General features: G+C 32.3%; 1 protein-coding gene across 3 annotated transcripts; it reads left to right on the top strand.

Annotated features, from left to right (window-relative positions):
* Positions 1-36975: 36975 nt before the first annotated feature.
* Positions 36976-66153, top strand: LOC143055423 (uncharacterized). 3 transcript variants are annotated; one of them, XM_076228564.1, is made up of 16 exons: positions 36976-37050; positions 43552-43689; positions 45074-45297; positions 46419-46520; positions 47929-48087; positions 49273-49676; positions 50118-50223; positions 52401-52480; positions 53306-53470; positions 53851-54009; positions 55885-56097; positions 56530-56646; positions 58773-58919; positions 61465-61585; positions 62030-62104; positions 64470-66153. In XM_076228564.1, exons 2-16 carry the CDS (start codon positions 43569-43571, stop codon positions 64590-64592), a joined length of 2316 nt encoding a protein of 771 aa, XP_076084679.1. In that variant the 5' UTR covers positions 36976-37050; positions 43552-43568; the 3' UTR covers positions 64593-66153. The 3 variants fall into 3 exon arrangements, with proteins under 3 accessions (XP_076084679.1, XP_076084681.1, XP_076084680.1); XM_076228566.1 differs by lacking the exons at positions 36976-37050; positions 43552-43689 and adding an exon at positions 44055-44124; XM_076228565.1 differs by lacking the exons at positions 36976-37050; positions 43552-43689 and adding an exon at positions 44141-44234 and having other exon boundaries at positions 45075-45297.
* The last annotated feature ends 5936 nt before the right edge of the window (positions 66154-72089 follow it).

The raw sequence follows: 72089 nt of genomic DNA, 5'->3' as shown, positions 1-72089 counted from the left end.
CTATGCACTCGCTAAAAATGCGTCTACAGTTTGTCGTTCATCGTTTGTTAGAAAAACGCTACATTTGTTTCTAATTTAACCCTGATAAAACGATGTATTTGTTTTTATCTTTGTAAAAATTCTGTTTACCAACAACATGTGCATGCATTATTGAAAGTTCAAACAGGGTCAGACACTGACAAAAAGATGTACTTGTTTCCACTTTTGTAGCGTTTAGAAAACAACAACAAACTTCACACAACGTTTACAAAATTTTGGTTGGAAAGAAATGTACTCATAGAAACACAAACTTTGCCTATTCCTTAAAATAAACATCTTCCAGCTAACATTATGACACACAAAAGTTGTTTAACTTACTTTTTTTTACGTATTAACACATGTAACAGTTTCGATGAAATGATTTACACTGTGAGAGCAGAGTATTTTATCTTGTGAGAGGCTTATGATTTTTAGTAAAAAGCAGATGAAGTTTATCATTTGAAATCAATAGTTAATTCTATATATAAGTTTCTCTATATGATTAGACTTGATACTTTATATTCAAAATAAAAGTAATGCAGTATACTCAGTTTGTTTGTGCAGTAGGACAAATACATCCATACTAAATCTTAAATTCTTTAATTTTCAGAAGTGTGTTCAGGTTTTGAAGATATATAAAGATAAATTAAAGTTATTAAAAATACATCTTTTATTTCTTTGAAGCGTAATTTTCATTCATGTAACATCACCATGTTCCTTTTGTTGTGGGACTTATTATATATATATATATATATATATATATATATATATATATGTCAATAAAAAAAACACCCGTAAATGGGGGGTAGACGACCATCTTGATTACGCCGTCAGAACATTGTGACGTCATTGTCTTTGTGATGCCTTTAACGATGAAAACTATAAAAATTTCAGACAATCGGCTTGATGGCATAGCAAGGGTTAATAAGGTCAATACAACTGACTTGAACAGAATATTCTGTTAAATGTTTCTGTTTTTTAAAGGGGTTTTATGATTATAGGTCCTATGATATGATTAGGTGCAATCCTATGTAAACAGCGTCAAACACAAGATCATGTTTCGTTAAGGTTGTTTGAACAATCCATTCAAACAACTATCTATTTAATAATGCAACCTCTAACAACTAACCCAAAATCTCAAGCGACATGTCATTTGGATCACAATTTCTATTATTCTCATTTTTAACTGTGTATGTATCGGTCATAAGAGTGCACCTGTGTTTGTATTTCTATCATGTACGTTCCAAAATGGTTTAAGTGTATGACTTTCATAGCATTAAGCAGTAACACCTTATAAAAGTAATCCGGGAACAGTTATGTACTCGGACATCGGTTAAATACATGGAGACAATTGATCCCATATTATCAATATATTTATTTTTTCAAACGTATATTCTTAAATGCTGATTATTTATTAGACAGAATGAAATTAAAAATCCAACATTAAGAAGGGTCTAACTTTATAATGTAGATCAATATGGGAACACAGAAATACCAAACTGATGTCAATGGCGTCATTCGGGCAATAAAGGAAGACGGTAGGCAATTGAAAGAGCTTATTGATAAGAGAGTTGAAGGTCTTAGCAGATTGGTAGAAGAGAGAACCGCAAGGAATCTTCAAATTTTGCAGACTATTGGATATGAGTTTAAAACAGCTTTAGAGAAGGCAAACACACAACAGAAAATTTATCAGGACTTTCAAGGAATAAAGGATAACACTAAATTGCTTCAAAAATTAGAGCAAATACAGTCACAAATTGATGTTGTTGAAGAAAGGCAGATTCCTGTTATCCAATCAGTAAAATATGCTAATAAGAAAGCATCAAGTAGTGCAATAGAGAGACTGTTAGGAGAATTAACATTTGGGTAAGTTCGTTTTAAGTTATTGAAATCTATTGTATTCTCTTATTCATTTTTCATATATTTAAAAGGTCTCAATGATCAATTGCTTTAGCAAATATAGGTTAATAAGTTAAATATCCATCCAATCTTCAAGTAGTATTCCTCGGACCTGAAATGTGTTTCGTTGATTGAAATTATTAGAACAATTACCTGTTGTTCCGAGGTTTAATATAACTCCTGTGAACATCTCATTTTGTTTCTTATATGTCAACATGTATGTGTGCTATAAGTATTTCTGCTGAAGACATATAAAAAAGGACACTCTGACACTAAACATTATTAAAATTTATTTTCCATTTACTACCACTGAATCATTACATTTGCTAAAAGCATTTTGTCCCAAAGACAAAAGGACGCCGGACTAACGTCAAGAAAACATCATTCTAATGAATTATAATACACAGATTACACATTATGATAGATCAACAAACAGTCTACAGAGAAACAAACATTTTTATAACAAATACACAATTTGACGCCTTGAATACTCGTACAGTCCATGCAGTCCTAAACAGGCTTTATTCATCAATCAATATTACAGCTACTACCACATGTTCTAGGAAAAAATGTTATCACAAACATTTAATTGGTAAAGAAACGTTACTCTTTAATAAATAAAAAAAAGAAGACCATACTTAAAAAAATTATTTTAATGGCTTGCTGTTCGGTGTGAGCCAAGATACATAGAAACTAACTATTAGATAAAAACTTCCATATTCCTGACATGGTACAGGGCATTTAAATACAAAACTGTAGGTTGAACCTGGTTTAATGGCTAGCCAAACCTCACGCTTTATGACAATGTTTAAAATACCGCTTAAACTACATCACTTGACATGAATATAGTAAAAATAAATGCAAGAACACTCAGGACAGATCTCGAAAAGTACACGAATGAATAGTATAATAGTACATTTCAACATATTAATCACAGAATACCTAAAATTGATTTAGGACAGTACACAAAAATAGCATGATAGAATTACGAACTGTGCGTCAAACTAATCTATCAATATAATTGTTAACTTTTTATACATTTTGACTTAGATGAATTGTTTTCTCAGTGCAATTGGAACTTATACCATATCTTCTTGTTTATAATTAAAAATAATTAGTGCGAGCTTTATCATTTCACTTCAGTTTCCGCTTTGTGTATGGCCTCCTTAAACTATATAGTTCAAATATAGCTATGTTGAACGCATCTGTCCTTGACTTGTATGTAGATATTGTCAATGAGGGACGATTAATAATCTTTAAGACATAAGAGTTGATATAAGCTGTTCATTTTTGAACTTTACATTTCTATGTATCAACATTCAAATAGCGCCTTTATATGGAGTATATATTTTACAACTAATACGATATGTAATGGCCTATATTTCCTATCATAATTTTCATACTAGACGGTTGCTATTTACATAATAAAAAATGAAAACACACCGTCATATTAACAAATTTAATGCGTCAGAAGCGTTAGTCTGGATTTACCTTCATCAGGAACGTTTGAAGCCAAATATTTGAAAGCCAAGGTTTTATAAAAAAAAAACGAAACAATTGAAGAGCTATAAGAATAAAAATAGCATAATAAAATAGCCAAATCCATCTAAGTCTAACTTTGCCTGAGTGAGTTAACCTTAGTTTCTTTATAATTTCAACACTTATAAACAGACAATTTTTAAAATGATGTTATTGAATCATACCCGTACCGACATACTTACTACTGCATGTACTGATGATACCTTCTAGTACTGATAATAACAACCAACAGAGGTATCGACCCAAAATATGAAAACAATATTTAATATTATAAATTTTGTGCGTCAGAGGCACTTTTCTGGACTAAACTTCATCAGGAACGCTCAAAGCAAAAGAAAAGTCATATGTCCGAAGCGCTTTTCTTGATTTACCTTCGTCAAAACCAAATATTTGAAACCCAATGTTTTATAAAAACCGAAACAATTGAACAGCTTTATGACCAAAAATAACCTCATTAAATAGCCAAATCAATGTAAGGCCAACTTTGTCTGTAGTTTCTTTATCATGTTTATAAATTAAAAATTTATAAAGGAACAATTTTTTAAAAGGATTGTATTTAATCATGTCAGTTCCGAAGTACTGGCTACTTAGCTGATGACACAATAAGGGACTGATAGTCCATCAGCAGAAGTATAGACCAAGTGATTCAAAAAGTGAAAACAAAACCTTACATACATTTCATGCTTTCGAGACGATTTTCTGCATTTACCTTTATCATGAAGGCTCTAAGCGAAATATAATACTATGAAACCAAATATAGAATAGTATACCAAGAGTTATCATCAGAGGCGAAAGATACTATAGGGGAATTCAAACTCACCCTGCTTACCAATCAAGATCACATGAAATCCCCTGAAGTGTTTGTTTTGTATGCAGTTGTTTGTCTTTTGAAAACAAACAACGACAAGAACAACGAAAGGACATCTAAAGAGTATCATGGTCTTCAACAATTGTCAGGAGACTACAACATATGCCAAACTATAAATCATCCCATGTCTACAAAATTTTAAAAACAGTCATATACCTGCCATTAAAACCAAGTTGTTTTGTATTTTTAAAACCTTGCCTGTTTTAATGTCAAGACGTTCATTGAGGTAGATACAATATAAAACAAGGCGGAAAAAACACTTATCTCCTAGATTAATATTTAAGAGAGGGGGGAATGTCATTGTGATATTCGCACTAATAAGTTTTCGATAAACTGACAATGACGTTGCAAAAACGTTAAAAACGCGACGAAACAAATGATTACTTCATTATGAATTGCAAAATAAGAACATATTAATGTAATATCTGTCTCATATTATCTTTATAGAAATAACATGACACCTACATGTAAACAATACAGATATAGATGTGCAGACTGCCAGTAAGTGTTACATATTTAAAAATGTAAAACATGAAACGTGTTGTCTCGATGCACAGAGTAATGAATAGTATCTGTACACATGTACATGTGAAAACTAATTTGCTTTTACAACAAAATATACATACATGTGTATTTTTTCACTAATATGCAACACAATAAAAAAAATCACCATTTAAACCATATTCACTTTTGAAATGATTTTATAATTATTATAATGCTATATTATATAAGTCAGTTACAGCGAAAGAACGACCTTTACTTTAATTCCTGTAAGTTAGTAAGAAAAAATAAAGGTAAATTTTGCCCAAAAAAATTGATAACACAATCAAATGAAAAACATACAAGTCACGACTAGAAAAAAAAAACATTATTAATTGTTCAAAAATTCGAGGGTCGATGATAATTTTTAAACTGCTGTCACCAGTGTTATTTGTAGCTGAAGTGAATAATATTCAAATAAATAGTGTTGTTTGTCTTTTGTTTACAACTGTAATGTACGACACAAAAAATACGTTAAATGACGTACTACTAGACAATGTATTTTTTTTTTTTTTTATCTTTAACTAGAAGGTAATTCTATACACTTAAAATGGTCCATCAATTAACCTCTTTGAACATTTGCAACCAGTCATACTTGTAGAGAATAAAAAATGGGTCGATAGTAAAGCATGTCTTGTACATGTATTTTGATCCTTACTTGTTCGTTTTTAGAATGTTTTTAATAACATGAATAACTTGAATTGATTTGCTTTTTTCATGTTTATTTTAATTTCAGGACTGAAACTATGTCCGAGTAAGTATATCTCTCTATCTATACATTTTAGTTTCTTGTGTATATTTCGGAATTTAGTATGACATCCATTATCACTGAACTAGTATAATTTTTGTTAAGGGTCAAGCTGAAGTACGTCTCCGGATGCGGGAGTTTTTCGCTGCAGGGAAGACCCATTTGTGGACGTTGGCTGTTGTTTGCTCTATGCTCGAGTTGTTGTCTCTTTGACACATTCCCAATATCAATTCTCAATTGTATACACAACATTGTACTGGTTGTCTTTAATTCCGTTATCAAGAGTACTGATAGATAATGTTTCTACTCGGTCAGACATAATGAGTTGCTTTCACAACAAGCTTCAGTACCTAACATTACTATAGATATGCAGAAAATCACTTTATAGTCGTTCACAAGCATAAACTATCTTAAATTTTTAAAATGAAAAATTGAGTCGGAATTGTTTTTCTGGAATGTATCAACTTTAACAAACTTGAATAGAATTAAATAAAAAAAATTAAATGGGTTGGCTGATCGTATAAAAAAAAACCAAGAATGTGTCCATAGTACAAGGTTTCTCAATCACAAACTACCTTGACCTAACACTTAAACAAAATATTCAACCTATATATATACAGACGGACGAACGGATGGACGAAAGAGCGTAAAAACAAACGAACGGACGGACGGTCGGACGGAAACATAGACGTAAAACAACATAATGCCCATAAAAGAGGGATGAAAGATACCAAAGGGACAGTCAAACTCAAACTCGAAAATAAACTGACAACGCCATGGCTAAAAATGAAAAAGACAAACAGACAAACAATTGTACACGTGACACAGCATAGAAAACTAAAGAATAAACAACACAAACCCCACCAAAAACTAGGGATGATCTTAGGTGCTTCGGAAGGGTAAGCAGATCCTGCTCCACATGTAGCACCCGTCGTGTTGCTTACGTAGCAATACACAGTTAGGAAAAACACTTAAAATTGACACTCATAATTTTTAAACACCCTCTTTCCCCTACTGTCTAACAAAGAAGGCTTTATATGTGTGTTATGCATGTATATACTTATAGAAAGAGAATCTTCCATAGATTTGATTTCTAATGGTCATAAGGGTGAAGTATAATCCCTTTTGGGTGTAACCATGGCAACAATCTGCATTTATTAGATACAAAATATAGCAAAAAAGGGGGGGGTGAACATGTCACAAATAAAGGCAACAGTAATATACCGCTGTTCAAACTCATAAATCCATGGACAAAAAACAAAATCGAGGTAACAAACTAAAACTGAGGGAAACGCATAAATATAAGAGGAGAACAACGACACAACACTACAATGTAACTAACACACCCAGAAACGGACCTAGCGTCAGACAAAATCCGACGAGAATAACAAATATAACATCTCCAAAATTTGGTCTAAAGGAAAATTTCAATCAATTACAGTGATACCTTTCCTGAATCCATAGGTTGATATCTATCAAGTGGTCCAAAAAAAAATCATATGCATTTCTGCTCGTTTTTCCATAAAATTAAATTGAAAAGATCGAGCGCAAAATCTTTGTTGATAAACACTACAATAATTTATGGACCTATGGACGGTACGGATAGGAAAATACGGACTATCAATCATATAAATGGTCTATAAAACATGTTAAAAACAATATAAATGTTCATATAAACCCACTAAGAAGGCTATATTATTCTTCAATTATCTAAAAATCAATTTTATTGTACAAAAACTTTCATATTTAAAAAATTCACAGGGGCCATAATGCGTAACCAAACTTCTAACTGTGTATTGCTACCTTAAGGATAAACATTTTTTTTCCAATTCCACTTTAAATGGATTTCTGTTTTCTACTAGCTAACACGAGTAAATTGGCCTGCTAGTTTTGAAAATCGGTTCAGAAATAAATATTTTATGAAGGTTTGCAGTTGACACTGAAATGCAACAAAAAAGTGATTTTATGAAACATGCCATGTCAAAGTGCATTTCTCCTTTTTTGGTCAAATTTCTAAAACTATACCTTCTAAGCCTGTCTTTTCTTGTTTAAAACTTAACTTAAACTTAGCAGTAGACAAATTTTACAAATTAACGCTATTTTAAAGCTCTAGAATATCAATTTTGTTGTGTATTACCATACCAAAGCCTTGGTTAAAATTTAGTAAATACTAAATTTATTTATAACAGCGGGAAAAATTTTAGGCTTAATTCATGCTAAATTGTGACTTTATCCTTGCCAAAATAATAAATTTGATTTAGTCGCATGCAAAAATATAAAGCGTTCCCTTCTGAGGTTTCTACATAACGCGCAATCTTCTTTTCCAAGGGGTAGCCAATAAAGTATCAATTTATGACGGAACCAAGTCTTTGTGTCAAAATGTCTATATTGGTTGATAAGGACAATAAACAACAAAACTAACATATATTGTCTTACTAAAGGTTGTTTCTCCCTCAGAATTGTATCTATAACCTAAATATCAATAGATTTGTGGTATGATTTGTCTAAAAAAAAGTATCAATTTATGACGGAACCAAGTCTTTGTGTCAAAATGTCTATATTGGTTGATAAGGACAATAAACAACAAAACTAACATATATTGTCTTACTAAAGGTTGTTTCTCCCTCAGAATTGTATCTATGGCTTTGTCAAGCCATAAGGTAGCAATACACAGTTAGGAAAAAAACTTAAAATTGACACTCATAATTTTTAAACACCCTCTTTCCTCTCCTGTCTAACAAAGAAGGCTTTATATTTGTGTTATGCATGTATATACTTATAGAAAGAGAATCTTCCATAGATTTGATTTCTAATGGTCATAAGGGTGAAATATAATCCCTTTTGGGTGTAACCATGGCAACAATCTGCATTTCTTAGATACAAAATATAGCAAAAAAGGGAGTGAACATGTCACAAAAGTCTCCAAAATTTGGTTTAAAGGAAAATTTCAATCAATTACAGTGATACCTTTCCTGAATCCATAGGTTGATATCTATCAAGTGGTCCAAAAAAAATCATACGCATTTCTGCTCGTTTTTCCATAAAATTGAATTGAAAAGATTGAGCGCAAAATCTTTGTTGATAAACACTACAAACATTTATGGACCTATGGACCGGATAGGAAAATACGGACTATCAATCATATATTAAATGGTCTATAAAACATGTTAAAAACAATATAAATGTTCATATAAACCCACTAAGAAGGCTATATTATTCTTCAATTATCTAAAAATCAATTTTATTGTACAAAAACTTTCATATTTAAAAAATTCACAGCGGCCATAATGCGAAACTAAACTTCTAACTGTGTATTGCTACCTTAAGGATAAACATTTTTTTTCCAATTCCACTTTAAATGGATTTCTGTTTTCTACTAGCTAACACGAGTAAATTGGCCTGCTAGTTTTGAAAATCGGTTCAGAAATAAATATTTTATGAAGGTTTGCAGTTGACACTGAAATGCAACAAAAAAGTGATTTTATGAAACATGCCATGGCAAAGTGCATTTTCTCCTTTTTTGGTCAAATTTCTAAAACTATACCTTCTAAGCCTGTCTTTTCTTGTTAAAAACTTAACTTAAACTTAGCAGTAGACAAATTTTACAAGTTAACGCTATTTTAAAGCTCTAGAATATCAATTTTGTTGTGTATTACCATACCAAAGCCTTGGTTAAAATTTAGTAAATACTAAATTTATTTATAACAGCGGGAAAAATTTTAGGCTTAATTCATGCTAAATTGTGACTTTATACTTGCTAAAATAATCAATTTGATTTAGTCGCATGCAAAAATATAAAGCGTTTCCTTCTAAGGTTTTTACATAACGCGCAATCTTCTTTTCCAAGGGGTAGCCAATAAAGTATCAATTTATGACGGAACCAAGTCTTTGTGTCAAAATGTCTATATTGGTTGATAAGGACAATAAACAACAAAACTAACATATATTGTCTTACTAAAGGTTGTTTCTCCCTCAGAATTGTATCTATAACCTAAATATCAATAGATTTGTGGTATGATTTGTCTAAAAAAAAGCAATTCTTTGCTTTGTCAATGCCATAAGGTAGCAATACACAGTTAGGAAAAAAACGGCTGATTTGATTTGATTTCTAATGGTCATAAGGGTGAAATATAATCCCTTTTGGGTGTAACCATGGCAACAATCTGCATTTCTTAGATACAAAATATAGCAAAAAAGGGAGTGAACATGTCACAAAAGTCTCCAAAATTTGGTTTAAAGGAAAATTTCAATCAATTACAGTGATACCTTTCCTGAATCCATAGGTTTATATCTATCAAGTGGTCCAAAAAAAATCATACGCATTTCTGCTCGTTTTTCCATAAAATTGAATTGAAAAGATCGAGCGCAAAATCTTTGTTGATAAACACTACAATAATTTATGGACCTATGGACGGTACGGATAGGAAAATACGGACTGTCAATCATAAAAATGGCCTATAAGATATGTTAAAAACAATCTAAATATTCATATAAACCCACTAAGAAGGCTATATTATTCTTCAATTATCTAAAAATCAATTTTATTGTACAAAAAGTTTCATATTTAAAAAATTCACAGGGGCCATAATGCGAAACTAAACTTCTAACTGTGTATTGCTACCTTATGTGATAACAAATCCGATAAATAGTATAATTCGGTAGGTCACATTCATAAAAGGGAAGGGGATTGTAGTTACGACGTAAGGAACATATCCGATATCATATGTGAAACGGTTATTCCATAACGGTCAACCAACTCGTGATGGCGTCCGTAAAATTTACGAAGGGATGATTTCAACTTCACCATTTGGAACTCTTGGTTTTATAGCTTCCTTGTGAACAGCAACCCTCTATCAAGAAAATCATGATAGGAAATGCAAGCACGGGAATATCGTATCAATTGGGAGATGTATACCCCGTATGCAGGTGCTGCTGGAATACTGCTACTTAGAAATGGAAAGTTCACAATTGGAAAGCTGAAATCATCTCTTTTGTCGTAAAGTTTTGTTTTCAACCGACCCTCAATTTCTAGATGTAAGTCAAGATATGAGGCCGACATAAATGTATCTTTAGTATTCTTTATCTCTAGTTCGATTGGATGGATGCGTTCCACATAGTCACCAAATTTTGAATTAATTAGTGAAAGAACATCATCTATATAGCGGAAAGTAGAGTTAAAGGATATCGCTAACTTCTTATCTGTCTTCCTAAGAAGTTCCTGCATGAAGTCAGCCTCATAATAATACAGAAACAAGTCGGCAAGTAGAGGGGCACAATTTGTTCCCATTGGAATGCCGACAGTCTGTTGAAAAACACGTCCTCCGAACGTGGCAAATATGTTGTCAATCAAGAAATCAAGCATCTTGATAATTTCAGTTTCAGAGATTTTTTTGTTTGAATCAGAGTGATCCTTTACAAAGTAGGATTTATCCCTCCCTAAGACAAGATTAAGTTGGGCAAAAAACAGACACTGGGGGTATACTTAGTGATTTATACTTTATTTAAATAGCTTTGCAAATATTTCATACCAATGTATGCAGGTTGATATTCTTTGGTATTTTTTTTTTCAGAAAGAAGCCTTCGTAAGTATTGTGTTACTATGAAGTATAAATAAAAGAAAACTTAAGGTTATTTCTGTACACCATGACATTACATTAAAAAGAAAACACCTCGTGTCGTTACAGACGTTTCGAAATTACCAATTTTTACCAAATGATAAACTGTGCATAGCCTTTCGTTTTATGAAGTTAAACGAGCGTATAATCTGACTTGTCTGTTGCGCTGAATTTAAAACACTTACAAAAAAAAATAAAATAAAATATTACGAGTTTAGAAAGCACTATTGTAATTTCTAAACACTGTGGAAAGTACGGCTATGGTAATTTATACCAGGTAAGACTGAAACATATATCCTATAAAGTCCGAATGAGTATCTTATTTTGCATGTCTTCTTGGGAACTGATGGACAATTGTGTTTAAAAAGTAATTATTATTCGATGAATCTATTAAAGTTAGATAATCGCCTTGATTGTACATATAGCTGTCTTATTGAGTTTATTTTAAAATTTACAAATACAAAAATAAAAATTAAATTACATTATATAATTATATATTTGTATGAACATGAAGAAAAGATGTACTCCCAAATTTTTTAAGACAAACTAAAGTCATCGATAGTTTCAAATCATTTTACAACTGTTTTAATGAAATTTTATGTTACAATTTTATCATTGGCTAAAAGTTGCTATCATATGTACAGGTCGTTACTAACGATTGATCCGCCATTTTGAAATGTTTGGATCAACAATTGTTTGAATAATTCATTATCATTATTAAAACACAACCACTATCTAAAAAAGCCGTTTAGGTGTGATTTTATACATATTCGAATCGACAGGTCAAAACGTATTAATCGTTAGTTTGTAAAAATTTTGGAAGACCTCAAATGGACCACCCACATATTAAACGTGGCAAAGAAAGCAAATTCAACACTAGGCTTTCAAATAAGAAACTTGAAATACTGCACACAAGATTGCAAAAAAAACCCAGCTTACATCTCGCTCGTTGATGAACGATGGACCCCTACACGGTAACAAACATTAATAAGCTAGAAAGGATACAACGTCAAGCGGCAAGATTTATCACCATAGATTACAAGTCAAGAGAGGACGGGTGTGTCTCCAATATATAAAGGCAACAGTAGTATAACGCTGTTCAAACTCATAAATCCATGGACAAAAAACAAAATCGGGGTAACAAACTAAAACTGAGGGAAACGCATATGCTTGCCCAAGTTGAACTACAAGACCTCCATACAATTGCGAGACGAACATGCTAGAAGTTGATATTTATGTACAAAGTGGTTTAGTGGCTGATTTCCGTTATTGAACCAGACGAATTTCTCATTAAAACACGTCCTAAGAGAAACATTACTGCGAAGAAGTTCGAAGAATACCATGCAACAAATATTGTGGAAAAGCAAGTGAAGAATTACTCTAACTGTTTTGACATTCCACTGAGCAAAACACCACGAAACTCATTCTTTGTAAAGACAGTGATCGCGTCGAATCACCTAGATGACACTGTAGTGCGCGCATCAAGCGAAGAGAGCGTCAAATCTGCACTACGCCTCGTCAATTAATCGACGTCGCTCTCTCAAACAGTTATATTAAAAACAGAATTGGTATCGACAAAGTGTTCATACAGATACATGTACATATGATAAGCTTATTCTAGTACACATTGATATTTTATGTGAATACACATGTATTTTTTGCCAAATAGTAGTAATTTGAAAAACATTTTAGTACTTCAGTAATTTTATTTTGTTTTAACCAATCTATCTAAAACTCTAAATCAAAGATATGGATTGAGGACTCATTTTTAAAATCTACACCATCTTGTTTTTTTTTAACGGAAGTATGAATTAAAAATTTACAACAGAATAAAATTAGTGGTTTTGAGGATAACTAGAAGCCAATAGTTTAATTACAAGCAAAAAATAACCATCAAAAAACATTTTCTTTACTTTTTGAAAAAAGTTGAATATTAAATTAGAAAATTTATATTTTATGTCCGTCATTCTGGATATTACCGTAAGTAAGGTTTTTAAAGAGATATGTCTTATAAATTGTATCCATGAGAAGCACAAAAGAAAGGTTCCTTCCCAATGCAATGATTGTAACAATACTTTAAAACAGATTTAAAACTACTCTCCCTAAAAATAAGCTTATTCTAGTACAATATCCGCCATGTTGAATTTAACCAGAAGTAGGGTTTTTAAAGCCATCTTATCTATATCATATCTCCAAAAGTAGTATATAACAAAGGTTTGTACCATATATTATGTTAGTAGCATGATAATAACACCTTTTCACATACCAGCCTTCGATATAGGGCTGATTTAAGTATGATATCCGCCATTTTGGATTTTACCAGAAGTGAGACATTTTTTTCAAATGCCTCCCTATCTGAAATAAAAGAGTAATAGTTGAGGAAGGTCTATGCCAAATTTCATGCTTGTAGCAGGATGTGCACAATTCGTTTGAAATATTTTTTTGTAGCCGCCGGACTATTGTTTTATTTGAACACCCTTGCATTGTCTAAAGTATTTGATCCGTGTCTTCTTTACGTATATTTTAGCCATTTATAAAGAAAGACATTGTACCATGCTAGATCAATAAACAGAAAATATATCTTTTAAACAAAATTTAGAATATTAAAGACATTTTGTTTTTATATGATTTATTTCGTTAAGCTTAATAAAACATATTATTGACACTTATTAAATCATGTTAATAGAAAGTACAGTGTAGTTCTGCTTATTTATAAACCCGATAACTCACTCGGTCTGGCTAATTTTTTTAATCCATACTATTGCCTCGGGTAATATATTCTCCCAAGCTTTCTATTCCTAAATTGATGTATTCACTTTAAGTATCGGTACAATATATATATGTAGCTATTGTTGCATTAATTTTAATTTACATTTTTATTTTTATTTTCATTGTACTTTACCGTTAGTTTAAATCTAATTTTTTATCCACAGTTAATTTGAAAAAAAATATCAATTATTGTCTATATAAATGTCTTTATTTTTATTGCAGCTCAGAGTAAGTAAATATTATTACAGATTTAATTTTTATTAAGTCTCGAGTCACGAGTAGTTTCTTTGTTATACAATTACACATATGACGACATACATGTAGTCATAAAGTTGATATACAACTTGGTAAAGAAATCGTAAACAATTTCCCACTTTCCTTAAAAACATAAAGCAGAAGCAATGATTGTCTTCTTACTGTTAGTTTTCTTTTACCTATACAAAAATAAGGTGCAATACAAAATCAAAATTCATGTGTGTTTATTATTTTAGTTAATCTATATGTTTCAGAGTTTATTGTGACGTCCATGTTCACTGAACTTTAATGTAGGACACATTTTTGTTTAAGGGTCAGTTTTAGCCCGCCTCTAGTTGCTGGAATTTCTCACTGTGTTAAATACCCATTGGTGGCTTTGGCCTGTTTTCTGCACTATGTATACAACGAAGATGTGGTATGATTGCCAATGAGACAACTCTCCACAAGAGACAAAAATGACACAGAAATCAACAACTATAGGTCACCGTACGGCCTTCAACAATTTGCAAAGCCTATACCGCATAGTCAGCTAGAAAAAGGCACCCAAATGACAATGTGACACAATTTGAACGAGAAAATTAACGGCCTTATTTAACTATGGTTTGGTTGTTGTCTCTTTGACACATTTCTCATTTTTTCTTGAAATTTTTCTCTCTATTTCTAATGTTGTTCATACGCTATGATCTTTTATAGGATTGCCATTTAGGTAACACGACGTAAATAACAACTTAAGCAAGAGCTGCCACCTTTTCTGGGTCCTGTTTACCTCTATATTCTAAAGCATTTGTGCTGCTGGGTCTTTATTTCAACGGTATACATCTTGGCATAATCTTTCTTGCTTTAATATCATTTTGTAGTTTCTAAATGCTATTTTGTGCTCATGATTTCAAATGTAATCCTCTTCATGATATGTCTCCATACAATATATATCTTTTAGACTTTTGAACAACTTTATAATGTAACATTTTTCAAAACATTTAAAGTTATAAAAGCATTTTCTGTAAAAAGAACGGATAAACACCTTTAGTTGCCAATGAAACAAATATCATCCAAAGTCCAGATGACGTTAATCTTATTAACTATGGATTACAATACGACCTACAAAAATATGCAAAACACATTTTGTTCTTCGACGTATACATGTAAGATATGGTATTATAGACTTATGTTGAATCAAAACTGATAACATGGTAATTCCCACTGCTATCAATTTGCTTTGGCAACATGTTATCTTTCACATGGTTTGTGTTACATTGTAGTGTTGTGTCGTTGTTCTCCTCTAATGTTTGGTGCGTTTCCCTCAGTTCTAGTTTGTTACCCCGATTTTGTCTTTTGTCCATGGATTTATGAGTTTGAACAGCGGTATACTACTGTTGCCTTTATTTAAAATGTTTTGTAAATGAAAGCCTAAAAATTACAAAATGAATGGCTGAAGTAATGACATAGACATGAAAGAATAATTACGTGAATCTAGTTGAATACATTTAAAAATGACAAATGAAAAGCTTATTGAAACAAGAAAATAAATTAAGAAAGAAAAGTTGAAAAATGTTCGGTGGGGAAGGTCAAGATAAAACCCAGTACATGTGTAAATCCATTGACCCTTTACATTATGTGTTTTGATCATTGTTGTAGCCCTATGATGAATTAGTTAATAAGATCAACGGCATTTGGTCTTTGGGTGATAGTTGTATCATTGATGACGATTGTAAGTCGAATATGTGATAAATACCTAAATTGACATTTGTGAGCTAGTGATGTACGAATCACATCTGTGTTAATCATTGTGATCCATTTCAAGTGTTCGGATTAAGGAATCTGACTGTTAGTTGTTTTGACTGTTAGGATCATTAGTGTATGTCTCACGCGAATATCATTAGTTAAATCAGTTTTTTTTTTATCTTTAATATATTCCAACTTGATCAAAATAACGCACATCTGTTGACTCTCGTCAAGGTTTTGTTGATATTAGTGTCCGTTTGGCTATTCTCTCAGTGTCTTTTGGTGAACATGCTATCTACATGTTCTATAGTTTTAGTATGTGGTTATAAATGTCTATAACCCGGTAAATTACTTTTGTTTACATTTGATTTGACAAGATATGTATTTAATACTTATAGAATTTCTTTCAAATTTGGTCGGTTCTTTCTTTGCACTCTAGAATATTTCGTTAATAAAAACGTTCGGAGGACGTGTTTTTCAACAGACTGTCGGCATTCCAATGGGAACAATAGCGATATCCTTTAACTCTACTTTCCGCTATATAGATGATGTTCTTTCACTAATTAATTCAAAATTTGGTGACTATGTGGAACGCATCCATCCAATCGAACTAGAGATAAAGGATACTACAGATACAGTTAAGTCGGCCTCATATCTTGACTTACATCTAGAAATTGAGGGTCGGGTGAAAACTAAACTTTACGACAAAAGAGATGATTTCAGCTTTCCAATTGTGAACTTTCCATTTCTAAGTAGCAACATTCAAGCATCACCTGCATACGGGGTATATATCTCCCAATTGATACGATATTCCCGTGCTGGCATTTCCTATCATGATTTTCTTGATAGAGGGTTGCTGCTCTCAGGGAAGCTATTAACCAAGAGTTCCAAATGGTGAAGTTGAAATCATCCCTTCGTAAATTTTACGGACGCCATCACAAGTTGGTTGACCGTTACGGAATAATCGTTTCACAAATGATATCGGATATGTTCCTTACGTCATAACTACAATCCCCTTCCCTTTCATGAATGCAACCTATCGAATTAGACTATTTACTGGATTTGTTATAAAATAAGCAACACAACGGGTGCCACATGTGAAGCAGGATCTGCTTACCCTTCCGGAGAACCTGAGATCACCCCTAGTTTTTGGTGGGTTCGTGTTGCTTATTCTTTATTTTTCTATGTTGTTTCATGTGTACTATTGTTTGTCTGTTTGTCTTCTTTCATTTTTAGCCAGGCGTTGTCAGTTTATTTTCGATTTATGAATTATACTGTCCCTCTGGTATCTTTCGTCACTCTTTAATATCAGTGATTCATTCTGAATTCCGGATAAAGGTAATTCATTTGCACGTGTGATCTACACTGTTTTCTCGTGAATTACTCAGAATGCTAATAAGTCATAGTTATTCACTCTAAATACAAGAGAAAATGGGTGATTTACTAGGATTGCTGATGAAAAATAGGTGATTTACCTAGAACGCTGGAGAATGTAACCCCAAATACGTGTGAATGTTCGTGTTTCCCTCTGAAAGCTGGTGAATGTCCCCAATTTACTCTTAAGTTGGTACCCAACACTTTCACTAAAATTAATTTGGCCCGTTTAAATTTCATAAAGTTTTGACAAAGTATATACTTTGTCCCTTTGACAAAAATATAAAAAATTCAAATAATTTGAACCAAACGTTTTTTCAGAAAAATTACACTGGTTATATAGCAGTTTGACAAAGACTACTTTTGATCATTTAGAAGCTTAATATTCCCTTAACAACACAACGTCATTAAAACGTTCTGCTGATTTTACAGAGTTATCTCCCTGTTGTGTTAGGTACCACCTTAATCATGTTAATATTGGTGTATGTGAATAATAAAATATCAATAACAAACTTTTCCAGTATATTTTAATCCTAAAATCGTTTCTGATTTTATTTAGACCGTGCATCACATTATATTGGGATTTATTGCGACTGTCATACAAGTGAAAGGTTCAGTTAGCTTTAAAACCATTTTCAATCCACCATTTTCAACATAGGAAAATGCTTGTACCAAGTCATGAATTTGACAGTAACTGTTGTTGTTCACTCGTTTGATCTGTTTGAACTTTTGATTTTGCCTTTTGATTAGGGATTTCCGTTCTGAATTTTCCTCGAAGTTCAGTATTTGTTTTATTTATTATTTTTTACATATCTTGATATTTTTTATACTTAAGATAAAATAAGTATTGGTCTCATTTCAAAAGTAAAGTTCCAGCCTTCAAAAATTCAAAAACCTTGGAAAAAATATAACAGTGAAATTGTTCATGTTATAGAATTTGACGTGATTTAAATAAACAAACTACACGTATAAAACATAAAATGAATAATTTTGATCGTGGACTTTGTTAGAATGCGTTTCAAACAGACAAAAAGCCAATAAAAATCTCAAGATAACAAGTACTCTTTTGTATTCAGGAAAAACAAACAGTACGAACGGAATACTTTTCCACTGTTGTTGTCTATGTAAATGTGTAAAGCTTTTAACTTTTTTTTTAATTTCAGAGAAAATGGCCCAGATTCCAACAATACGTCAATTGCATAACTTTATTGTAAAACACCCGTTCATCCAAAAACGTGAATGTGGTTATATTTATCATTCCTTAGAACGAGGCGGCTTGATGGTGCCTTATACGTTGGTGCCGCGCCATTGTCGATTACACCAATTGCCACATAGGGCGAGCAGTGATCTTTCGCCTCGGTAGGGAACGTTTCATAGGCTGCATGAGAATCTATTCTGTGGTAAATCGTTCCGCAGTGTGGTCGGCAGTGGCCTTTACTTGTGGTATGATCATGTACCGCATTAACAACAGCTTTAGCTTTAGTCATGTCTAAATGACGTGTCTTCTTATCAACACTCGCTACTACAAAGTTCCGTCCATGGTTCCTAAATTTAGAATAACCGCCACATGCTTTATTCCAATGGACATCACCTCCAGTAACGTCTTTGTAAGAGATGACCATCCAGTCCCTCCAATAGTATTTTTGGGTAAGGAAGTTATACATGTTATTAGCCCAGTCATGATTGTTCATTTTATCCCCTGGATGATCTAGTGCATATCTGTCAATATCAGCGGTGGACTGGTCGTGATATTTTGCAGCTATTGTTGCATCAGCATGACTCATTGCAGATCGAACATGGTCAAAACGAGATTTCCATTGTTTTGTGTGGTAGTCTACGTTTGCACTTAGGCCTTTTAGTTGCAAATATGCAATTTCCAGTTCGGCTGCCCTCATTAATAATTTAAGTATTCCTGAACTGAATGCTCCACATCTTTTCCTATCATACTGCGTATATTTCATACACGGAACTAACAGTCCTTCCCCGAAGACATTTCCTGCATTCATTACTCCGTCGTACAGTTTAATGCCACTATTCTGGAAATCACTATCATAGTTGCTGATAAATAACTGTTTCTCTCCGTTAAGAGCATTGCTTGGTGCTTGGTACATTTCTTTATATTTGCGGTATACGGCGTTAATTTTTTGCTCAATATCGGAAAACTGGACCTTCACGGTACTCCAATCTATCTGCCTCTTCACATCAGCAAATTTAGCGTCTACTTGATCGAACCGAGTATCAATATCTTTATGAAGTTTTCGAATAGCAAGTAGTTCCGGTGACGGTCCTGTATGAATAAATCCAAAAATAAATGATAAAAACGGAGCAATTACTCCTAAAAAGGGTACAACACTTGCTGCAACTGTTGTTAGCGCCGCGGGAAGCGCAGTTGAAAGTGCAACGGCTTCAGCGATGCCCTTGCCAGCATTAAGACCACTGGTTATTTGGTCGGTGGTTTTTGATTTTTTTTGTTTTGCATGTTCGGCGTGTAAACATGTTAAGCATAACACGAAAACCAACAGCAGCTTCATCTTCGAACTATAAAAGATAAAACAAATGCTCAGGTTTATAACATATTTTTTTAGATAGTTAAAAATAATGCATTGTGCTTATTTATTTTAAATATGGGTTTGTTTGTCCTGTTATGATATTCTAATATTCTAAAATTATAAAGTCTAGCTGATATGAATTAATATGCATGCCATTTTGGAGAGGAAAACTGTTAATCACAGAAGAATGCCAAGTGTCTTCCCAAAACCATGTTCAATCAATGTACGATATGTGTTATCAAGCAACAAAATTATAACATGCTAGTTACACAGTTCTGATCTCTGGTTCAGATATTTTTACAAAATATAATTTGTCCATTCATTATTCCTCTAACTTTGTTGTTTTTTCATACCTCTATTTGCTAGAACCATTTATCTTTATATTCGGGGTATTGTTGTGTTTTAGTGACTGAAAATAAACCGAGATTATAAAGGGAGGATGTGATTCGTATACTAGTAGCTACTTTCAAATCTATTTTACACAAAATTCCTATAACCTACTTTTTTCATCGCTTTTTTATGTAGGAAGTGATAATATATAGTTAATGGCCATAAATTCAAAATTCTGCAAGATTAAATCTTTTAAAAACAGTTTAGACAAAATTCGGACTTTTGTATTCCTTTCTATAGTATTTGATAAATTGTAGAGTATTGAGTGCTCTACCACATTTGCGTGATTTACAATGGGCCTTTGTTAATCTTGAAAAGCAGCGACAAGAAAAATTATGTGCATGTCTTTGCAATATAGATAAATTCATCATAGATACCAGGATTAAATTTTGTATTTACGCCAGACGCGCGTTTCGTCTACAACAGACTCATCAGTGACGCTCAAGTCCAAAAAAGTCAAAAAGGCCAAATAAAGTACGAAGTTGAAAAGCATTGAGCACCAAAATTCTTAAAAGTTTTGCCAAAAACAGCTCAGGCAATCTATTCCTGAGGAAGAGAATCCTTAGTATTTCAAAAATTCAAATGTTTTGTAAACAGTTAATTTATAAATATAACCATATCAATGATAATTCATGTCAGCACAGAAGTGCTCATTATTGGGCTGGTGACACCTTCGGGGACGAATCGTCCACCAGCAGTGGTATCGACCTAAAGAGTGGCAGAAAATACCAAAGTGCTGTTCAAACTTAAAGTCGCAAACGAGTTCACTATATCATGGGAAAATAACAAAACCTACCAAAGACACTTGGTTTTTTTTTACTCGTACTGAGCACATTGTTATGACTCTGGGTACAAAATTTGTGCTCGAAACATAAAATCCAGTACTTTTAGTATTTTGACTGCTTGATTTCTGGGCCAGAGTACAAAAATTGTACTGAAAAGTTTTATGACCACAAGCCCAGTTTTGTTTCACTTATAAACATGTTGACGAGTTACAAATGAAAATAAGGAGATGTGGTATGATTGCAAATGAGACAACTATCCATCAAAGTTCAAATGAAGTGTTTGTAAGCAAGTATAGTATATCAAGTGATTAAGCAACACACAATATCGTGTAGGTAATAGACTCTAGTCTTACCTTAAGACATCACCACATTCATAACATCACAACATCATAAATATGAAAAAGAGTCAAATTGAATAGGTGGTTCCAAGAAAAAAATCCGTTGTAATGAGGCCTTGAAGGTAGTTGACCTTCATAGTTTCTTATCTACCAAAAAATAATAAAAGTTTGTTTCTGCTACTTTCTTTAATTTTTACTAATGAATGTGTGTTGTTGTTGCATTATCAAATGCAGCTTTTATGCGGTGCTTTGCTTTTGTGCAAATCGACATTTCATTTGCGCCAAAAGAATCTTTCATTTGCGCCACAAACTATATTTCATTTGAATTAATTCATTCTGAAAAACTCAGAATTGACAATGTCCATATAGAAACCTAAATAATGTGAACATTACTTGATTTTCAAACTCTCAGTTTCATATATTATTAAAAAATAAGTATGAACTTACAAAGTAAACTAGGAGAAATACATGTAAAAACACTTAATTACGCTGTAGCAATACAGATGTTTAACTTTTCCGTTAAATGTTACCTTAAAAATGGAGCAATTGTAGTTTTCATTTTTGGCGCAAATTAAATATAACCTTGTGGCGCACATGAAAGATTGGGTTTTTGTAAAAAAAATTGGCGCAAATCAAATGCATAACACAAAAAAGATTATCTGATTGTGTAGAGGATTAGACCGAAGAAGGTAAATATTAAAAATATAGGACGTGGTATTATGTATGATTGCTAATGAGACAATTCTCCACAAGTTACCAAAATGACACAGAAATTAACAACTATAAGTCACCGTAAGGCCTTCGACTGACTTAGCAATTGCAATTTTTCTTGGACATGGGGAGAATAATTTTGGAATAACTTCTGCATCCGATCTGTATTGACTTTGGATGACTGAACATGCCTGAAATTCAAATCTGTGAAAACAACGTTAAAAAAGAAAATATTCGCCTTCACAAAACAGCTAAAACGATAACATGTTTAATAACGACAGTTTTACGTTTTAGAAGTAGAATAAATAAAATATTCGTTTTCAAAAACTTATTTTTCTAAAAGTAGCAATACACAGTAAGGAGTGTTGTTTCGCATTTTAGTCCCGATGTATTTTTCAAATATGTAAGTTAGTGTGCAATCAAAATCATTTTTAGACAGCTGATGACAAATTAAGCCTTCAATTTGAAAGTGGGCCTATATATACATCTGTATTGTTTTATTATCTATACCTGTTGATGTAAATGTCTTTTTGGTTTTGTGAGTACTTGTTTACTCCTTGGTTTTGATTGTTATTGTCTGTTGACATGTTTTTAAGTCAATATTTTTATATTTGGACCACACATAGGGGCAGATATTATTGTAATATTTACAAACTTTTTTCCAAACGACAGTTTGGACGTTATGTTATTAAAAAAATGAACCGATGATGTTATTTGATAGCTACATGTTAAAACAGTTGCACAAAAGGTATCACTCTAAGAAAATGAAATTTAACTTTAAGTCAATTATTTTATGGACTACGTTACATTTTCACTCCATTTTTTCGAAAAACTATGGATTTCTTATCCCAGGCAAAGATTACCTTAGCCGTATTTGGCACAACCTTTGGGGAATTTTGGATCCTCAATACTCTTCAATGCTCTTCAACTTTGTACCTGTTTGTTTATCTTTATAAATATTTTGATATGATCGTCACTGACGAGTCTAATGTAGACAAAACGCGCGTCTGGCGTACAAAATTATAATCCTGGTACCTTTGATAACTATGTACACTTCTGGGTCGATGCCACTACTGGTGGACGTTTCGTCCCCGGGGGTATCACCAGCCCAGTAGTCAACACTTCGTTGTTGACATGAATATCAATAATGTGGTCATTTTTATAAATTTCCTGTTTATAAAACTTTGAATTTTTCGAAAATCTAAGGATTTCTTATCCCAGGCAGAGATTACCTTAGTCGTATTTGGCACAACTTTTTGGAATTTTGGATCCTCAATGCTCTTCAATGCTCTTCAACTTTGTACCTCTTTGGCTTTATAAATATTTTGATATGAGCGTCACTAGTGAGTCTTATGTAGACGAAAGGCGCATCTGGCGTACTAAATTATAATCCTGGTACCTTTGATAACTATTTACACCACTGGGTCGATGCCACTGCTGGTAGACGTTTCGTCCCCGAGGGTATCACCAGCCCAGTAGTCAACACTTCGTTGTTGACATGAATATCAATAATGTGGTTATTTTTATAAATTTCCTGTTTACAAAACTTTGAATTTTTCTTATCCCAGGCAAAGATTAACTTTAGCCGTATTTGGCTCAACTTTTTGGAGTTTTGGATCCTCAATGCTCTTCAACTTTGTACCTGTTTGGCTTTATAAATATGTTGATATGAGCGTCACTGATGAGTCTTATGTAGACGAAATGCGCGTCTAGCGTACTAAATTAAAATCCTGGTACCTTTGATAACTATTGCAGACGATATAGCAAATAAATGCATAGTACTGTAATGCCATGGATACACCAACAAGAAAATGAATTATAACTACTAGAAATCCAACATATGGCATATACTGATTACAGACATATGCACGTATAAGACAGAAACAGTAAGCTTAATTTGTAAGAAAGCAAGGACACGGTGATAGCGAAATTAATGAGTTTATATTTTTTTTTCCTGACTGTATATTGCTACCTAATGTTTTAACTTTTAAGTATTGAATGTAGATCACAACTTACCTTCCACTTATTGGACTTACGACAATGCAACTGTTATCTTTCATATAGATCTTATGATATAATGGTTTAGAATATAGGTCATGACCATTCATGTCATAATAATTGAGTGGGATTTACAGATACTGTGAAAGTACTTTTATTCGTGGGGTACCAATTTTCGTGGTTTTCGTTGATGACTTTGTCCACGAATTTGAGTGTCCAACGAAATAAAACAACCATTGTCCAAATCAAGACATGGAAAGATCCCCATGTAGGTTTAACTACTGATATGATCTAGAGAATATATTGAATAACGCCAAATGAGAATACTTGAATATCAGTCACAGAACTACATCTGCATGCAGGATTATACCTATTCAATCCCTAATAACCTAAACTGTACAACTTTTGATCTTTAATTCTCATAAAAAATATTTTTGATCGATGAAAGTCAGATCATTTCCTGCATTGATATGCTAGTATGATAAAGTGTTCATTTTATATCCTCATAGTTCTCGTACAGGGTCCTACTAAATTGCGCCCGGGGAAAAGAAAAAGCGCCCGGAGAAGAAAATATAGCGCCTGGGGAACAGAAAAAGCGCCCGGGGAAAATATATTTATATTTTATTGGCATGAGACACCTTTGTTAAGTTATGAAAATCGATTTTTTTTTTATTTTAGACAAGTAATTTGCCAATTCAGATAATATATACGTTTGTAATAAAGCACAAAAACAAGTATAAATATTTCAATTTTAACAATAATATATGAATACTATTTCGAAAGACTGATAATAATGGATCACAGTGTATGCGGAAGATTTATAACATGTAAGACATCAAAAGACATGTTTTTCAAAAACGATATGTACCGTAGTTAAAACAAGGGGGTAAAAAGCAGAAGTTTGGTTTAAATTTAAGTCTAAGCATTAAAACCCTGATAACCATAGCCATTGAAACAGTTTTAATTTTATAAAAAGATATAATAAATCTATCTCAGCATCTGTATAAAAAAGTGTTCACCATGCCGTTGCGAAAATATTAGACCTCAGGCACCGATTATTTTTAGTAACAAAATATACATTTTGATCGAGGACAATGTCTTTCATGATTCTTCTATATACTCTTATTTATATTTATTTACTTACTTTAACATACAATTTTGAAATCTAAAATGTAAAAGTACAACAACACTTTAGATGTAGCATCGTACATATCCCCATTTATAAGCAATATGATTAGTTATTTTTTTAAGAAAAACAAATATTGTTATAAAATATTATTATTTTCTTCTCCCGGGCGCTAATTTTCTTCTCCGGACGCTAATTTTCCTTTTCCGGGCGCTTTTTCTTTTCCCGGGCGCTCCTGGGACCGCTCGAACATGTGGGAAATAATCATTTCATGCTGGGCTTGATTTTGATAAGAATTATTTAACAATTCAAGATACGGTTATGGCATTTGTTTATGTTACTGATTTCATTAGGTGACATGTTTATGGCTCAATTAGAAAACACATTTGATGTTTTTTTTTTATCACTTTCTCTTGGATTGATTAGTGTTGTCACTGCAATTTACACGGGTCAATGTTTACTTTGCAATTTCCTTCAATCCAGACTACTTCTAAAGGCTATAATTTTTCAATTATTTTTTTTTTTTTTTTTTTTTTTTGAAAACTAAAATCCACAATTTAAAAACCCACGAACATGTAAATATTGCTCAAACCACGAAAATTGATACCCACGAATTAAAGTACTTTCACAGTATAGGGTCAACACGGGAAACGTACGGCATGAAACATCCATATCTTCCAGTCAGATATAAAACATGTAAAAGGCCCAGACGTGTGCATTATTATTAATTTTATGTAAATCCAAGTACAAATAGATAAAAGTTTATATAAACTTAATATATACCTAAGTCAGGAACGTGATGTGAGTGGTTGTCGTTTGTTAATGTGGTTTATACGTGTTTCTCGTTTTTCGTTTTTATCTAGATAAGACCGTTGATTTTACCTTTTGAATGGTTTGGGCCCTTTAGTAGCAATACACAGTAAGAAGTTTGGGCAATAGTGAAATTTTAATACAATAAAATTGTTTTAGATAGATGAAGAATAATATAGCCTTCAAAGTTGGTTTATATGAACATCAAGATTGTTTTTGCATGTTTTATAGCCATTTTTCTGTTCGACAGTCAGTATCGTCACATCCGTTTCGCCCATAGGTCCAGCAAGTATTGAAATATTTTTCAACAAAGATTTGACCCTCAAACTTTTCATTTCAATTTTATGGATAATTGAGCAGAAAGGCATATAATTTTTATAATAGATAAATGTCTATGGTTTCAGGAAAGGTATCTCTCTAATGTATTGAAACTGTGTATTGCTACCTGTTAGCTAACTGTTTGCTAAGGCTAAAGCTCCGTGTTGAAGGCCGTAATTTAAAATAACTTATAATAGTTTACTTTTAAAATTGTGACTTGAATGGAGAGTTGTCTCATTGGCACTCATACCACATTTTCTTAGATCTATTTATGACTATGCTAGAAGTAATTGACAATGTGTGAATGCAAATAAAGAAGAAAAAATGGTAAATAACATTGGGCATATTTATTGTTATGCCCCACTTACGATAGAAGTTGGGGCATTCTATTTTTCGGTAAATGCGTCCGTTCGTCCGTGTGTCCCGCTTCAGGTAAAACAAATATTGGTCCAGACAGTTAAAGTGTTTTTTTTTTTTGAAGCCCAGGTGGTCGTGTGGTCTAGCGGGACGGCTACAGTGCAGGCGATTAGGTGTCACGATATCTCAGTAGCATGGGTTCGAATCCCGGCTAGGGAAGAACAAAAAATTTGCGAAAGCAAATTTACAGATCTAACATTGTTGGGTTGATGTTTAAGACGAGTTGTATATACATAATGTACACAGCCATGTATCAAAATCATTGCTGGTGATCCGATGGATAAATCTGTTGTAGAGTTGTCACTGACTCAGACGTACTTATAAATATAATTATTTTCTGTGACTTTATCTTGTATTAATTTGTAGGATCCTTTAATAGATAATTGAGCTGATCTGTAACAATAACATCTCCATGCCTTATATATCATGTACTGTAGTACGACGCTAGATTAAAACTGACGAGGAAAGGTAACACACGGCCACTGAAAGCTTTATCATTGTGAAGCCCAGGTGGTCGTGTGGTCTAGCGGGACGGCTACAGTGCAGGAGATTAGGTGTCACGATGTCTCAGTAGCTTGGGTTCGAATCCAGGCGAGGGAAGAACAAAAAATTTGCGAAAGCAAATTTACAGATCTAACATTGTTGGGTTGATGTTTAAGACGAGTTGTATGTATATAATGTAATAACACGTGTGCATGTAAAACAAATTTTGTTGTAGAAGGGTCTAAAAACAGCACAAACAACATTTTCCAAAAGACCAAAAAAGTGAAAAAGTATATTTAAACAAAACGCATTTGACTGACAGGTCGAACAACTGATGTTCTTTAACCCTGTTGACTGCCATTGGCGATTGCCAAATAGAATTGATCACAAGATGTAACTAAAATGGATCTTAATATAAATTTGATACTAAATAGAAAAAAAAATAACTTGTGGCCACGATGTTTTGCCACAAACATACGGTGTCAATATTTTTTTAGTACACCAGATCCGGATTTCGACAATAAATGTCTCTTCAGTGATGTTAGGGATCGAAACAGTATTTGGAAGGCCATATAAAAAGTATCCTCATTTTTAGAAAAAAGTACCCTCATTTTTAGAAAAAAGTACCCTCATTTTTAGATAGACTCTTGAATTTTAAGAGTCAATATAGGATAAACGGATCATATAAACCGGAGGGAAAATATGATACAAGCCCAAACGAAAAAATATAAACGAGTTTAAATTGAAAACTACGTTCCAACCTATGATTGCGTTATATATAAATAAAGGGCCGATTTAACGATCTTTTAATGAATATATTTTTCTTGATTTGATCAAAAAAAAGAAAATATAACATGATCCATGTCAATATATTTATCATATACAATAGTATCGTATGTGTTTTTTCTGTACGAATAATCTAATTAAAATTAATTCTCCGCACTCGCTAATTTTTTATGCTTGGTCGCTGCGAGGGAGCACCAAGCATGAAAAATGAGCGAGTGCGAAGATTTGATTTTAATTAGATTGCTGTACAATCATTGTGGTTTGAAATTTCTTTAAAGTAGTGATTAAACTATTGATCTTTTTCTATTATCATAAAAAAAATAAACGACTTCTGTAAAGAATATTCATCTACCGAGGATTCTTTTCCAAAATCACAGCTTGTTTTTTCTTTCACGCAAAGTCATTCGGGCTCATGGTTTCTTTTTAACGAACTAACCTTTATCCTTTATATCTCAAACACTTTGCAGTATATTGTTCTCTCTTCGCCAGTTCATACACTGGACGGAAACTATTTATAAATCGACAGCCTCACGGCCGACACTAGGCTAACCGAGAGATTGGTCGATTAATCCATATTGAGTAAGCGGCTATATCGGCGGTTGGTCTGTTAATCGGGTTGGCTAAAGTCTGTTAATCAGGTGTTATCGAGAAAATCATTGAAAGTTCACCATGATTCATTGTATAACTTTTTAAATATACTTTTATCATAAACAATATTCATGTCGAACAAAACAATTCAATGTACTGAATCCAGTGGTGTAATTATTATTTTTTTTTCTAGCTTCGATGTACGATCTATAACTAAAAATGAAAAGGCGGGTTACTCATCAATAAATTTATATACATTTTACACACACAAAATGTACACAAAATGACACGTGAGTTGAATTTACTTGAATGGAATATTTTAAACATTGAAAAGAGACAGGTATTATGTTTGTTAACCATATTGATATCATTGTGTGAAAAATCTACACAAAAATCTGTATCTTGGTGACATAAATCAATCTTTTATTTAAAACCTGGTCTGTTACTGGGTCGGGTATATAAAACCCGGAATGTTAATTGGTCTGTTAAGTGTTATGAATGGCATTAAAAGTATAATTGTATTGCTAAATGGGGTGTTATCGGATCAAATGGGTAGGCTCAAGACGAGAAGCTATAATATATACGGAAACAACACATGAGCAATGAACAATTTAGACAATGGTATTGAAAATTGATAAAAATGGTTCCAAAAAGTGTAATATTAAAGTAATATTAATTTTATCCGAGAATGGTCGCATATATCATGTGAGTTCTGTTTAATTGTCATGAATGACACCAATTTGTCATCTGTATTGGTAACCAGTATATAAATCAGAGATAAACGTCGTAATGTAACTAAACATGAGGAAGTAAAATATATTGGGATGCTAAAATATAAAGAATAGAGTAAGAAAATAAAGTGAAAAGTGACATAGCAATTAAAGAATACAAAAGAAACAACACCCCCAATCCGGACCCTCATGGCCGGTAAACACGAGAATCTGGATGGAGACGCAGAATATAGAATAATAGATAAGGACCGTAGAGAGTGATGCCTTGCTAAAAAAGAGAGAAAAATAATAATTGTTTAAGAATTGGATTTGATGATGCTGACAAATTAGGGTTTAACGGCATCAAGTGACAAATATCATGTGCATATGAGAACGACAATATAAGTTATATGTACCATGTGTTGTATTAGAAAGACACTTTCAGTAGGATTTGAGAACGTGCTATTTTGAACAGACACAAAAATTAAGGCTGATTGAAAACGTTAATAATAAATTCATGCATATTCCAGCGGCTAATCTATATCACGCTATGTTAATTGAAGTGGCGTAATAAAATGCAAAGAAAGTCAAAATAAAAATGCTCTTACTAGAAGGATACTGTTGCACCGTATTGTCATATTTTTTTACTCAAGAACATTTCATTCTTAACTTTTTCAATTGGAAAATATAATGGTAGCAAAAATATTGTCGTGGCTAAATAACTCTTAACTGACACAAATGCATTTGTCCAACCCATTAACAGACTTTATTTCCATAATGTTCACTAAAACGTGGTATTATTCATGTTCTATTACAATTATGAAATATTTACTAATGTCAATTTATTTTTTAGAACCAACGTACTATTTTGTGTCCTTTAAATGATGTCTGAAATTGTTTGTTTCGACTTTTATTTAAAAAATTGCCATGCGTATAAGCATCAATACTACATACTTGCGCTACGCCTTTTAGTTTTACTAAAAACTGTGCAGACTATGAAATGTTTTTACAGGTGAAAAATGTTCTACGATAAATATCATTTTGACAGACACTTTCATTTTTTTTTTTTATTTGGTTCTTATAATATGACAAAAATCTGTATATTTAATAGAGTTTAACATCAGTCTATGGAAGAAGCGATTCGATAAAAGCTTTTCTTATATCAACGAGCGATATTGTCTTATATCAACGAGTTGCATTGTGGGAAATTTCAGACGAATGTTTGCATTTGTACGAAGAAAGGCAGATTTCTCGGTATAAAATAATGACTCTTTTCTTAAAGCAGGGTGACATTTAACATGACATACGTCTGGTGTATAATTTTCATGAGTTATTGTATGTAATAACAAGCAAGGTGTATTTAAACGAGAAAATTGAATTATTGAATAAATGAAACATAAATGCACGATTTATCATTTGTAGATGTACACATTCTATAAATATCATGTAGCAAATTCAGTGGAATGCAATTGAGATGAATCCAATTGTTTGCTACGCCAAAATCACCTATAAGTCAACGATACTGCTATATTTTAAAATATCAATGCGATATTTGTCTTATATCATAGCGATGATTTTTTAATATCAAAAATTTATGAATGCGATACTTTTCTAATATAACTGCTATAGTTTTCTAATATAGAATTAATACGATGACACGTCACAATGCATGTCAAGAAAACTGCAAACATAATTCACAAACTTAGATCATGACCAGTTCAATGTTTTAGGATCAACATCACTAAAATTTCGTAACTGTAACACAATTAACGCTTACATGAACTTATCATTCCGAAAATGTTGCTTGACCCTTTTGATAGTTGAAAGTGTTAACAACCTGTTCAGTCTATTGTTTTCAATCACATGGTTTAACCAAGTAACTAACATGTTTAACCCCGCCACATTATTTATGTATGTGCCTTTCCCAAGTCAGGAGCCTGTAATTCAGTGGTTGTCGTTTGGTTATGTGTTACATATTTGTTTTTCGTTCATTTTTCTTTTATATAATAAGGCCGTTATTTTCTCGTTTGAATTGTTTTACATTGTCTTATCGGGGCCTTTTATAGCTGACTATACGGTATGGGCTTTGCTCATTGTTGAAGGCCGTACGGCGACCTATAATTGTTAATGTCTGCGTTATTTTGGTCTCTTGTGGACAGTTGTCTCATTGGCAATCTTACCACATCTTCTTTTTTATAATTCTATTTGAAGTGATGATGCAATGGCGGAATTTAAAAGCGGTTGCAAATACGTCTACCGACCTATTAGATTCTAATTTACTGGTCACACTGCTATAGTCTACCCACCTTGGTAATATCGAAATAGACAAAAAATATCATTACTTAAAAGAAACATTCATTCAAACAATCCAATCCAATACAGCTCCAAATTACAATGAATATTCAAATGGTAAAATCAATAATCCAAACAAATTAAACTGTACAAATGCTGATGTCCCGCTCTTTGAAGATACCAACTGAGTAGCCTCAGACTATAAAAACTGGACAACTTCAGATACAACGAAAATCAAAAATCTTGTCAAACAGAAAATATATTTATTATTAACATAGCAAAAGATATTGAGAAGGAAGACAGTTCTTTTTGGATATCAAAGACTTTTCCCCGTTGGTAAATCGATATCTCTATGAACATAATAAGCTCGCCGCGTGGACGCTCTTTTACATCGCGATGACCGTGAGGGTATTCCGATGTATTGTTGCCACAGAGATTTGACTTTCGTTTTTGGCTAGTAGGGCAACCGATCGTATAAATACGCGAACTTTTCTTAGTGCAAAATAACAATAAAAAAATGTTTAGAACACAAATAAATAAGATGTAAATGTCTTTTGACGTTAGAAATGTGTATATTCGTTCATTCGTTCATTGTGTATTAATTTACGTTTTTTGATTGAGTTAAGTCTGCCAATTGATATTTTATCGTGTGTTTTTCTATGTTGTGATGTTATGCTATTGTTTCAGAAAAAGGGAGAAGGTTTGGATCCATTAAAACGTTTAATCCCGCTGCAAATGTTTGCACCTGTCCAAAGTCAGGAATCTGATGTACAGTAGTTGTCGTTTGTTTAAGTAATATATACGTGTTTCTCGTTTCTCGTTTTTTTGTATAGATTAGACCGTTGGTTTTCCCGTTTGAATGGTTTTACACTAGTAATTTTGGGGCCCTTTATAGCTTGTTGTTCGGTGTGAGCCAAGGCTCCGTGTTGAAGGCCGTACATTGACCTATAATCATGGTTTACTTTTTTTTTAAATTGTTATTTGGATGGAGAGTTGTCTCATTGGCACTCACACCACATCTTCCTATATCTATATATCTTTTCTATATTCATAAATTTAGATTGTTCAGTTGGAGGACTGGAAAGCAGTTATTTATAAGGGGAAATTTTAAAGATTTATAGATATAAGAAGATGGTGCATGAGTTGGAATGAGACAACTTTCCATCAAAGTAATAATTTGTTTAAAGTAAACCATTATAGATCAAAGTAGGTCCTTAAACACGGAGCCTTGGCTCACAGCGAACACCACGCTATATAGGAACAAGAACATTGCTAGTGTTAAACCATTCAAACAGGAAAACCAACGGTCTAATTTAAAAAAAAAAAAAAAAAAAAAAAGGAGATTCAAAAGTACAGGTCAATCATTTTGATACTTAGCTATTTGATTATTTGATTACGGCATTGTTTATTAAACTCTTATTTGATTAGATTTGCTTCCAAAACCAATTGAGAAATTTGTAAGATGTTACCATAAACAATTTGAATTTAAGCAATGGTCTTAAAACTGCTTATTTACATACAATACTACTAAGAAGTAAAATTTAAAAAAATACTGATCTCCGAGGAAAATTCAAATTAGAAAGTCCCTTATCAAATGGTATAATCAAATGATAAAACACACCAAACGAATGGATAACAACTGTCATATTTCTGACTCAGTACTGGCATTTTCAAATTTTGAAAATGGTGGATTGAACCTGGTTTTATAGCACTTCACCTCTCACGTGTATTACAGTCTCATCAAATTCTGTCATATTTACGACGATGCGTGAACAAAACAGACATAATAGGTAAAATTGTCAAAATATGGGTACAACAGTCTAATATTAATACTAATCGGTACTAATATTGATATAACAAAAACACCGCTATGATATTTTAAAAGTATCGCATTGATATTTTAAAAGTATCGCATTGTTTATTTATGTATATAAGAAAAACACAGCACTTCAAATTTTACACTGACATAAACTTAAGCTTCAACTAACTTCTGCATGTATATTTAGACTCAATTGTTGTTTATATTTGAACAATAAGTTTTAAAATTAGTATTTTCTTAATTTTTCGTTACCAAAAACAACATTTTCCGCATGGAATGTCTGCATATTTACAATTGATATTAGACAATATCGCTATGTGATATAAGAAAAGTTTTTATCGATACGCTTCTTCCATAGACTGAACATTAAATTGTGAGTTTTACTCTTAACAGACATATAACCAACCCAATTAACAGACTCATCGTCCGTATAGCTGCATACTCAATATAGATTAACCGACCAATCTCTCGGTTAGCCGAGTGTCGGTCGTGAGCCTGGTAAATGTGTTACATGTCTGTCATGACTGAGATAAACGGTAAAAGCTAGATAATGGACTCAATGTCATGTTTTTTTTTTTTGAAAACTATGGGATTAACAAATCACTTTATTATACTCGCCATATTTTGATTGGCAAATACGTTATATTGTTTTCTTTACATAATACTAGAACACACCCGTATATCGTGGGTCCGTGACTGAATTAAAGTATATAACTATGCGCAAGCCTTATTTTAGTATTAGTATTGTCATCTGATAAAGTCATGTTGATTATAAGATACACAGGTTTCTCTGCTTTCAAATCTTTCTGTTTGAACCCGTCGAACTGGAACTTATCAATTATTGATAATATTAATTATTTGGAAAACAAAAGGTCCTGGAATGGAGTATTTTTTAATCAACAGCATTGTATATTAGTTATAAATATTGAATTCTTCGATTCGCTGTTTTACGTCATGCCCGCTAACAAATTGAAAACTGTACCTATACGCCTTACTTTGATCCAGATTTTTAGTATTCGTATTGTTATCTTAGACAGTCTAACTGATTAAAATACTACAATAGGTAACAATTTGACAATTAAGTAGTGTCAACCCTGTGATTATGACCCATGTAATACTATATAGCATATTAATCCTGAATACACCGTTTGGTGGTGCGCCTGTCAGATGCGGAACGTACAGATAAGGTAATCGGTAACAGGTGAATATACTATTGGTATCGGTATCGGACTCGACCCGGAACTTCTTAATTATTGGCAATATTAATTACGTGGAAAACAAAAGGGCCTAGAGTGGTGTAATTTTTAATCTACACCTTTGTACTATATTAGTTATATATAAAGTTGAATTTTTTGATTCGTCGTTTTTACGTGATGACGGCTGACAAATTGGACCTCGTAATTTTAGTATTATAGATAATGTCAAATGTGTAATACACATTTTTGGGCTAGAAGAAATCAATAGTATATAAGGCTAATGGGAAAGTTGGGCAAGTGGGTTGATCGGGATAAAATAAGGGCAGGAAAATTTGAATCTCCCAGCAAAAACAAACTATATGTTAAAAAGTTGTAAGATTGCCAATGAGAAAACTCTCCACAAGGGACAAAATGACACAGAATTGAACAGCTATAGGGCGCCTTTGACAAAGTCCATGAAGCATAGTCAGCTCTAGAAGGCCAAGGAATTGACAGATGTAAAACAATTCAAACGAGAAAACTAACAGCCTTATTTATATACAAAATAATGAACGAAAAACAAAAATGTAATATAGCAACAAACGACGACCACTGAAGTACAGGCTCCAGACTTGGGACAAGTACGTACATGGCAAAATATGGCGGGGTTAAAATATGGATTCAAATTAGATAAATTATTGACTTGCAAGACATTAACACAGTCACCATCGATGTTTTAAACTCAATTTTTGACAATTTAATATGAGTCAAAACTGATTGATTATCATGCTAATCGACGAGCGAAGTATTATTTTTAAATTCCGCTTTGACATATGTTTTATAAAGACAGTGGCTATTTTGCGTGCTCCGACAAAGTAGCGATTTCATAGAGTTTTACATAATTAAGATTGATTTAGAAGTATAGAAATTAAGAATAGAATAAATATAGACACATACACTTTAATAAGAAATCTCTATACAAACCAAGCCTTCTTTAAACATTTAAACAAAACGTGCATATACATATTATTAAAATTGATAATATATTCTTTACAGTCCCTAAAACATGACTTTTTAAATCATTTAAAACAAAAGAAAATTATTAAAATTGATACTAGTATTTTTTTTCTTTAATAGGAAGTTTAACACAGAAAGCATCAACATTTAAATTGATACTAGCACTTTTTTTTATTTAATAAGAGGTATAAAAAAAAAAAAAAGGCCGTGGCTATTTTGCAGACTCCGGCAAAATAGCGATTTGTATACAGTTTTGTTATTTTGCCGGTCTTAACTAAGGTTAAAATAGAAGTAGAGAAATTAATAATAGAAAAATATAGAAACATACACTTTTTATCAGAAATCTCTCTACAACTATGTCTTCTTTAAACCTTAATATAAAACGTGCATATTATGTTTGATATTCTTTACTTGAATAAGAAGTCTCTAAAAACATGTCTTTTTAAAATATTTTTAAAAATTAACATATTAAAATTGGTACTAGTAATTTTTTTCTTTAATAGGAAGTAAAACAAAAAACATATAAATATTATTAAAATTGATACCGGTCTAGAACTTTTTTTCTTTAATAAGAAATCAACATCAAACTGCCATATTTACGAGCGTTACAAAAGCAGTGCCTCTGTGGTGAATGTATTTCAAGTCTGGCACCAGAAAGGTGCTGCCACTACAGACATGAACTGAACATAACTCTTGTTTATTTTGGTGTCTGCATCACTTTTGCAAAATTTGCAGATATATACATTTCAGTATTCAACATTCATAGAATAAGGAGGCTATTTTGCCAGAGCCGGTAAAATAGCACCTAATTACGAGGCTATTTTGCCAGAGCCGGCAAAATAGCCACTGCCATAAAAAAAATATATAATATACCAGCAAAGCATACGAACCCATTTAAAAAAAGACAAATCGGAGACGGTAAAATAGACACTGCCTTTTCTAAATGTTTAAAACCCAAAAAAAATCGTATTCTGATACCCCCCAATTATTTCTTTATTATTTATTCTTCTTTAATTTTACTTTTTCCTCTATTCTTATTTATTATTTCAGAGACATATATAATGAAATTGTATTGTTTGGCCTATATATTTCTATAAGTAAAGTTACTATTTTTTTATCATGTTTCGGCACTGTATTCAGTCCCGTTTTATTCTAGTCCGTAAAGTTAAAATCCCATCATATAGATTTTGGATTGTGTTGATTGGTTAGACATGTAAACTGGCTCTTAATATTAGGGGTATTTTTTTAAGATATCAAGTACCGATCTGGATAGCCGGAATCAGCACCTGAAACGGCTTTAGTTTTAGAAATGTAACGTCACAAACGACAGATGGCGGGAACAATGAATAGTGGGGCAACATGAAATTGAAGGAATTTCTAGTATTGTGTTTGTAAGTAAATTCGCTGACACCATAATTTAACGGAACTCCTAGAGTGACAGATAATTAAGCATTGTTAAGGTCCGTTCGTCTTTTGCACACAGGTGTCTTTCAGTTTCACTTATAGCTGTTGTTTTTTTTTTCTAATTCTTTTACGATGACGATTTGCCAAGCAATGTATTCTTCTGCTTCTGCCTGATAATGGCCACAATCAACGAGCTGATTATTATGCCATGTATTTGCTCATATGAAAAATAACAAAATTCATAAAACAGTTTCATATTTAATAGACAAAGTCATATAAATACATAAATATCACGGTATCTCAAATGAGAAAATATCAATTCAGAATTTCAATACTCCTTCGAACCTCCCCTTTTTGGACAAACGATGCGGTGAAAAATACCCATTATATGTTAACCAATTCAAGGAAACTTTTGGCCTTAGTGCTATCTAATTGAAAAAAAAAATATGATACTAGTAGTCTTTAACTAAAATATCCAATCAATCAAGTTGTGACGTCAACCTTCCAAGACAAAATAAATATACCCATTGGTTCCCATCGACTTTGTTAGACTAGATCATGAACCTCATTATTCTATGACTAGGGAACAAAAATCGATCCAGTAAAAAAAACATTTTTCTATACCCATTTAATTTTCAATCCAACCAGAGCAATGTCTGAAAACGTTTTTCAATATCGTTGACCAGTTCAAGATCCAAAACTAAAACATGCGTTAATACAAAATTCTATTTCAGAGTAAGGCACGAACAATTCCGTAGATTGACGACCGTTACTCCAAAATATCCCTTGGATTAACCATCTGTCTGATAATGAACTCCATCTCTTTATAAACCCAAAATCATAAAATATCTAGCTAGTGCACAATTCCCTCTATTTATTCTGGAACGGAAACGTTACATTAATATTTTAGAACTGTTTGACTACAAGACCGAAAAGAAATATACAGTCCGCCAAAAGTTAAGCACCACCTACTTTTATTGCATCGATTTTTTTTCAAATTTAAAAAATCAATTGTTCCTCGAAAAATAGAAAACAATCATATAGCAATTTTGCTAATGTATACCATAAACAAACCACAAATATAATTTTGGTCACTTATGAAGGTTCTATGCATATAGGTTTTTTGTTCATAGAAATAGTGTAAATTACACAATTAAGAAATGGAATTTAAGTTTCACTGTGATTTTATTTTTTTACAACAATTAATCACCCAATACCATTAAAATTTTCTACACATAATCTTTGGTATGTTTGGCAAATTTAATGTCAATATTTGAGTCAATAGCATGTGTAACAACCTCATTTCCGGTACAGTTTCATAACACGACCTATCTTTCTCGGTACAAGCCTTCAAAACTTTAGTTGAGGAAATCTGTTGCATTAAACAACAAATGTCACTTTTAAATCGACAAACTTTTGTAAAGGTGAATCTCTGCGATTGAGATTTCCGACAATGGCTTCTCAGACATGTTTGACAGGGTTCATGCATGGAGTCAAGGAAGGCCAAAAATTAGTGTAAATGGCTGGTTGCTCTTTGGACTCGGTTAAAATTCTTGCCCTGCGTGGTATAGCGTTGTCATTCAGGTACAAGTGTCTTGACAATGTTGACGCAAGTGGGGGATTACTAAAATGACGGACTACAATATGTTAAGGCACCAAATCTCTGTATGTCTGTTCGTTTATGTTACCCTGCAGAATATGCATACCCAGCTTATAACGGTATAAGAAGCAACCCCGTACTGGAACACAACCAGCAATGCAAACAGTCCTTGTGCAAATATTGTTTTTGGTCATAGGCCGTTTTTTTCCCCTGCGAAATTCGTATTATGGCGTCTTCTGGCAGTAAAGGAAACTGACTCCCATCTGACCAATGAGTGTTTTGTCAGGTTCTTATGTTCAAGCATAGATGTTCATTATCCCATTTAAACCTGACAGTAGAGTGCCTGCTTGAAGGTACAGGTCTCTATACACCACGACATGCTCTTCGTTTGCCTCTATAAAGTCGACGGACCAATGTACGAACACTTACACGACCACCTGGAGAAACAGTGTATTTATAAACGCACATATGACCTTTGATAAAAGGTTGGTTGACTGCTTTATCGGAGTGCAATCTTTTTGGTCGTAATGAATTTTTTTAGTGTATGTTAAAGGTAATTCATAACACCAAACATTAATATTTTTTTTGCAATAGTTAAAAAAATATTGCCAGTTATATTTCGGTGGTGCTTAACTTTTATATCAAATGAGAAGAAATAAATATTTAAGTCAAACATCAAAATACAAAATAAAATGAAATTTAAAGTACAACTTACCAGTACGAAAGTTTTCCCCAATCTAAAGAAATACTGCTCTGACGAGGTTTAAATATCCAAGTCTGGATATTGAGTTCCAAGCATGAGAAAAACGATTCCCGCGAAAAAGTGACCGGACAATATAGTTATGTATAGTATCTTAAAATAGAAAAAGGGGAATTTACGATGACCCATAAACGTTACAATATTATAACACAACTCTAAAACTGAATATTGAAACGTAACATTTATATTTATCTTTTAAAATAAAGGTCTGACATTTTACTTTGCAATATTATTGACATGGACATGATTTCCTAGGAAAATAAGTCTGGGTACATGTATACATTTCATTAAATTTTTAATGCCCCAGCTCTTGATCGAAAAATATTTAAAAACATAAAAATTGCATTTCCATGTAAATAATTTGTTTCATTAAAACATTCCTTTTAGATACAGGAAATGGACAAATTTACCTAGGAATATTAATGACATGGACAAAATTTCCTGGGAAAATTAGTCTGGGAACATAAACTTTATTAAAAGAATTGATACACAACTCTTTATAACAATATCAAAATATAACATTTTCATTTACCTTTAAAAACAAAAGGACATGGACGTTTATACCTAGGAACATTATTGACATGGACTAGAATTCCTAGGAAAATTAAATTACTAACATAGGACAAAAGTACTCGTAAATTTTGTAACCATGGACTTTTTCTACTAAGTTACATGTGTGCGCCCAGACATATTTTACCAGCACAAATTTATCTCTTACATAAATATACATGTAATACAACAAAGCTCATTTCTTGTCCCCTTAGCAACTAGTATTTAAATCATTTTATCAGTGTTATGGGTGCAAATTTATTAACTTTTATTTTTGCTTCTCATGTTTTTGTAAGGTGTCATTTAATTCTAAACCTGAACTTGACATATACATTGTTGAAAGATGAAATATAATTGATAACTGTTTTCAACAATGAGAAAACCCTAAACTTTATAATCTGCTTTAAGGTGGTACCCAACACTTTTAACTAAAAATTAATTTGGCTCGTTTAATTTTCTTAAAATTTTGACAAAGTATTTACTTTCACCCTTTTACAAAAATATATAAAAATTTCAAAAAAAATTAACCAACCGTTTTATCAGAAAAATTGCACTGGTTATATAGCAGTTTGACAAACACTTATTTTGATCATTGAGAAGCTTCATATTCCCTTAACAACACAACGTAATTAAAACGTTTAACTGATTTTACAGAGTTATCTCCCTGTAGTGTAAGGTACCACCTTAAAAAGCACAGACATGAAAATATGAATCATTTTTTATACAAACGGCCTACTTTAAATTTATAACCAAATCATTCACTACAAAGATAAATGACAGACATGAACCACTGAACTACATGTACATTCTCCTAACTTTGGGCAGTCATAAAGAATGCGGTAATGTGTCTATCTAAGGAAAGGGTTTGATTCTAATCTTAAATAGTCTGGTTAAAATCCAAATATCTGAGGCAAAAATACATTCTGGAAAACCATTACTTGTATACATTTTTCACACTACAGTCATAAAAATAAGTGAAGATGTGGTTACTATAATTATTGATAATGAGACAACTCTCCACAAGAGACAAAATGAGGTAGAAGTTAGCAACCATATACATTTAGCCTAGGTCACTTTAAGTACAATGATCAAAACCAATACTGTATAACAAGAACTATGTATTAAAGACCCATAGGTATGACAAATAATGTGAAACAATTCAAACAACCTGATTTATCTCTAAAGTAATAAACAAAAAAACAATCTTATGTCACCATCTTATAAAATGGTGTTTATATGTCTCAACTTGTACGATTGGCTTGTGTACATGTATGCAACAACATATTAGATTTTAGCGTGAGAAATTTAATGTATTACTGAAAAATTATTACATTAGGGTTATCGATATCACCAGTCAGAGCTCAGACATAACAAGTCGATTTTTGTTTTTGCCTTAAAGAAGTCAAAACATGTATTTATTATAAAAATGTGTATTCAGTTTTAGACTTATCTAAGTCTAAAAATGAAAGACTTGTTTAAGTCTATTTATGTTGATGAAAAAACTTAATTTTAGTTTGTGTCCAAAGTACACCACCTATGACAACAAAAACCTGTCTGAGAGTTCTCAAGGACTTGAGCTATCGTAATTTAATTATCTAATTGAACATCCTTACTAAACACAGATGTTTTACCTCATTAAGTGTGGTTCCATGTGGTTGCATTGTAAGGTTAATTAACATTACCTCCGATTTTTTAGACTCTCATTCTAAATTTTTCTTTAGAAGACAAAGCATTGTCTTTCAATGAGGTCATTATTTGATTTAGATGCATGGCCTTTTTAGCTCACCTGGCCCGAAGGGCCAAGTGAGCTTTTCCCATCACTTGGCGTCCGTCGTCGTCCTGCGTTAACTTTTACAAAAATCTTCTCCTCTGAAACTACTGGGCCAAATTAAACCAAACTTATCCACAATCATCATTGGGGTATCTAGTTTGTAAAATGTGTCCGGTGACCCGGCCAACCAAACAAAATGGCCGCCATGGCTAAAAATAGAACATAGGGGTAAAATGCAGTTTTTGGCTTATAACTCAAAAACCAAAGCGTTTAGAGCAAATCTGACATGGGGGTTAAATTGTTTATCAGGTCAAGATCTATCTGCCCTGAAATTTTCAGATAAATCGGACAACCCGTTGTTGGGTTGCTGCCCCTAAATTGGTAATTTTAAGGAAATTTTACTGTTTTTGGTTATTATCTTGAAAATTATTATAGATAGAAATAAACTGTAAACAGCAATAATGTTCAGCAAAGTAAGATTTACAAATAAGTTAACATGACCGAAATGGTCAGTTGACCCATATAGGAGTTATTGCCCTTTATAGTCAATTTTTAACCGTTTTTCGTAAATCTTAGTAATCTTTTACAAAAATCTTTTCCTCTGAAACTACTGGGCCAAATTAATCCAAACTTATCCACAATCATCTTTGGGGTATCTAGTTTAAAAAATGTGTCCAATGACCCGGCCATCCAACCAAGATGGCCGCCATGGCTAAAAATAGTACATAGGGGTAAAATGCAGTCAACATGACCGAAATGGTCAATTGACCCCCTAAGGAGTAATTGTCCTTTATAGTCAATTTTCAACAATTTTTATAAAATTTGTAAATTTTTACTAACATTTTCCACTGAAACTACTGGGCCAAGTTCATTATAGATAGAGATAATTGTAAGCAGCAAGGATGTTCAGTAAAGTAAGATGTACAAACACATCACCATCACCAAAATACAATTTTGTCATAAATCCATCTGCTTCCTTTGTTTAATAGTCACATAGACCAAGGTGAGCGACACAGGCTCTTTAGAGCCTCTAGTTATAAATATGCATGGGTCTTGAAGTTAACCAATTTTGATTACTTATCGACTTGTAGGAGACAATATTTGCAACTTTTTGATTCTGGTCATTTATTTCTTGCTTAACAATATTTGACTTGTTAAAGTCGTATTTTGTCTTTCATTAAAGGGAGACAAATCCTAAAACTTACAAATATAGACCTCTATGAGTCAAAAGCAGATTCAGACTTATTTATGTCTGAGCTCTGACTGATCACAAACTAGTCAAAACATTTACTAGATTTTCTCGCTACATTGAAGACCCATTGGTGGCCTTTGGCTGTTGTCTGTTCTATGGTCGGGTTGTTGTTGCTTTGACCATATGTTGACACATTCCCCATTTTCTTTCTCAATTTTATACGATACAGGGGTTCAAATTAGTTTGTCAATGGTTCTAAAATTAATCGGTCTTTTTTTTGGAAGGGCTATTAATTTTTGAATTAAAAGGTCAAGGACCTCCATTTGTTACACTGATGCTTTCTACAGAACTTGATTTTTAAGATGGACCATTTTATTTGAAAACATATGTAAAGCAAATTTGAACCCTTGCTATATACATTTTGTACATCAGCAAACGACTTACACATGCCTTTTGAACTCTTAATTGTTATTTTTATGTCACAACTATAATTGTAAGCACCTCATATTACTCATAATTACCAAGTATCAGAGAATATATGATGACATTCAAAGGAGAAATCTAGAGTAATTAATAATTGATCTAAGTTAAAATGATTTTATTTTAATGCTTCCAGGTGAAAAAAAGATAAGAATGACGACGTCTCCAAGACTCATGCAAAACCTAGCAAATGCTAGAATGGCCAATAATACCAGTATAACTGCTGCAGCAGAAGTAACCAGACTGGTCAGACAACACTTTGATCCTCCACCAGGTTAGTAATAAGGGTTAGTCCATTCAATTTGTATGGGGGACTAGAGGTAGTATGACTGCTGCAGCAAAAGTAACCAGACTGGTCAGACAACACTTTGATCCTCCACCAGGTTAGTAATAAGGGTTAGTCTATTCAATTTGTATGGGGGACTAGAGGTAGTATGACTGCTGCAGCAAAAGTAACCAGACTGGTCAGACAACACTTTGATCCTCCACCAGGTTAGTAATTAAAGGGTTAGTCCATTCAATTTGTATGGGGGACTAGAGGTAGTATGACTGCTGCAGCAAAAGTAACCAGACTGGTCAGACAACACTTTGATCCTCCACCAGGTAAGTAATAAGGGTTAGTCCATTCAATTTGTATGGGGGACTAGAGGTAGTATGACTGCTGCAGAAGTAACCAGACTGGTCAGACAACACTTTGATCCTCCACCAGGTTAGTAATAAGGGTTAGTCCATTCAATTTGTATGGGGGACTAGAGGTAGTATGACTGCTGCAGCAAAAGTAACCAGACTGGTCAGACAACACTTTGATCCTCCACCAGCTTAGTAATATGGGTTAGTCCATTCAAGTTGTATGGGGGAACGAGGGTAGTAATAGTATGACTGCTACAGCAGAAGTAACCAAACTGGTGAGACAACACTTTGATCCCCAACCAGGTTAGTAATAAGGGTTATTCCATTAAAATGGATGGGGGACTGGAGGGAATGAAAGGAAAAACCACAGACATCCCCCTAAAAAAAAGTACAAAACCCAAACAAAGTAATTTTTCACACTTCAAAAGAACATGAATATACACTTGAATACATCATTTATAGTTTTGACCAATTGTTTGACAGGTAATTATCATCTCTGTGGTAGAATATTCTGGCACTCAAAATTGCAATGATTATAAACTTGATTTTACTTATATATCATAAAAATATCAGGTAATAATCTTTCACATAGATGACATTTAAAGGTATGAACTATAGATTGATTACAGTGCTAAAAATGTTGTTCAAGTGACTGAAAAACTAATAAGACGAACCTCAGGGACTACACATGAACCTGTTCCAGCTTGACCAACATGGCTTAGAACTATTAAAATGAATTTCTTAAATGTGTCATCACCAGTGTTTTCCATAATTCAGCCTCATCTTTCATGCAGAATTTCATGAGGGTCTGGGTTGGGTTTTTGCCTTATCAAATAAGACGAGAGAAATGGTTTTCTGCAGAAAATACCTTGAAGTCATGAAAGAGATTTTTTGTAGGAAATGATACAATTGGTAACCATGGTCACAGGCACTTTTCTTCTTGTAATTTCTATTGGTTTAATGTAAATTTCAAGTTACTTAATCATGTGAATGTTGTCAGAAATAACCTAAACCATGATATATTTAAGCATCTCCATACAGATATCGGAAGGTGTGTCAGAAGACCAGTCAAACTTTGTTGCACGAAAGACCAGAAAGTACTTGGCAGGAAAATTATGAACGAAGAGACCATCACATGAAGTGTGGCTACTATAGTCTTCCAAATGAACCCTACAGAAATGTTGGTGGTCAGTTTGACCTTGATCCCTATGACCTTGTGTTGAAGACAATTTCAAAAAATTTAGATGTGAAGGTAATATAATTGATGTGGTCAAAACCATTACTTGTAAAGTGTAAAGCCATGCAAAAAGAAAGGTCTGATTTTATCCAAAGATTGTTGGTTTTCCCTAACCCTTGGAGGTCAGAAATTATCCTTTGGGTCATTTCATTTAACCTATGAGAGGGAGAATCTTTTTACAGGCAATTATCAGTGTGTCTTTATATTAATAATCTGATAATTCTGTAAAAAATAGTTTTCAGAATTTTAAGTCAGTTGTTTAAGAAAAATTCCTGGTGGCTGTAGAGTCAAACTACACTACAGCTCAGGTGGATTTTGCTTTGTCCACAGGTGGAGTGGGCACCGGGTGGGCAAAATTTCTATCTTGTCCACCCTGTCCACTCATAGAAGTGGGCATGCAATTTCTTTTGTTTAAGCAAAAAACTTGCAAGTACAATCAATTGAAAAAAGCAGATAAGCAATTATAATCAATGTTTTTACAAAAAAAGAGATAGCTGGAGTGGGCACGGGTAGGCTGTCCACAGTGTGCCGGTGGAAAAAGCAAAAGCCACCCGGGCTGTTGTGTACATGTGCCTTGTTTGATGGAAAAAATTAGTTTTTCCGGCTTACCAAAACTTTAACATTTTCTTCTGATTTAGGAAAGCAGCATTTTAAATGGTAAACAGAAAATTATAATGTTATAAATAGTAAACATAATATAAAAAAAAGATGTGGCATGATTGCCAATATGAGATGTTACTCTCCACAAGAAACCAAATGACACAGAAATTAGCAACTACCTGGTATAGGTCACCGTACAGCCTTTGACAACGAACACAGCTCATATCGTATAGTCAGCTATTAAGGCTCGAAATGACAAATTTTAAACAATATAAAAGAGAAAACTAACGGCCTAATTTACAGATTTATGCACAAAAAAAGAACGAAAAACAAACATGTAACACATCAACAAACAAGAACCATATTAAATTACAGGCTTCTGACTTGGGACAAAATATGTAGTCAAGAGAAATGCAAGAAAAGAAAAAAAAATGATTTTATTAATAATAATCTACTGAAAAGAACAGGAGAGATAACTCTATTTTCAAAATACTTGGATACATGTTCATCACTGAGCATCTAAGCATGTTTTACAGGTTTGGGATGCTAGATCAAGACAAGGGACCGCTACTAAATCAAGACGAACACCTCAAAAGAAAAGAAGACAAAGTTTACTTCCCCCAATATCACATGAAAAGGTAAACATTAGCAGTCCGAACTAGAAGATTTTGTCCCTATATATAAGGTAACCATTATTACCAGTCCGAACTAGAAGATTTTGTCCCTAAATATAAGGTAACCATTATTACCAGTCCGAACTAGAAAAATTTGTCCCTAAATAAAAGGTAACCATTATTACCAGTCCAAACTAGAAGAATTTGTCCCTAAATAAAAGGTAACACTTATTACCAGTCCAAACTAGAAGAATTTGTCCCTAAATAAAAGGTAACCATTATTACCAGTCCAAACTAGAAGAATTTGTCCCTAAATAAAAGGTAACCATTATTACCAGTCCGAACTAGAAGATTTTGTCCCTAAATATAAGGTAACAATTATTACCAGTCCGAACTAGAAGATTTTGTTCCTAAATATAAGGTAACCATTATTACCAGTCCCAACTAGAAGATTTTGTCCTGAAATATAAGGTGTTACCATTATTACCAGTCCGAACTAGAAGATTTTGTCCCGAAATATAAGGTAACCATTATTACCAGTCCCAACTAGAAGATTTTGTCCCGAAATATGAAATCTTATTTCAAAATGAATAGTGTGTGTTTCATATCAATGTTTGAACATGTGATTAAGTGAAAGATTTTTTGTAAAGCTTTTTTTTTTAAAGAAGGGATGTCAACAACCACTTAGTATCACTAAGTAGATCAGAGTAGGATACTGAAATGATACTTGAGTAATTGGTTTCTTGTGAGAAAGTTATTTCCTTGGTAGAGAAAAAAATAATATAGTGCCTCCTATAAAATTTATTATTAAATAGGTTTTAAATATTTGCATTTAGTTGTCACTTGATTTCCTCAAACAGAGGTAGGCTATGAACAAGAGCACCTTTCAAAGGCTTTCACTTTTAGCTATAATTGTGTCAGTCGTTTGACCACCTAGGTACAGGTTGCAATTAAAAAAGTGATATTGAAAAGTAAACAAATTCTAAAAATTCCTTTAAAACAGCAATTTCTATTCAACTTTAAAAAAAAATATATTTTATCTTACCAAAGGTTGCTGGTTCTGACTAAACCAATAAAAACACAGTCACCAACACCAAATATCCAAGTATGTTGAATAAGTGCAGCATAACACACAGACATTCAATTAACAATACTTACGGCATTAGCCTTTTTCGTGCTAAGGAAGTGTAAAGCAAACACTAATCAATCAATGATCCTATCACTGGAATCTTCTCAATTTGAGGGAAACATATTTGTTATAGACATTGCAGTCTGAATTGCAAAATCTGTTAAACTACATACAGAATTAACTCTTAATTATAACTTCCCATACTTGGGAATCTGGATTATCCTGAGTGCTTTAAACTGCTTCCTTTCAAACTCATATTTTTAATTGATGAAGAAAAAAAGACTTTTTGGGTTTTTTTTGTAGAGAGCTAAATCTCCCACAAAGTCAGAATGTCAATTACTTGAAGATAAACAATCAGATGGTGGAATCAGTACCATAAAAGATCAGATAATTGACCTTCAAACAGCCAAGAAATATGTACTGGCAGGACAATCATTCGAAAACTTCATTAAACAACTACAGGTATGAATACAGCAAGATACTATGGTTTCATTTATTTTTGTGGATACCAATTTTCATTGTTTGAGTAAAATCCCTACCTACCTACCCACCTGCTGATAGTGTGGGTCGGCAATGCCAAACAAACAATTTTTTAAGGGTGGCCCCGCTTACTAGAGATATCTTCTATGTTAATAAGATTGCTGACGTGAGTTAAGACATGACTTCTAACATTGCTTTTTATTTAGGTAGCAATACACAGTTAGGAGTTTAGTTTCGCATTTTGGCCCCTGTGGATTTTTCAAATAGGAAAGTTATTGTGTAATAAAATTCATTTTTAGACAGCTGAGTGCTAATTTAGTCTTCAAAGATGGTTTATAAGAGCATCAAGTTTATTTTTTACATGTTTTATGGGCTGTTTTCTGTTTGACAATCCGTTTTTTCATAGCTAGACCTGCACTCGGTCCAGAAATTAATGTAATGTTTACAAACACTTTTTTCCTACACGAAGTTTTTGACGCAATTTTACGAAAAAATGAGATGAAAGACATATGATTTTCATTGGATTTGCTGAATGATATATGTACACAGTTTCAGAAAAGGTATTACTTCAAGCGATTGAAATTCTACTTTTAGCCAAATTTTGGGGAAATATGTGACATCTTTCCCCCCCTTTTTGCAATATTTTATAACAAATAAATGCAGATTGTTGCCATGGATACACCCAAAAGAAATTATATTTTACCATTTTATATACTGGATATAAAATCTATGAAAGATTCTGATTACATACATATGCCCATATATGACACAAACAGTAAGCTTGATATTGCAAGAAAGCAATGAATAGGGGATGGTAAAATTTATAAGGGCAAATTTTAATATTTTTTCCTAACTGTTTATTGCTACCGAAGACATTCAGTTATGATTTGAGGTATAGATGTGTCCCTCTATTAAAGCAGTGTATTACAGTAGTCCTCAAGATATTCTATTCATCTGCTTAGATATCAGAAGAGTTAGTATTAGTGCTAATGAGACAACTTTCCATCCAAGTCAAAATTTGTAAAAATAAAGGTATGGTCTTCATTTTATGAAAATTGTTTCCTTGATATTTTCGCCTTTCAATTCATACCACAAAAATAAAACTGCCGCGAAAAAAGCAAAAATTTCCCTGTTTACAGTAACTACGTCTTTGCTTTTTCTTTTCAGGACATGAAAGCCAATAAGGTAAAGTCAATTAAAAAGAATGAAATGGTGCTCATCCCGATGTCAGATCACTCAATGGAACTCACAGACACACAACTGCAGTCTACGCCAACGCCATTGTTTGGTAAAAGTCCTGTAATAAGTTTCAGTACTAACAAGAAAAACCTTGAAGTAAAAAATAACACACCTACCAGTATGGAAAACGATCGGAAGGAAGGTACTCATATTCGACTTCAGCCTATTGAAAATAATCCAGCCATTATTCAAGATGTTCTTTCAGTGCAAGATACAGGATCTGCCAGACCCGAGAGTTCAAAAATGACAATGATAGAAAGTCGTAAAATGTCCGTTTATCTACGATCAACTACATCTGTTATGGCTGTAATGGATCTACAAGCTGCTGCAAGGTAATTTTCGTTCATAAATAATGAAGAAATATTAACATTCATCTTATCATCACTATTTTAAAAGATAATGGACATAAATTCGAAATTATTTTTTTTTTCTTAAGTAAATTAGCTGCATAAAATTTATACTATAAGAATTTGAAATATGATATTTTATTTTTACCATACCTTTCTGTCACAATTTTGTTTTGAATCTTATTTAGAAGTTTGACTGTATTATTCAGGGAACGTAAACATGGTAAAGAAAGTCTGAAGAGAATATATGGAATACCTTGAAGCAGTGAATATTGTTTTGACTTTTATTTACAGGTTTTACTGTACTTTTGTTTTATTCAGGGAACATAAAGAAAGAATAAAGAGAATACATATGGAATACCTTGAAGCAGTGAATATTGTTTTGACTTTTATTAACAGGTTTTACTGTACTTTTGTTTTATTCAGGGAACGTAAAGAAAGAATAAAGAGAATACATATGGAGTACCTTGAAGCAGTGAATATTGTTTTAAATAGTCTCTATAATATGAAAACAAAAGATTTAAAGTCAAAGGTCAGTAGGCTACAATATAAATAAGTGATCGATGCAATGGGGTGTCATCTCACATTCATGTTGAAGTCACTGGACTAGTAATTATTTAAATATACTAGTCTGGAATATTTTTCACTAGTCCGACACCTTCACGACCCAAGCCTGCCCCCCAAAAAAATTTTTTTGAAATCTAAGATGCAAAATCTTGGATTTTGAGCATACCTGAAAGGGTTTAAGCTGGTTGAAAATTTTTTTTTTAGCTAATTTTAAGGATTTTACATTTGCAAAAAATGATTAAATAAGGAAAACTTCCGACACTATTCATTTTTAGTCATTTTTACTGTCCATAAATGATAATAAAAACAATGTCAGAGTTTCCAAGTAAGGGCAATAACTCCTTAAGGGGTCAACTGACCATTTTGGTCATGTTGACTTATTTTTAGATCTTACTTTGCTGAACATTATTGCTGTTTACAGTTTATCTCTATCTATAATAGTATTCCAGATAATAACCAAAAACAGCAAAATTTCTTTAAAAATAACCAATTGAGGGGCAGCAACTAAACAACCAGTAAAATTTTTGTAAAAGTTAACGACGGACGACGACAGACACCAAGTGATGGGAAACACTCACTTGGCCCTGGCCCAGGACCAGGGGAGTTAAAAAGCTGTTACTGACATTAACTTGTTAAAAAAAAATAGAAGGATGAAAAATTCAAATACTTGTACATAATGAAAGTAGACTTACCACGCTTACTGGACATTTACAGCCTTACATTTTTTTTTTTAATTAGGCATATACTTGGTATTAAGGGGGCTCGCAGCTCTGAATCAAATTTTTTTCCTTACATAGGATTTCTCTATATTTTTCCATAAATGAACTTGAAATATAAAAATGTGGTCACCATTCATTTAAGCTCACAATCTGCCTCAGAAAAAAGCATACATTTTTGTTAATGACCTTTTTTTCTGTTGAACTAATAGGAGAAATAAAGGTAATATTGAAATAAAAAAAGATTTAAAATACAGAAATCGCTAAAATTTTACAATTATTTAGTTTATGTAAAGCTTTTTTGAAAACAATAATAAAAAATAGGTCACCGATGAGTTGAAGATATTTCAATTTTAATGCCAAAAAAATGGCATTTTTGAACCAAAGAGGGTAATTTGGAGCTTTTTCAATGATAAAAATATTTGGGGCCAAATCGAATCGATTTTTTGGGTTGATTTTTGTGCCATATTATAAAGTAATAAAGTATAATAAATAAAATTTGTAATGAAAAAACAAATGTTTAATTTTTTTTGCCGAAATTTTTGTACCCTTGAGCCTCCTTAAGTGGAATGATTAGTAGTACTAGTTACAAGTAGAATTTTTTTTATCTCATTGACTTATAGGTTTTTACCCTATTACAGCCAACCAACTTGAAAAATATCTGGAAAATAACAATATGAACCTTTTCAAACCAATTTTTCAACAGCAGAATTTGAGCTTCGTATGCATATAATATATTTGATTAATGATACAAATATAGACTTTTGACAAATCCAGCTACCAAATTTTGATGTCACCATGACAGACTGAATTCTTTTATTTTGTTGGAACCAATTTCTGTGTAATGAAGAAACTTGCATTTTCATGAATATTTGATTTCAAAAAATTGGTTTTGTTAAAAATTTCATACATTCTTATTGAAAAATTGTCATTCATTGTAGCTTAGAATTCTTGGTTCACTTTTAACCATGAAATCCACAAAAATTGATATCCAAATGAATAATAATGAATCCACAGTACCATAATAAGGCCAAATAAAATAGTGTGTGTGGTTCCAGTTACATCTGAAAAAAAGTTAGGGTAGGTAGGTAGGTTTTTTTTTTTATTTTTTTTTTTTTTTTACATTGAGTCTATGGGAGCAATATTCTGACTTTAACAGTGCTTAATGAAAAATGACAATAAAATCTTTAGGGTAGGCTATTTTTAAGCCGAAAAAGTAGGGACGGTAGGGTTACTGGAACCACACATATATTTTTATTTGGCCTAATATGGACGGATGCAAATAAATAATAGATACAACAGACAGCAACCAATGTACACACTGATTTGCATTTGTTTATTGCATTTTTTTATGCACATTTATTTCTTTGTAATCTAAATTGTCCCTTTAAATTTTAGCCTACATTAATCTGGTTTCTATTTTCAGACCCCTTTATCATTTGATCATTTGAAGCAGTTGAGAAAGGATACAGTCTTCACACTGCAAACTCATGGCGATGGAAATATGTAAGAAACTGAAGGATTATTTTAAATTTACATGAATTTCACATTAAAATTTTCACATGAGATTCACCTCAAAAGAGCTTATACATGAAATTACATGCAATTTTTATGTGAATTTCAGGTGAACATTTAATTTTGTGAATTAAGATGTTATTTGAAATACTTTTAATTTTAAAATTCAAATGGATTTCACTTGAAAAAAAAAATATTGTGATTATCACATGAAATTCATGAGAACTTACAAAAAAAGGTTACAGGTATAAGCTTGTTTGAGGTGAAATTCATGTGAGATTCAGATGCCAGTGAAATTTGCCTGTGTTTATAATCAGGTGTCTGAGGCTGGAGGTGCCATTTAGGTTTACATTAAAATTTAAACATATGATCAAGAGAAAAAATATTTTTACCAATATATGAGCTGCATCGGATAGAAATCGACCTTATATGCAAGTGCATGTACACAGGTACATGTATAAGACTGATCGATTTTGGAATAATTTTAGATATAAAAGATGCATTTTGGTCCGTTTTAAAGGGTTGTCTTCTTCTGCAAATCTACCTTTGGAACAATTACAGACTTTCCGTTAAAATTATTTCAATCCAAAATAGGTTAGTAGAGGTATTAATTTTCGTTTGAATAAGGTCGATTTCTATCCGACGCAGCTCATATTATGACAGAAATTATGAAAATAAAAAATTGCATTTTTGTGTCTGATAAATATATTTGTTTGCTGATTTTGCTTGAATCAGAATATTTATTGGCTCATTTTGTCCATTACTAAAAAAATGCAGTACTTTTTGAATTTTTAGTAATAAGCTGTTACTTTGCAGGCTGAGTCGACAATCCAGGCCCTATAAGAATGCTTCAGTTGTCAGCACTGTACCTTCAGAGAATAAAGTTGGTGGTTTTGCAGGACTGTTCGCCAAAAAGAAACAATCAAATATGTTTGTTCAGGTTGCTATGCTTCCAGCAAAACTGGCACCAAACAAATTTAGGTAAAGCTAAGAAAATAAACATTGTTTCTGGCCTCAGTGTAGGCAAAAAAAAAAGTTAGATAAGAGATAATTTATTTATTACATTGAATGTAATAATTTATGAATTTCCATGATTTCCCAGTAAAATAAAAACTGATAATTTTACATTTTAATATAATACCTTCCCTTTACTTTTCTTAATGTATTAAGAAAAATGATTAGAAAATTCATAGACATGCGAAGAAACAGTCAATACATGTTCATCGTTGCTATGAATCTAGTGTGATTTTAGAAAATAAGAAGAAAGAAAAAAAGGCTACAACTCTTAAAGTTATCTCAAAGTAACAGAAACTAGGAAAAAATTCCAGATCCATGATCAGAACAATATTTAACTTTTTCAGTCAAATGTTCAAACAAAAGCAAAAGGAACCTGAGTTAAAATTGGAAACTTGGGAGGACTTTCTGGCAGTGGATCCACACACACCTATGCCAGAGACAAAAAAGAAGAAGTCATTTGCCACAGGAGTTATGGCCCTTGTCAAGGCAGTTCAGTGGCACAAGTAAGATAATATGGAATAATTTCTCATAAGTTGCATTCTGTAAAAAACACTTCTTATACTTGTTTTCAGTAGACATGATAGAAATAAATGAATTTTAAGTATATTTTAATGGAACGGCCCTTAGTAATTCCAATACTTACTTATAAACTTATTGAGATTTTCTATCATCATGCTCTATTTCAAAAAAGCTGGACTTTTCTTTCCTTTATTTGATTAATTTTGACAACAGATAGCGAGTGAAGGTGTAGCAATATGTTGAAATCTCTTTCAGCTATCTTGCTATAGCACCATATGAATTTTCCTCTGTGTAAATCTGCAAAGCCTTGGAGAAAATGTCTACTAAGTAGACTTTCACAAAACTTTTTTTTCTAGAAAAACTGTTACAGAATTTATTAGGTGAGGGTTATGCATGATATCGGAGGCACTCAAATAATGATTTTTTTTTGTTTTTAAATTCTCGATTTTATAGAAAATGAAAGTGTTGGTGAGGCATCTGTGTACAATGAGTAAAAGTCAAAGTGAACTGCCAATCTAAACAGTTCATTTGCAGTTTATAGCAGTTTTGACACATTCTTGTTTTACTAGAAAGGGCTGTTACAGAATTAATTTGATGAGGGTTATTCATGGTATGGGAGGCACTCATTAATTTAAAAATTGCTGGTTGCAATTTCCTTCGAATTTTCTATTAATTAATAATAAAATGAAAAACTTTATTTTATAGGTGGTCAGGGTCTTTTAAAAGTGTCTCAAATGCCATAATGCAATTAATTCTGGAATAGCACGGCCATGAAGTTGCTTATTATACCCCACGCAACGAAGTTGCGGAGGGTATAATGTTTTTGACCCGTCCGTCCGTCCATCCGTCAGTCCTGTTTCTTGTCATCGCAACTCCTCTCAAACCACACAATAGAATTTCACGAAACCTTTTTCAGATAATAAGGACATACTATGTAGTTGTGCATATCGACGGGAAATTGCGATTTAATTTTTTTTCTAGGAGTTACGCCCCTTTGAACTTATTTACTTTAATGTATTACTGCAACAGTTTGTCATCGCAACTCCTCTCAAACCACACAACAGAATTTCACGAAACCTTTTCAGATAATAAGGACATACTATGTAGTTGTGCATATCGACGGGAAATTGCGATTCAATTTTTTTTCTAGGAGTTACGCCCCTTTGAACTTATTTACTTTAATGTATTACTGCAACAGTTTGTCATCGCAACTCCTCTCAAACCACACAACAGAATTTCACGAAACCTTTTCAGATAATTATGACATACTATGTAGTTGTGCATATCGACAGGAAATTGCGATTCAATTTTTTTTCTAGGAGTTACGCCCCTTTGAACTTATTTACTTTAATGTACTACTGCAACAGTTTGTCATCACAACTCCTCTCAAACCACACAACAGAATTTCATGAAACTTTGTAGATAATAAGGACATACTATGTAGATGTGCATATCAACAGGAAATTACGGTTCAATTTTTTTTCTAGGAGTTATGCCCCTTTGAACTTATTCGCTTCAATGTACTTCTGCAACAGTTTGTCATCTCAACTCCTCTGAAAACACACAACAGAATTTCATGAAATTTTGTAGATAATAAGGACATACTATGTATATTGACAGCAAATTATTATTCAATATTTTTTCTTATACAATTTTTTTTTCTTATACTTATTTAATTTCTCCAATGACAATGTGGGGACGTGGGGTATGTGAGCATGCTCACTAAGGTTCTTTAATTTTAATTTTTTGTGTGTCCATACCAAAACATTGACATTGCCATTATTGTCTATAGATGTAAAATATAATTTTGAGATGGCAGCTGAGACTTTCCAAAGATTTACATTTTTTTCTATTTTTAGGAAATTAAGTGTATCCACCGATGTTGGCGGTTCTCCAACGAAAACAAGTACTGAGGGTAAATCACCAGAGGTACAAGACAGTACGGCAAAAATAGAAAGTATTGCTAGACTATTACACAATGATCCTAACAAAAAACTACCAGCTATAAAGAAAACTCCAATCTGGCAAAGAATAGCTGCAGAAAAAATAGATCTGTATGAAGAAAGTAAAAGGTATGAAAAAATTTTTAAACATAATTTGGCCAATTACACTAAGTCTTAGTAATAATGTTTTATTGGAACACAACATATATTTTTAATAAACACTTAAATTTGAAGTTGCAGAGACATAAAACAAAAGTTTTTGACAAGGTCTATTCCAGAAAAAAATGTATGTGGCGGTTGGAAGGCAGTTTTTGTCAGCAACCGCCACCCAGACAATTGTAATTGAGAATTATAGTGCATTGTAGTGAAACGTTGCTCTGATACCCATCACCCATGTATTATTAATACAATGTGCCTTCCAACCCCAACCCCCCATACATTTTTTTCTGGAATAGCCCCAAGAAGAATTACACTTAGGTTTATATCTTTGTTACAATCATTTATTTGTACGATATTGGAAAATTTTCCCCTTTTTGTTATTCTATAAATATTTTGTTCTAGTGATAAAAAAGAAAAGATTGAACCAGAAGACATCGTCTGCAATATGAGGACCAAGTTTATTAATATGAAACATAAACACAAACAAGAAACAGATGCTGAAGTACAGAAACTGGAAAGGTAAGCGGTCAACATGTGTACCTTTGGCTTCAATTCTTCCAAATTCTTTAAAAAAAATGTTCTGTAATTTCAATCCATAATTTTTTTTCTGATTTTGACACAGTTTTCAACAAACAGAAGCGCCAGGTATACACTTTCCTTGAACTGAATTTTACTGTGCATATTGTTATGTGTTTACGTTTCTACATTGGCTAGAGGTATAGGGGGATGGTTGAGATCTCAAAAACATGTTTAACCCTGCCGCATCTCTGCACTGTCCCAAGTCAAGAGCCTCTGGCCTTTGTTCATCTTGTATTATTTTTAATTTTAGTTTCTTGTGTACAATTTGGAGTTAAGTTTGGAGTTCATTATCACTGAGCTAGTATATGTATTTATCTAGGGGACAGCTGAAGGACGCCTTCAGGTACAGGAATTTCTCGCGGCATTGAAGACCTGATGGTGACCTACTGCTGTTGTCTGTTCTATGGTCGGGTTGTTGTCTCTTTGACACATTCCCCATTTCCGTTCTCAATTTAACTTTCATCTGGGTATTAAACAAGGAAAGATAAAAATGTGTTTTCAATGTTTTTAAGCGGAAAACATAATAAAAGCGGTATGGAGATCCTTGTAAAAGGAACTCATTGTCAGCTTTCTGAAGCATGATTCTTCGACTAAAGGGTTAATACACTTTTATGAATTAGTTAATAGATTGTTAAACAATTGTAATAGGCCTGGCTTAATTTGTACTAATGAAATTTAAGGAGAAACAAAAATTTCAGCAAAAAAATAAACATTTGTTTTTTTCATAACAAATTTTATTTATTACACTATTAGTTATTACTTTATGATATGATACAAAAATTAACCCAAAAAATCGATTTGGTTTGGCCCAGATGACTTTTAAAATGTTTTTATCATTGAAAAAGCTTCAAATTATCTCCCTTTGGTACAAAAATGCTATTTTTTTTGGCATTAGAATTGATATATCTTTTTTTACTCATTGGTGACCTATATTTTTTAGTATTGTTTTCAAATAAGCTATACATTAACTAGATAATTGTAAAATTTAAGCGATTTCTGTAATTTAGTTCTTTTTTTATTTCGATATTACCTCTTTTTCTCCTATTAGTTCAACAGAAAAAAAGTACCTTTATTAAAATGTATGCTTCTTTAGAAGGCAGATTGTGAGCGTAAATGATCAGTGTCACCCCTCTTTTTTATTTTATTTTTGTATTAGGTATAAGATAAAGTTCATTTATGGAAAAAATTAGTGAAATCTTATATGAAATAAAAAAATTGATTTAGACCCGCGAGCCCCCTTAAAGTCAAAATAGCTCCACAACAATAATCAGCTCAAGACAATGATGGGTGTTGACTTTAAAAACAAATTGCTAAAGTGAGATAAGTATTGGCAGAAACATCATGTACATAGAAGTATAGAATTACCAATGTTGAGGTCAATACTACTATCCCAAGATCAAATCTAATTATTATGTAATGTCTTTGTGTGATGCTTTTTTCAGAGAGTTATGTCCCTTGGTGTTATTGATTCTATCTTAAATTGTATTGCATTTAGATATTAAGAAGAAAACACAAACCAAAATAATTTTTTTTAGTTATTGACAATGCAAACATTTAAGGGAAAAAAAATTGTGGAATGTGGGAGACTTTGTAGTTCTGTTATATTTCATTTAAGAAACCAAAGATCTAGAAAAAATGTATGTGCTGAAAGTTTATGTTAAGTGTAGATTCTCTGTCTACAATAAAACATAATCAAGTTTAACATATTTTAAGTGTTAACAAATATAAATGCTGATCGAATCATCAAAATTTTTACAAAATAATTCCAATATGAAATAATACCATTTATTATATCTTTTCTTAAAGACTTGACATTTTCAGAAACATGAATCCTTAGACATTTTCAGAAACATGAATCCTTAGACATTTTCAGAAATATGAATCCTTAGACATTTTCAGAAATATGAATCCTTAGACATTTTCAGAAACATGAATCCTTAGACATTTTCAGAAACATGAATCCTTAGACATTTTCAGAAATATGAATCCTTAGACATTTTCAGAAACATGAATCCTTAGAATAATTGAAATTTTAATGTGTTTACTCTACTTTTTCCACATTGCAGGGAAAGGCTGTTAATATTTAGGTATAAGTATGGACTGTTTGGAGACATGAGTTCAGTGTTTGAGGAACATGTACAGGAGCTGGCTCATGCAAGAAATAATGTTAACGATAATGTTGATATAGGAGAACTTATCAAGCCATCGCTATGGTGAGTATAAATTGATATCTACAAATTTTAGAAAACGATATCACAAGATGTATTTTTACCTGCATTTTTAAATCGAAAAATGGGTTATTAGGGCCCCGCCGACGGCGGGTCGCCCTATAGTGATCAGTCTGTCCGTCCGTCCGTCTGTCCGTCTGTCCGTCCGTCCGTCCGTCCGTAACACTTTCGTGTCCGCTCCATATCTAGAGAACCGTTATGATTTCATACTTAATACTTAACATGATTATTAACCAACACCAGAGGGTGTGTCATGTTGTATGTACAACTTCCTAGGTCAAAGGTCAAGGTCAAAAACTTTGGTTTCAGTTGACAACCCCGTGTCCTGTGGTGAAGATCGTGTCCGCTCCATATCTAGATAACCATTATGATTTCAAAGTTTATACTTGACATCCATTTTAACAACCACCAGAGGGTGTGTCATGATGTATGTACAACTTCCTAGGTCAAAGGTCAAGGTCAAAAACTTTGGTTTCGAGTTGACAATCCTGTGTCCTGTGGTGAAGATCGTGTCCGCTCCATATCTAGATAATCGTTATGATTTCAAAGTATATACTTGTCATACATTTTAACCACCACCAGAGGGCGTGTCATGATGTATGTACAACTTCCTAGGTCAAAGGTCATCGTCAAAAAAACTTTGGTTTCAGTTGACAACCCTGTGTCCTGTGGTGAAGATTGTGTCCGCTCTATATCTTGAGAACCGTTATGATTTCAAATATTATACTTGACATCCATTTTAACCAACACCAGAGGGTGTGTCATGATGTATGTACCACTTCCTAGGTCAAAGGTCTGTCTGTCTGTTGGTCTGTCCATCGCTAACAGATTTGATCCACATTATATTTTGAGAGGACAGCTGTTATTATTTCATACTTTATACCTGACAAACATTTTCAACTTAACATATATATTAACCAACACAAGAGAATGTGTCATAATGTATGCATCCTAGATCTAAGATCAGTCTGTCGGTCTGTCCATCCGTTTGTTGTTCTTAACAAATTGTGTCCGCTCTACCTCTCAAGAACCATTAATATTTCATACTTTATACTTGGTGGGTCATAATATATTGAAGGCATAATTCTAAAAATATGTGACAAATATCAATTGGGCAGCACCTTTAAACATATTGTTCAAACATCAATCCATATATCCAGAAGTCACCTTAGAGTAGTAAACAATGAGTTCACATCATGCAGTCATATCACTATTATACTATGAAAGTAAGATGAGAATATTTATCAGTTTTAACTTAAAATCTTAGATCAAAATCACACATGAGACTATGTAATAACTTCAAATAATGCTTCATATCAGATTATCCATACAACTTATTTACCCCACGTTATTGACAGCGGGGCCCACAGAGATGGCTCCCATCTCAATGATATCTAGTTCATTTAGGGATGAACAGTTGGGCCTGAACCTGGGGCTGGGGAGCAGCTGCATTTACTCTTGAACTGTACGACCAAAGCTTTCAAATTTTGTTATGATGTTACTGATTACAAAATGAAGGTCAAGGACATTAACAATTTTCACTTTCACCTTTTAGGAGTTTTGGTTCTTGAAAGATTGGAATTGGAATATGCCAGCACACCAATAAATGTTCAAAAATCTGGTTTTGCTGTCACTCTGGCAGCATTTTCTATTTTAATACAGAAAAAATGGACTCATAATGCTTGTTTTAGTTAATTTATTGTTCATTGAACTTTATATAATGGACATGTATGGTGATTCAGTATAAGAGCCCCTACCAAAAAGACTCTTAGTTACACAGGGATGAAAATTAGTAGAAGATTGGTCCTTAAAATTTTACCTGGAGTGCTATGATTTGCTTTTGTTCTTATATAGGCTAAAATATGGACTGGACAGCTGCATAAACAAAATTAAGGAAGGTCACAACTCAAACTCAGTTTCAAAATAAATATCTTTCCATAACACTAGTCTATATTGATAGGGGATTAATTAAGGAACCAAAAAAGGAGAAAAAAATATGAGGTCAATGTGCTTGTTCTCGAGATATTAGCCATTGAAATTTTGGCGGGAAAATGTTCTTTCTTGATTTTTCATACCTTTATCATTGACAAATCAAAGCTATCAAAAACTTTTAAAAAATTAATAAGATTTTATAAGACTTTAGCAAATGCGAAATGGTATATAATTATACATGTAAAAGATTTATAGAAAGAAAAATGGGGATCAATCGGCAAAATTGTTTAAGGCATTCAAATGGATAAAACCAGATGATTTCCAAAACATGACAAGCAAACATTGTTGAAGGCCGTACGGTGACCTATAGTTGTTAATGTCTGTGTCATTTTGGTCTTTTGTGGATAGTTGTCTCATTGGAAATCATACCAAATCTTCTTTTTTATATCCTTGATTATGATCCCTTTCACAACAGGACGATTTGTATGCACCATGTTGACCATATTGATTAGTCTCATTCAAAGTACAAAATGGTATCCTGTGAATCAAATCTATGAGATATAAAATATTAATTGAATAATTCTGTTTATTTTCTAAGGTATTCTGAATTAAAAGAGAAAGCCATTAAAATGTGTGGGTCTGGGAATGATGTAGAAGATATATTCCACAAGATGGGACGTCATTCTATGATGGATGGAAAATCCATTCACTTAGGAAAGGTAAATTAAATGAGAAAAGTGTAAGCAGCTTATATTGAATTGTAAGCTATTTATACTATAGATATTTTATATAATTCCAAGTGATGCCATTGACTGATTGTTTGCTGAACCTCTTGTGACAAATATTTCATTTGCATTCAGCACTACAGGTTGGTTCTGCAGAGCTTTCTGACATAGATGAATGGCAAGAATTGTGACTGCCAGTAGAAATTGAGGGAAATTATGGTTATTTGGCAACATTTTATGTGAAGCCTGCAAATAACTCTTCAAAGAGTTGTTACAAGAGTTCTTAAATGGGGCTTCCAACCCCATCATTACCATTTTTACATTTTGAAGGTTAAAGAAAAAAAAATGAGAGAAGCAAAGCATAACTAGCAAAAAATGTATTTTCTTTTCATTCAAATCAGGTTTGTAGCCACTATAATTTTGTTGTATTAATTTCAGGCAAAACTTTGTTTAATTGTGATGTCAATGCCTGCCCATGAAATTTGTACAGTAGCTTTTCAAACAGCCATAAAGGTATGTATAAAATACTTCAAAATATTAAATTTTTGAAACTTAAAATACATATTTGAATGTTAAATAATTTAGTGCCTATAAGAAAGTAGAGAAAAATGTGAAACCTGCTCATGTTTACATTAATTTCAGTTCAGAATGTATTAAATGCATGAATATAGCATTTTCCTTCTTTTTCTGTTTTGGTATTTCGAGATAAACTTTGGCTGAAATGCACTAGAAATTACTAATTAAGGGGAGCTCACTCCGTAATTTGCTATAATTTTTACCAAAAGTTGTCATTCTCATTCTAAAAATTTCTAGAATCACTGTAAATTCAAAAATTATTGTGTGAGTATTATTTGGATTTTGTTATTTTAGACTAAAATGGGATATTGAGAAAAATCCTGTTCAATTCATATAAAAAATTTCAAAATGCCAGTTTGAATTATTGCAATTATTATTACCCTTGTCACATTTTTCACAATAATAAAAACATAGCAACAATTTCTAGAATTACCATGAACCTGGAAACAGAAAAAAAACCACATATTCTAATTCAGAATGAAAATAACTTCTGTTTGAAATAGAATCGTTAGGTTGGTGGATTTCTTCCGTCTTAATTACCTGATAAATACAGACTGGCACTTAATTCATAGTATCATTGATAGGGAAATGTAACAATGTATAGGTCCTCACAGATTCAGGGCTTCATATATCTTTGGCTTTCATATTTTGGGGTGTTGATTATTTGTGATGAATGTAAATGAAATGAACAATTTTGAAAGCACCAAATTTATAAAGTGTTATATTGAGTTAGATATCCTTATCTGTCAAAGTTCTTAATTAAACCCAATATAAGTTGTAAAGATTTGATATAAAAATCAACTTGTAAGAAATTAGGGTTTAAGATGCTCATTCAGTCCATTAACTAAGTAAAGGCTTATTAACATGTTACAAGGTTACGTAACAACAGTTTTGTAAGTACTCAATATTTTTATGCCCCACCTACGATAGTAGAGGGGCATTATGTTTCTGGTCTGTGCGTCCGTTTGTTTGTCCGTCTGTCCCGCTTCAGGTTAAAGTTTTTGGTCAAGGTAGTTTTTATACGCCCGTCAAAATTTTGACGGGACGTATTATGGTATACAAATGTCCGGTGTCCGTCCGTCTGTCCGGCGTAAACATGTCGCACCGTAACTTGAGAACGACTTATCCAAATTTCATGAAACTTAAGATAGTTGTTTCTTATGATAGTCAAATGATCTGTATACTTTTTGGTGAAAATAAGATTAAAACTTTTTGAGTTACGGCACTTTGTAACTAAAACAGGGGTGTGTTTTTTTCACATGTTGCACCGTATCTCAAAAACGATTCTTGATTATGGCTTAAAACTTTAAACACTTCTTAGTTATATTAATCTTAATATCTGTATACTTTTTGGTGATGATTCAAAATTTCATTTTGGAGTTATTGAGTATTTTGTAAAAAAGGGGAAGGGGTTTTTTAAAATGTTGTGCCGTATCTCAAAAACAATTTATGATTATTGCTTAAAACTTTACACACTTCTTTGTTATATTAATCTAAAGATCTGTATACTTTTTGGTTTTGATTCAAAATTTTATTTTAGTGATATTTAGTTTTTTGTAAAAAAAAAAACAGGGTTAGGGGTTTCACATGTCCCGCAGTGTCTCAAAAACAATATATGGTTATTGCTTAAAACTTTCTCAGAAACTATTTATGAATATTGCATAAAACTTTCACACAAGACGTCGGGCGTATCATGCGCTCATGGCGCAGCTGTTTATTGATGAAGTTGAAGTCCAATCGACTTCAAACTTAGTATACATGTTCCCTATGATATGATCTTTTTAATTTTAATGCCAAATTAGAGGGTTTACCCCAATTTAACGGTCCACTGAACATAGAAAATGATAGTGCGAGTGGGGCATTCGTGTACTGGGGACACATTCTTGTTCAATCTGCGTTTTAGTAGAAATGGTTCAGAGTAAAACATGTTTAAGTTAAAATTATGAAGTATTAGTCCAAAATTGAACATCTTATACTTCAGCGTATTCAATTAAGAGATGACTATTGTATTTTTAAGCTCTGGCAGAGCATCAATTGGTGATTTGATGGTCGCAAATTAAATTTGTTTGGGACATGTTAGCAGACTACTTGAAATACAATATTTTTATCTCCATTCTAATGAAACTGACAGAAAACAATGTCAAATCATACATTTAAAATCTGTCATTTGTTGTCTGCGTTTGCACTTGTTTTCATAACATCAATTGTGAATTGATGTCATGAAAATTGGTGGCGTTATCCAATCAAAATGAACAGTAAAAACAATGTTGCATTAGAATAATTCTTTATTTACTATTTGTAGTTTGTCCTGGAAAGAATAATGCTCCATGACCTAAGAAACTTACAAGATTGGTTACAACTAAGGAAGGTCCCATACAATGTATATGACAGCAAAGATACCAGGAGAGATATTCTTAAAGTGTAATGGATGTATAACTTAATTCAATTATTAAAATATAACATTATTTTCTATATTGATTTATACAACTTTTTAGGGGTCTTTTAGATTTTTTTCAAATTAATACCCAATTTAGAAAATGTTTTGTGAACTCCAAAAAATCTACCTAAACTGCTCGAATGCTCATTTCACTTGGATTTGTAATTTATCTATAATGTAATGAGCCAAAGTTCTGTAAAATCTGTTTATTTATTATTAAGAAAAAAAATAGAAAAAATAAAATCTTTGCTATTCAATTTAAAAAAAAGTTTGCTAGAATTCTTCATATCTTTAGTATTGATAGTTTATTTAATGATTGATACATGTTCAAGTGCTTGGCTTATTTTGTAAGAATTTGATTACTTTTAATTTCAACATATTTTTTCCAATAAACTTTATTGAATCTTGAAAGAAAGTACTTTTGTACAGTTTACTTTTTCTTTTTGGTGCTAACAGTATTTTTCCTTATTTTGAAAGAAAATGGTGCTTGTTAAATATGATATTGGTGCTTAATTTGTTATAATTTATTGTTTTTTATCACTGAAGTCAATAAAGTGCAATATTGATTGTTATTATATACTTATTGTTTATAAGAGATTTTATACCATTGCTTTACATTTGTTATACAAATTAATGTGATTTATATAACAGTTTTTGTATTGTTTTATGATATGTATAAAATGTTATTTATAATTATAGTTAATGAAGTATCAATTTTACAAATTTTTTATGACATGTTCATGTTTGTTTTATCTTTTTTAAATCATTAAATGGAAGAACTAATTGTTCATTGTATATTTAAACCAAAATGGCTGAATGGTTGGTCAATGTTTTTTTTTTTAAACCAATAAAATAGTTATTGTGGATTCAGTATTAATTGTTGGATATCAATTTTTGTGCGTACAAGTGAACTACAAAATAAAGTATTCAGGGAATGACATATTTTATAAAGGCAACCAGGAAATTAAATATCCATGTACATTCAAGTTTTTACTTATTCACAAAAATTGGATCCACGAAAAAAAATCAGTTATAAATATGATTATATGGAGAAACACAAATCATTTCTATTTATTTCAGGTTTGCAATAAATTTTATCACCTAGCATACACACATAAATCAACCTTTTCTTGTGTCCCACTTTTTATAAATTGAAAATTACATACAACCATCACTTTTTCGAAACAAGACAAGACAACAGATTTTCAGCAACTTTTGTATAAACAAAAAAAGCTTTTAATTTTAACCTAGAATTAAGGTTTCTGTTACTGTTTTTTTATTACCAAAAGCAAGTTAAAACATTTTATAGCGTTTTATATAAGAAATTAAAATATCAATGCTTAAAAACAAATTAGACCAATAAGACTTGAGTAACTATTTTTTTTAAACCATATTTGTTGAATCCAATACTTGTCATTATTTAGATACACTGGTTCAAAATGTGATATTTATTTTGTTTTGCGTTATCATTGTATTGTGTTTTTGTTCAAATTTTACATTACTTTGGAAAAATTGTTAAGTTTTTACAATTTTTTATTGTCTATTTTTTTAGTACAACATTTAGTATTATTATTCTCCATTATTGAATAAAAAATTAATATGTTCACTTTGTTTTTAAAGGCAGTGCTTTAAGGCCTGACTTTCAAGTCTTGAGGTTCATCTTTCCTTACGCGATATCCAACAAATCTATGCTGGGGGTCATTTGGTCAGAAATAGATCCGGAAATGTTTAATTTTCTCCTCTTCTTTTAGTGGTATGAAATGGTTTTTGTTTCTTTCATTTACATTGGGAAACAAAGAAACGATCAGTGTGTATTGTTCGTTTAAACAACTTTTTATTAATGTGTATTTTGCATTATAAGCAGTCAACCTGATTACAAACTATCATTATTTGAATTCCGTGTGGAAAGAGGTCGGGTCAATTTCGAGTACTATCTGCGATCTAACGATATTTTAAAATCATTTCAGTCGTTGATATTACAATTAAAAGTCGACTGAATATGAATTATATTGCATATTATACAATTTAAAGCATTTCTGTACGTGAAGCCGTATGACGTTATAGTTATTTCGGTTTCAGTTATATAAGTTGCAAAGTATGAAATTATCGTTCCTGAATCTGGGTCTCACTAATTAGAGACCAGAAGCGTCAAAAAGTGATAAGAAGCGACAATAAAATTAATTTAGCGGTAAGAAGCGAAAATAAAATAAATTTAGCGATAAGAAGCGTCAAGAAGACATTTAGCGACGATACATAAATGAAAAAATATCATTGTAACAACTTATTCCCAATAGGTATTAAAAAAAATGCGTTATTTTTATAAAAGGGGCGGTTATAAAACATTTTTTTTATATATTACATTGATAGATAAAAAAAAATTTATGAACAAGAAAGGGATTGTCTAGTTTATTAGATATAAAGAATATGTTTTATGCAAACGCTAAAAATTGGAAATCAAAACAAAGATTTTCCAATTTCCTTTTAAAGAATTTTTTGACTAAAAACCATGCAATATCAGTTCCTTTCTATTTAATAAACAGTGAAATTCGTCGTTCTTCATAGGGACATATTTAATAGGTGTGCCGGCTTCACAATATCACACCAAATGAGAATAGCCTCGTGAGAGAATAACGATTCGCTTGTCCCTTGTTTGTTATTGTCACTTCGTCACTAAATTATTCTTCTTGTCGCTGTTTGTCGCTAAAATTCTTCTTGTCTCTTGTTAGTGAGACCGATCAGTTCCGTCCTTAACTTCCGTTTCTGCACTGCAAACCACACAATTAACGATCCTTGTTGTTGTGTACCTGAGTGTCATTTAAGAGGAGGACATGCATTTCCAAATGACTTAATAAGAAGGAAAAGTTGGATCAACGCCATGGCTCATACGTAGATTGTCACGATGAATCTTAATCAGCTGTTGTTTGCAAGGCACATTTTACCGAAAACGACTACGTTGAGGAAACTATTCATGGTAAAACTTTATTTTCTTTAAGAAATATATACTGTTATTTATATAATCGCCGTGCAATTAAACCAAAGTCTGTTTGCAACCGCAATTATCGTTTTAGAATATAAAAAAAGGGGGGAGGTTTAATTTAAGACGTCATAATTTTTGGGATTACGATTCAATGTTAACTGTTTGAGATTTTTTGGTGAATTCTACAATAATAAGGTTTTCCTAAAAGAGGTATATCAGTATGATACTGATAATTATTTTAGCAGTAATTATGTTAAATTAAATGTAAAATGTAATGACAGGAATTCATGGGCTATATGCCTCAGGCTTTCTTGAAAAATATCAATGACAATGTAAACAGGAACAAAACATTGACATGAATGATGCTCTATTCTATGTTATAGTTATATAGGTATGTGTGTTGCACAAGTCTTTCACAAGTTTCAAAAAAGCTAATGTTATAAAACTTTTTTTCAGGGCACAAATCCACTTTAAAGAGACTTGTCTACTGCCATTCCCAGCCTATTTTCACGCACCATTTGCAAGCAAGAGACTGAATGGTTTGCAAAATTAAAAATCAGGACGGTGTCCCGTTAAACCAAAAGAACTAAACTGGATGAATAATGTAGGAGAAATCTAGAGGAAAGTTTTGATTTGTGAAATTGGTTTTCCTGAAAAGTCATTCATCCTGAAGAAAGGATTTTTAACTGTCCACCACCAACTGTCGAGCTAATGTTGAGCTTCACAGATGGAATTACTCAAACACCTATCAATGCCTATGTTTTCAGCACAGATTTCGCAAATCATGACACAGCTTTGCATTTTTTATACGTTAAGAGTCGTATACTAAATTTTATTTTTATATAAATAAATATATATTGTGTCATTTTAGAACTTGTATTTTGCCAAAGGATGCATAAATGAAAGTGGTGCAATTCATTTTGCTTTGATATATAGATTTGAATTATAATTGTTCATGTTATTGTAATGCATATAAAAATAAGGAGATGTGGTACAATGTACATTGTATATACATGATATTTAGTGAGTTTATCAAACTTAAGTGAATAAAAAATGGGTATAAGCAGTTACAGGTACTACTGTACAATCCCAAACAATGAGAAAACTCATACCGTAAAGAGAATTTCATATTCACAAGTAAGTTTTGTTTTTGCGTTGAATAATTTTCTTCTATTGTTTTAATTGCAAATATGGGAAGTGGTTAAAATGCGAATGAGACAGCTTTTATGGCCACCAGATGTCATTGTTTCCTTAATTATAAACTCCTTTTTCATTCATACCGGTAGATTACTTTATCGTGTTTATACTGAAAAATAGTTTTGCTTGGAGTTAGAAACATACCTGCCAACTTTTCAAAATGCCCATGGGGGTTTTACGTGAAAGATGGTTCTTATAGTCCTACAAAACCTTCAAGGGGGCCTTCAAATATATTCTAATGTTGTTTTTTTGGTTTCTTTGTGCTTTAACAAGCTCATAGCCATTGTTAAATAAATTGTTTTCTTTAAAATAGTGGACAAAATTGCTCTTACAAAATTTTCACTTTGGAGCCTCCATGGGGGAAATCCCTCGCAAATAGTGACATTTGGCGGGTATGTAGAAAAAGTATGGTCATCAAAAGAGTTGACATGTTACTAGGTACATTTACCATTATGTTACTTGATGTTCTTGTAATACACACAGTACAGAGACTAGTCAATCTTTGTGAACTATTTTTCATAGGATGGGAGTCATTGAATATGCGTATATAATCAATAATTAAAAATAGTCTATTTATATTAAAAAGGAAAAGTTCTTATGTGTCTTAAAATGCATTTCATGGCGAGGTACAGAAAATATAATGTAAACAGTAGACTATAGATATAGGTGAACTAGGTACAAGATAACTCTAAATCTTAAATACTACAAACCACCTCTGTTCTATGGAAGATAATGATATAACTGGACCAGAAATACACACAACCAGTAATTAACTGCCTTTACAGAGCTTTCGCGCTTTGATTGTATTACTTCATCTCTCTTATGGTTATTCTTACAAAGTTGCTTTGAAAAATCTCGCTCATATCGATTAGTTTGAGCTTTTGATTTTGCCATTTGAGAATCATTTGATTAGGATCTTTCCTTTTTGAATTTTCCTCAAAGTTCAGTATTTTTGTGATTTCTCTTTTCACTCCATTTGACATATTGGTCATTTTGCGTTTATATATTTTACACAAATGTAGCATGTAGCATGGTGAAGGGTTTTAGGAAAAACATTGGTTGTTATGAGCCTTTTGTAGAGGTGTTTGACTCAAAAGTTACTTGAAGTGGATTTTCAGTTTTCCTGTCGAAGGTCAGTTATTCTCCCTAGGCACTCCAAACTTTCTCCATTTATATAAAACGATTAGCATGAGATAGGCCATAGTGTAAAAAGCACCAACAATCAATCATTAAGTACAAACTGAAAATATGAATCAACTTTGTATTGACTACTTAGGATCTGACTAACCAGCAATACACATAAAGACATGCCACTTACAAATAAACTTCATCTGAATACGCAAAAAAAGATTCAATATAAACTGGCTAATGACAAACAAAATGTGGATACTATCTTATGATCATAAACAAGCTTCTGTCCAAGTTTGGTAGAAAACCAGGTTAGTTGAAGAAAGTTATTAAAATTAAACCACAGAGTGAATATTTGTGGACGATGACGGAATGTAGGATCACTATGTCTCGCTTTTTCGACAAAAGTCGAAGGCTCGACAATAATACCCTTTGAGACTACCATTTCATGTCTGTACCAAGTCAGGAATATGACAGTTGTCATCCATTTGTTTGATGTGTTTGAGCTTTTGATTTTGCCATTTGATTAGGGACTTTCATTTTTAGCTCACCTGGCCCAAAGGGCCAAGTGAGCTTTTCTCATCACTTGGCGTCTGTCGTTGGTTTTCTAAAAGAAGTCAGTTGTATGCATTTCCCATAGGGTCCTATGTTAAACTTAGTCCCCCGCTGGCGGCCATCTTGGATGATGGATCAGCTACAAAGTAACAACACTTGGTCAGCACCTCATAAGGAACAATCAGACTATGTTTGGTTTCATTCCATTTAGTGGTTCTTTAAAAGAAGTCATTTATATGCATTTCCCATAGGGCCCTGTGTTAAACGAAGTCCCCCACTGGTGGACATCTTGGATGATGGATCGACTACAAAGTAACAACACTTGGTCAGCACCTCATAAGGAACATTCATGCCATGTTTGGTTTCATTCAATTCAGTGGTTCTCTAGAATAAGTTCAAAATATAACTTTTTTATATTTTGAACTTATTACTCTTGAGAGCCTCTAGTTGAATTTTCCTCGGAGTTCAGTTTTTTTTTGTGATTTTACCCTTTTCCAACAAAACAAAACCAATTTTAGGGATAGTTAATCAAGATAAAAAAAAATACCAAAAGAGATGAAACTAGTATGTACTAACATTTGCACTATGGTCGAAACTATTCTGAAATTGAAAAGAAGCTGTTTATTAGACATGTTAGATACAAGATTATATCAGCAGTAGGGAACTATTCCTATGACTTTTTCAAATTTTTTACCGATAAGATGATAAAAAAAAATTGAGTCAAGGTTTACAATTTTTAGACAACATTATTTGTTTAACCAACCTAGAATTTTAGGAAACTTTAGTATATTGTGATAACAGAATACATGAAGCAACGATTTTAAAACAACAGTATTTTTCTCATCAATTCACTCTGGTTTTAGTAATTTTTTCACTATTTATTGTCATTTGTCTAATAACTAGTGCTTTTTACACTGATATATGTGATACCAACAATTTAAGGTGAGACAAAACGTTCCGTGGTAACCTTGATTGATTTTTCTTAAATTCATAAATCAAATGATTCTACCAACAAGCAATCATGGTTATCAACTTATCATACCTGTAATAAGAACACTACCATTTTTTTACCACGTTGACAACTCGTATATTTAGAAAAATTTCGTAAAACATGCCTAATATGCAAATTATTTCAAATATCGGGAGGAAGTGTTTCATGTAACCATATTTTACTAATAAATGGACTAAACTTTCCATCATGTAATCATGTTAAGAATGTACTTGGGTAAAATTAAATAAATCAAGAATCAAAAATTGACACTATAAGCTGTAAGAGCATTGGTTAACAATCAAAATAAGCTAAAATAATTGATAGGTCATGGAGCTCCTTTTCGAGATATTTGATATTTAAAATATGTCAAAAAGGATGACTCAGACTTTTACCTTATACTGCATTGATATTATTTGGGTCTCAAATCAAAAGAAAGAACATTTTGCTATAATTTTGGTAAATGACCTATTATGAGCTATTAAATCTTGTATGAAAAAATAAATGAGTGTTATACATGTTATAAGGCAAAGTATTTTACGTTGTATTGTATGGAAAACACCAAGGAGTCCGAACATTTGGCACAAATGCAAAAACTAAGTACATCTGTAAGAAACCCGGGCAGCAATCAATCAATCAA

This window comes from Mytilus galloprovincialis, chromosome 12, assembly GCF_965363235.1.
Source record: "Mytilus galloprovincialis chromosome 12, xbMytGall1.hap1.1, whole genome shotgun sequence".
Classification (NCBI taxonomy): Eukaryota; Metazoa; Mollusca; class Bivalvia; order Mytilida; family Mytilidae; genus Mytilus; species Mytilus galloprovincialis.
This window is presented reverse-complemented; position numbering and strand designations above follow the sequence as displayed.

What these genes read in the sequence shown, in the direction of transcription:
- LOC143055423 (XM_076228564.1), top strand. Translation starts at nt 43,569, where the DNA reads ATGACGACGTCTCCAAGACTCATGCAAAACCTAGCAAATGCTAGAATG. An exon ending in CTGGCACCAAACAAATTTAG is followed by an intron (nt 53,471 to 53,850) that starts GTAAAGCTAAGA and finishes TAACTTTTTCAG; the next exon opens with TCAAATGTTCAAACAAAAGC. An exon ending in AAGGCAGTTCAGTGGCACAA is followed by an intron (nt 54,010 to 55,884) that starts GTAAGATAATAT and finishes TTCTATTTTTAG; the next exon opens with GAAATTAAGTGTATCCACCG.